This window comes from Salvelinus alpinus, chromosome 15 (assembly GCF_045679555.1).
Source record: "Salvelinus alpinus chromosome 15, SLU_Salpinus.1, whole genome shotgun sequence".
Classification (NCBI taxonomy): Eukaryota; Metazoa; Chordata; class Actinopteri; order Salmoniformes; family Salmonidae; genus Salvelinus; species Salvelinus alpinus.
Window position 1 is genome coordinate 35,953,093 of NC_092100.1, and position 70,397 is coordinate 36,023,489.

The 70,397-nt window shown below is 44.3% G+C and overlaps 5 protein-coding genes and 1 long non-coding RNA gene across 11 annotated transcripts in view; 2 read left to right on the forward strand and 4 right to left on the reverse strand.

The window, feature by feature from the left end:
* Positions 1-1,337, reverse strand: part of rbm28 (RNA binding motif protein 28) — an 8,119-nt gene extending 6,782 nt beyond the window's left edge. For both annotated transcript variants that reach the window (XM_071343434.1, XM_071343433.1), the window contains exons 1-3: positions 877-1,337; positions 540-692; positions 308-414 (exon numbers count right to left, since the gene is read on the reverse strand). In XM_071343434.1, coding sequence (XP_071199535.1) covers positions 308-414; positions 540-692; positions 877-994 — 378 coding nt within the window. In that variant the 5' untranslated portion in view covers positions 995-1,337. The remainder of the gene's footprint in view (positions 1-307; positions 415-539; positions 693-876) is intronic.
* A 6,277-nt stretch (positions 1,338-7,614) lies between these two features.
* Positions 7,615-9,782, reverse strand: LOC139539977 (uncharacterized). The gene is made up of 2 exons (XR_011668043.1): positions 9,721-9,782; positions 7,615-8,361 (listed from the first exon to the last, which is right to left on the reverse strand). It is a non-coding gene; the product is annotated as an uncharacterized lncRNA (long non-coding RNA).
* Positions 9,783-11,863: 2,081 nt separating this feature from the next.
* On the forward strand, positions 11,864-24,161 carry LOC139539978 (proline-rich transmembrane protein 4-like). 2 transcript variants are annotated; one of them, XM_071343437.1, is made up of 5 exons: positions 11,864-12,261; positions 12,830-13,024; positions 14,382-14,503; positions 15,391-16,071; positions 19,136-24,161. In XM_071343437.1, the coding sequence occupies exons 4-5, from the start codon at positions 15,519-15,521 to the stop codon at positions 21,298-21,300; spliced, it is 2,718 nt and encodes a 905-aa protein (XP_071199538.1). In that variant the 5' UTR covers positions 11,864-12,261; positions 12,830-13,024; positions 14,382-14,503; positions 15,391-15,518; the 3' UTR covers positions 21,301-24,161. The 2 variants fall into 2 exon arrangements, with proteins under 2 accessions (XP_071199538.1, XP_071199537.1); XM_071343436.1 differs by having other exon boundaries at positions 12,830-14,503.
* Positions 24,162-25,252: 1,091 nt separating this feature from the next.
* Positions 25,253-44,569, reverse strand: LOC139539979 (inosine-5'-monophosphate dehydrogenase 1b-like). 4 transcript variants are annotated; one of them, XM_071343441.1, is made up of 18 exons: positions 43,402-44,569; positions 43,183-43,284; positions 41,296-42,706; positions 40,243-40,341; positions 39,397-39,445; positions 34,299-34,400; positions 33,997-34,071; positions 33,598-33,804; positions 33,344-33,431; positions 33,010-33,209; positions 32,844-32,934; positions 32,632-32,727; positions 32,373-32,516; positions 32,090-32,234; positions 31,840-31,983; positions 31,649-31,732; positions 29,740-29,756; positions 25,253-29,520 (listed from the first exon to the last, which is right to left on the reverse strand). In XM_071343441.1, the coding sequence occupies exons 3-18, from the start codon at positions 41,529-41,531 to the stop codon at positions 29,420-29,422; spliced, it is 1,878 nt and encodes a 625-aa protein (XP_071199542.1). In that variant the 5' UTR covers positions 41,532-42,706; positions 43,183-43,284; positions 43,402-44,569; the 3' UTR covers positions 25,253-29,419. The 4 variants fall into 4 exon arrangements, with proteins under 4 accessions (XP_071199542.1, XP_071199539.1, XP_071199541.1 ...); XM_071343438.1 differs by lacking the exon at positions 29,740-29,756 and adding an exon at positions 31,326-31,422 and having other exon boundaries at positions 43,402-44,568; XM_071343440.1 differs by lacking the exon at positions 29,740-29,756 and having other exon boundaries at positions 43,402-44,568.
* Positions 44,570-44,941: 372 nt separating this feature from the next.
* LOC139539980 (glycine cleavage system H protein, mitochondrial-like) lies at positions 44,942-46,886 on the forward strand. The gene is made up of 5 exons (XM_071343442.1): positions 44,942-45,177; positions 45,273-45,352; positions 45,507-45,570; positions 45,697-45,828; positions 45,983-46,886. Exons 1-5 carry the CDS (start codon positions 44,982-44,984, stop codon positions 46,078-46,080), a joined length of 570 nt encoding a protein of 189 aa, XP_071199543.1. The 5' UTR covers positions 44,942-44,981; the 3' UTR covers positions 46,081-46,886.
* A 5,652-nt stretch (positions 46,887-52,538) lies between these two features.
* Positions 52,539-59,543, reverse strand: LOC139539981 (deoxyribodipyrimidine photo-lyase). The gene is made up of 10 exons (XM_071343443.1): positions 59,050-59,543; positions 57,967-58,708; positions 57,561-57,872; positions 57,296-57,468; positions 57,133-57,217; positions 56,804-57,036; positions 56,512-56,706; positions 53,823-54,048; positions 53,406-53,581; positions 52,539-53,222 (listed from the first exon to the last, which is right to left on the reverse strand). Exons 1-10 carry the CDS (start codon positions 59,272-59,274, stop codon positions 52,869-52,871), a joined length of 2,721 nt encoding a protein of 906 aa, XP_071199544.1. The 5' UTR covers positions 59,275-59,543; the 3' UTR covers positions 52,539-52,868.
* Between the last annotated feature and the right edge of the window lie 10,854 nt (positions 59,544-70,397).

The window sequence follows — 70,397 nt, forward strand, 5'->3', positions numbered from 1 at the left end:
AAACATTCACAACTAACTAGGCAGCAGGTAGCCTAGCAGTTAGAGCGTTGGGTCAGTAACCGGAATATTGCTGGTTCGAATACCTGAACCGACAATGATGATGTGCCCTTGAGCAAGGCACTTAACCCTAATTTGCTCCAGGCGTGCCGTAATACTATGGCTGACCCTGTAAAACAACACATCTGGTGTACGTGACAATAAAACATCTTACATATTTTCTTAACTGCTGACAATAAAGCACCCTCACACAAAGCGGAGGACAAAGAGAAATATTGTTTATCTGTGTGAGTGTTTATGTGTTTCATACCTTGAAACTGAGATTCCTGATGATCAGTCTGGCTTTCCTTCTGTTTTTCTTTAAGCCTCTTTCAGATTTCTGTTCTTTTTGTGGTACTGGATCTTTTGGTGCCATGGCTGTGTTTTAGACAAGACCACAATACATATTTGAAACTCTAATTTCACCATCACAAATGTAAGATGGTTATGAATTACGTAGGTACCTAAATAGCAAACTAAGCATCCACATAAGTTTTACAAACCTGTTGTTCCCCTTTTCTTGTCGTTTAGTTTCTTCTTGGCCACCGACACGTTTATCTTCTGTCCATCATAGTCTTTCACCTCTCTCACAGCGCGCTGTGCATCCTCCTCCATGGAGTAGGTGACATACCCAAACCCCCGACATTTCTCTGCACCTGTAAGGACCACATGCCAGACTGTTGTTTAACTTCTCACACATATTGTTTAATATTATTACAAAGCATGACAGGGTCTGGCTTCTTGTAGTTTCATGACATGATGAAGTTGAAATAATCAGCACAATTTTACAAAGATGACAAATTAGCTAAGTTAGCTAACGTTAGCTAGTAGCCGTCTCACCTTTTTCCTTGACAACAAAGCAGTGCTTCACAGGTCCAATCTCAGAGAATATCTCCTCCAGGCGGTCGTTAGATGCATCTGCTGGCAAACTCCGGACGAATATTGTAAGGGCTGACATTGCTTATTCTGTGCTAAGACCTTACGTTTCTTGTTCTGATCACTGTTGCTTTTTGGTAGCCAGTCAACCAATGGAACACACTGGCAAGCTGACAAACTAGCTAGCTACTTTCTTTCCAACACTTCCAAATGTATACTCGCCACAGATAATTGTAAACTATGCAAACAAATAACCTTTACTTCCAATATATTGACAGTTCTATCAAAAGAATAGGAAAACTATGAAAGCATGGTAAGCGCAAATTTGTTCAAATGGTAAACACACGTTTTCCGAATAGGGCAGCCATCTTGGAATTGAAAGGAAGTTGTAATCCGTGATTTCCGGCAACTCTTCTTCTTCGTTATGACAGTAAGCGAACCAACTAGTCAGTGCATTCCTGCCACCGTGCATGTATCATGCAAAGCTACTAGCTGTATGTGCAGGCTTTTGCGCCATCCATCTAAAAAGACATGCATGTTTCCACCAACCAGAGTCAAACAAAGTCCAACATTAATGTTATTTTAACAATGATCTCCAAAAATAAAACACATGATAATAGCTAACACAAGTGGTCAGGGTGGTACTGGCAGATAATGACATGCAAAGGTTGGCAAAACATTTTTTCACTAAATCTAGGAACCAAATCATGTAAAGATCTTGTATAAAGAACATTTTAGAATTGGCATCCTTTCCAGTGTAAATATTTGAAAATCAACTAATGGAAACTGACAAATTCATCTCACTTCATGTTTTTATCCAGTTACGGGAAAATGGCACTTCTGTTGGAAAACATTGCATTGAAGAGTTGCAGTATGTCTTGACAAAACATTATTTATTTTAATAAAAATTCATGAAGATTGCATAGATAATTTTCAACATATACAATCACACATATCATATAATTGGCTCATTCATCCCCCTCCTCTCCCCTGTAACTATTCCCCAGGTCGTTGCTGCAAATGAGAACGTGTTCTCAGTCAACTTACCTGGTAAAATAACGGTAAAAAAAAAAAAAAAAAAATAGCAGTGTTTGTCTGTCATAATAAACTAATTTCACAATACACTTTGCACTATACTATTCATTTAACATAATAGAGATTGTCACCATGGAATGGTGCTGTTGAGGTATTCAGAGTTCTACGTAACCTACGTAATGCATTCACAGTGCAGAAGCTATATCACATATTACATGACATTTCTGGTGCAATTCCGAAACAATTACTTATTCTGCCAAAAGTCTACTAAACAAGTATCTAATTTATTATAATAGAAATGGGTAGTAGGTCAGCTTAAGAGTTACTGTAGTAGGACGTTCTTCGAGAATATTAAAAAGTGTAGACAAATCCCCACTATACCTACAGTGCTCAAACATGTAATTTGTAGATAAGTGAAGTGCAAACTGTCACATCTTGGTGTTGAGGGGGGCCTGAGTAACTACGGGGTGAAGGGCTAGGGAAATGGTATTCAAAGTCAGGGTCATGAACCTAAGCGGAGTCATGGGGGAACTGCAGTAGGGTCACCATCATTTAAATAAAATATACACAACCATTCAAAAGTTTGGGGTCACTTAGAAATGTCCATGATTTTGAAAGAAAAGCAAATTTTTTGTCCATTAAAATAACATCAAATTGATCAGAAATACAGTGTAGACATTGTTTATGTTGTAAATGACTATTGTAGCTGGAAACGGCTGATTTGTTATGGAATATCTACATAGGCGTACAGAGGCCCATTATCAGCAACCATCACGCCTGTGTTCCAATGGCACGTTGTGTTAGCTAACCCAAGTTTATAATTTTAAAAGGCTAATTGATCATTAGAAAACCCTTTTGCAATTATGTTAGCACAGCTGAAAACTGTTGTTCTGATTAAAGAAGCAATAAAACTGCCATTCTTTAGTCTAGTTGAGTATCTGGAGCATCAGCATTTATGGGTTCGATTACAGGCTCAAAATGGCTAGAAACAAAGCACTTTCTTCTGAAACTCGTCAGTCTATTATTGTTCTGAGGAATGAAGACAAATTCCATGTGAAAAATTGCCAAGAAACTGAAGATCTCGTACAACGCTGTGTACTACTCCCTTCACAATACAGCGCAAACTGGCTCTAACCAGAATAGAAAGAGGAGTGGGAGGCACGGTACACAATTGAGCAAGAGGACAAGTACAATAGAGTGTCTAGTTTGAGAAACAGACGTCTCACAAGTCCTCAACTGGCAGATTCACTAAAAAGTACCCGCAAAACACCAGTCTCAACGTCAACACAAAATGGCGGCGGAAGAAATGGCAGCAGTTTTACGGGCACCCAACCAATTGTGCTACCATGTTTTTTTCACGTTATTTGTAACTTATTTTGTACATAATGTTTCTGCAACCATATCTTACGGCAAAAAAGAGCTTCTGGATATCATGACAGCGATCACTCACCTCGGATTAGACAAAGATTTTTTCCACAACAAAGACGACGCACAAGACATTCTCCAAACACCCCACAGGACCGACATCCCCGTTATTTGCAAGAGGAAGCGACGTAGGTACAGAGGACAAAGAGCCGGATGCCTGGTCAGGACCCGGCGAAGGCGACTGGGAAAGCTACCGTTACCGTCAATACTACTCGCCAACGTGCAATCATTGGACAATAAATTAGACAAGGTACGATCACGAATATCCTACCAACGGGACATCAAAAATTGTAATATCCTATGTTTCACGGAATCGCGGCTGAATGACGACATGGATATTCAGCTAGCGGGATACACGGTGCACCGGCAAGATAGAACAGCACACTCCAGTAAGACGAGGGGGGGCGTTCTGTGCATATTTGTAAACAACAGCTGGTGCACGAAATCTAAGGAAGTCTCTAGATTTTGCTCGCCTGAAGTAGAGTATATTGTGATAAATTGCAAGCCACACTACTTGCCTAGAGTTTTCAGCTATACTTTTCGTGGCTGTTTATTTACCACCACAGACAGATGCTGGCAATAAAACCGTACTCAGTCAGCTGTATAAGGAAATAAGCAAACAGGAAACCGCTCACCCAGAGGCGGCGCTCCTAGTGGCCAGAGACTTTAATGCAGGGAAACTTAAATCAGTTCTACCAAATTTCTATCAACATGTTAAATGTGCAACCAGAGGGGGAAAAAATTCTAGATCACCTGTACTCCACACACAGAGACACGTACAAAGCTCTCCCTTGCCCTCCATTTGGTTAATCCGACCACAAGTCTATCCTCCTGATTCCTGCCTACAAGCAAAAATTAAAGCAGGAAGCACCAGTGACTCGGTCTATAAAAAAGTGGTCAGATGAAGCAGATGCTAAACTATAGGACTGTTTTGCTATCACAGACTGGAACATGTTCCGGGATTCTTCCGATGGCATTGAGGAGTACACCACATCAGTCACTGGCTTTATCAATAAGTGCATTGAGGACGTCGTCCCCACAGTAACTGTACGTACATATCCCAACCAGAAGCCATGGATTACAGGCAACATTCGCACTGAGCTAAAGGGTAGAGCTGCCGCTTTCAAAGTGCGGGACTCTAACCCGGGAAGCTTACAAGAAATCCTGCTATGCTGTAACGGTTTTCGTCGTCTGAAGAACAGGAATCGGACCAAAGCGCAGCGTGGTAAGTGTTCATGCTTTTTATTGAAACTGAACACTATAACAAAATAACAAAGTGAATAACCGAAACCGAAACAGTCCTGTCTGGTGCAAAAACCCTAAACAGAAAATAACTACCCAAAAGAACCATGTGGGAAAAAGCTACCTAAGTATGGTTCTCAATCAGAGACAACGATAGACAGCTGCCTCTGAGAACCACACCCGGCCAAACACAAAGAAATACAAAACATAGAAAATGAACATAGAATGCCCACCCAAATCACACCCTGACCAAACCAAAATAGAGACATAAAAAGATCACTACGGTCAGGGCGTGACATTAAGGTGCGGGACTCTAACCCGGAAGCTTACAAGAAATCGTGCTATGCCCTGCGACGAACCATCAAACAGGCAAAGCGTCAATACAGGGCTAAGCTTGAATCATACTACACCGGCTTCGACGCTCGTCTTATGTGGCAGTGCTTGCAAACTATTACAGACTACAAAGGGAAGTACAGCCGCGAGCTGCCCAGTGACACGAGCCTACCAGATGAGCTAAATCACTTCTATGCTCGCATCGAGGCAAGCAACATTGAGGCATGCATGAGAGCATCAGCTGTTCCGGACGACTGCGTGATCACGCTCTCCGTAGCCGACATGAGTAAAACCTTTAAACAGGTCAACATACACAAGGCTGCGGGGCCAGACGGATTACCAGGACGTGTGCTGACCAACTGGCAGGTGTCTTCACTGACATTTTCAACATGTCCCTGATTGAGTCTGTAATACCAACATGTTTCAAGCAGACCACCATAGTCCCTGTGCCCAAGAACACAAAGGCAACCTGCCTAAATGACTACAGACCCGTAGCACTCACGTCCGTAGCCATGAAGTGCTTTGAAAGGCTGGTAATGGCTCACATCAACACCCGTATCCCAGAAACCCTAAACCCACTCCAATTTGCATACCGCCCAAACAGATCCACAGATGATACAATCTCTATTGCACTCCACACTGCCCTTTCCCACCTGGACAAAAGGAACACTTATGTGAGAATGCTATTCATTGACTACAGCTCAGCGTTCAACACCATAGTACACTCAAAGCTCATCACTAAGCTAAGGATCCTGTGACTAAACACCTCTCTCTGCAACTGGATCCTGGACTTCCTGACGGGCCGCCCCCAGGTGGTGAGTGTAGGTAGCAACACATCTCCCACGCTGATCCTCAACACTGGAGCTCCACAGGGGTGCGTACTCAGTCCCCTCCTATACTCCCTGTTCACCCACGACTGCATGGCCAGGCACGACTCCAACACCATCATTAAGTTTGCAGACGACACAACAGTGGTAGGCCTGATCACAGACAACGACGAGACAGCCTATAGGGAGGTCAGAGACCTGGCCGTGTCGTGCCAGAATAACAACCTATCCCTCAACGTAGCCAAGACTAACGAGATGATTGTGGACTACAGGAAAAGGAGGACTGAGCACGCCCCAATTCTCATCGACGGGGCTGTAGTGGAGCAGGTTGAGAGCTTCAAGTTCCTCGGTATCCACATCAACAACAAACTAGAATGGTCCAAACACACCAAGACAGTCGTGAAGAGGGCATGACAAAGCCCATTCCCCCTCAGGAAACTAAAAAGATTTGGCATAGGTTCTGAGATCCTCAAAAGGTTCTACAGCTGCAACATCGAGAGCATCCTGACTGGTTGCATCACTGCCTGGTACGGCAATTGCTCGGCCTCTGACCGCAAGGCACTACAGAGGGTAGTGCGTACGGCCCAGTACATCACAGGTGCTAAGCTGCCTGCCATCCAGGACCTCTACACCAGGCGGTGTCAGAGGAAGGCCCTAAAAATTGTCAAAGACCCCAGCCACCCCAGTCATAGACTGTTCTCTCTACTACCACATGGCAAGCGGTACCGGAGTGCCAAGTCTAGGACAAAAAGGCTTCTCAACAGTTTTTACCCCCAAGCCATAAGACTCCTGAACAGGTAATCAAATGGCTACCCGGACTATTTGCATTGTGTGCCCCCCCCAAACCCTCTTTTTACGCTGCTGCTACTCTGTTTATCATATATGCATAGTCACTTTAACTATACATTCATGTACATACTACATCAATTGGGCCGACCAACCAGTGCTCCCGCACATTGGCTAACCGGGCTATCTGCATTGTGTCCCACCCAGCACCCGCCAACCCCTTTTACACTACTGCTACTCTCTGTTCATCATATATGCATAGTCACTTTAACCATATCTACATGTACATACTACCTCAATCAGTCTGACTAACCGGTGTGTTTGTAGCCTCGCTACTTTTATAGCCTCGCTACTGTATATAGCCTGTCTTTTTACTGTCGTTTTATTTCCTTACTTACCTATTGTTCACCTAACACCTTTTTTGCACTATTGGTTAGAGCCTGTAAGTAAGCATTTCACTGTAAGGTCTACACCTGTTGTATTCGGCGCAAGTGACAAATAAACTTTGATTTGAACAGTGAAGAGGCGACTCCGGGATGCTGGCCTTCTAGGCACAGTTCCTCTGTCCAGTGTCTGTGTTCTTTTGCCCATTTTAATCTTTACTCTTTATTGGCCAGTCTGAGATATGGCTTTTTCTTTGCAACTCTGCCTAGAAGGCCAGCATCCCGGATTCACCTCTTGACTGTTGAGACTGGTGTTTTGCGAGTACTAACAGTTTTCAGCTGTGCTAACATAATTGCACGAGGGTTTTTTAATGATCAATTAGACTTTTAAAAGGATAAACTTGGATTAGCTAACACAATGTGTCATTGGAACACAGGAGTGACGGTTGCTGATAATGGGCCTCTGTAGATATTCCATAAATCAGCCCTTTCCAGCTACAATAGTCATTTACAACATTAACAATGTCTACTGTATTTCTGATTCATTTGATGTTATTTTAATGGACAACAAATTAGCTTTTCTTTCAAAAACAAGGACATTTCTAAGTGACCCCAAACTTTTGAATGGTAGTGTATATATTTTTTGTTGTTGAGAAAGATCATTTGAAAAATAAAATATTGAGTACATTTATTTATTGGTTTCTTTTCATTTTGAAAATATAATGAATTAAAGATTATTTGTTCATGTAAAAATTGTAATTCACCGATTTTAAGGTTGTGTCATTAGATTTCCGGTGGGGTAGGGAGAAATTTGCACTACAAAAATGGGGTTCCCAGAAGTTCTGGCTGAAATAAAATGGGGTCCCGGCTGAAAAGCATTGAATACCACTGGGCTAGAGACTATTTCTGGACTGGACCATAGCTGTGTCCTGTGGTAACTTGGCCTTGATGGGGGCCATGCTGAGGGCCTAAGGGGTAGTGGATGGGAATAGGGATTGTTTCTGGACCGGACCACAGTCGAGTGAGTCCTGCCTGGGGTCACATCTTGGCCTTGAGAGGGACCATACTGAAACTATGAGCACATCGAAGCCTATACGGAAGTAGATCTCACAGTACTTGGCCACAGCCTGGGGTCGCGACCCCAACCAGGGAAGCATTAGCATTGGTTGGGCCTGGGGTAATGGCTGGTGGGGTACATGCTGCATCGTTCAGGGCAGACAGAGAGCCAATGGGAGGCCCAGGTGAAGGTTTAGGTGACGCTGTCTCGTTCAGGTACAAGGTGATGGTCTTGCTGATGCGGTGAGCTGTGACCCCACGGAATAGCATGGTGACAGCAAGATGGGACAGTGAGCGCTGAGTTAGGAAGCCTGTAGGGGGTGCTGGCAGTGCAATAAGGCAGCTGTGGTAAAGGCGTTGGTCTGGAAGGGGAAAATAATGAGAAATTGAAAAATTATATTTTATAGACAGATTTGCTCTATAAACATAATGTAACATTATAGATATCTAGTACTTCTATTGTATTGTAATTTGACCATAGTCAATTATTTATTCATTCAGTTATTTATGTGTTAATTAATTGCAAGCTAGCCTATTGACAACTATGAGGTTGTTCTAGCTCTAGCAGTCGGACCCCTGACTTTCTCAAGGGCACACTGCATGTGCAAACATAGCTGCTTTTAGCAACGCTGTATTGCCACACTAGTGTTGCAAAAAAAAACGAACAGTCTGCTGAAAGCCAGTAGTTAAATATCGAAAATGTCAGTTTACTCTACAGGTAGTCTGGACAGTTGGTCCTTCTGCAGGTGGAAATGTATACCCACAGGAACATTTTATTAAACAGACTTCAAACCGTGGGTCCCTGTGTGTGGCTATCACGATTTGTTAACTCATCACCTAAGACATGCAGTGCACAAGACAGTACATGCAAGCAATGCATACATAATAACCGTGACCCTCAGGTGTTAATTTTTTACTCATGTGCCAGATGATAAAAATGTCAACAGCGGTACCAGCTTTCTAAAAAGTAATCGTAAATAATAGCTACTTTCCTGCAGATATTTTGTCTCCAATTTCCACCAGCAGAAGGACCAACCGCACAGACATGCGGTAGAGTAAAATGTATTTGTACTCAATATTCTGGCTTGTAAATTACCTTTCCACGTTTTTGTAGTGCTTAGTTTCAGACTGTGTAACTAGCCTAGGAAGCCGATGGTGGCCGCTAGATCTGCACTATCGTCTAGGTTTGATATGCCCAGTCGGTAACATACTTGTGTCCCCCGTGGACCGGCTCGTACCTAAAGCATCCTCCATTCAGGCTGCAAAAGCATAATTTTCCTCCGTAACTAGCTTTAATGGCAGTCAGTTGGGGAAAAAAATTGAAAATGTGTGCCGTCTCAATAAAACACAATTTTCCACAACCATTTTCGGGCAACATAGGATGTTGCACACTGATAATATCAATACAAAAAGATGCTAGGTTAATTGGTAATCATTACACATTTTTAAAAGGCATATTAACGGGCAATTAGTGAGCAAGATTAATTCAATAACTCAAAAACATGATCTGTCGAAACTGGCATAATTAACGTTAACTAGCTATTTTACCGCAAGTAAACAATTCCAATCACTTAGCTAGCTAGCTACTCAATTTTTTCGTGGTCGACAGGACCTAGCTAAATTCTGATGTTGCTAATGGTTTAATATCAAATCCTGTATTGACACATCAAAACATTGGAAGGCTGCTAACTAGCTAGCTATCATATGAGAACATTCCTTACCTGTGAAAATGCTTCACTCACAAAACGCTTCAGCGACTAGTATTTTGCCAGCAGCATAAATGACGTCACGTTAATATGTAATGACGAAACCTTGCAATGTGGATAACTCATTCAAAAGATATGGAATTTTAATCAATGGCCACTTTTATTGTGTCAACAAGAAAGGCAATGAGTAATTTATGAAAACAAATAAAACATATGATTTGACTTTTTTTTTAAAGACCAATAATGAAAAAATACTATGTTGACACTGGTATGTTGAGAATATTGGGTTGTAGAGATAACTTTTTCACCTGTCTGAGCTAAAGTGGGGTGGGAAATAGTCAGTAGGGTCTCTAATAACCAAATATGGTTACTTTTTGGGGGGGACTGTCACACAGCCTGCTGTTGTCTTTTCACTCTGCCCCCACCATAGCCCCCAATGCATTACACTGTAATAGACTGTACATAGGATACATTTGGGCTTGTAGAGATAACTTTTCTACCTGTCTCAGCTAAAGTGGAGTGGGAAATGCTCAGTCTCAGCTGAGACAGGTAGAAAAGTTATCTCTACAAGCCAGTATGTATACCATGTACAGTCTATTACAGTACATTGCATTGGGGGCTATGGAGGGGGCGGAATGAAAAGCCAGCAAATCAAATTGTATTTGTCACATACATGTGTTTAGCAGATGTTATTGCGGGTGTAGAGAAATGCTTGTGTTTCTAGCTCCAACAATGAAAAGCCAGCAGCAGGCCGGGCGACACAGTCCCCCTCCAAAACTAACCATATTTGGTTAGTAGAGACCCAACTGAGTATTTCCCACCCCAGTCTATATGAGACAGGTAGTAACATTTTTTTCTCTACCACCCAATACTATAAGTATTCTATATATACTGTGTATTGCAATGGAGTGGGTGGAGTAAGGAGTCACCAGTACTAAATCCGTTAAATCCATTGCCCAGCACAAAAGACCAATTTAAGTTTAGCAGACTCTATTGAGTAATTCCAACAACATATATTTGTATTTATTAAACGTTTTTCTTTAAATATAGCCTACACAATACCTTTCAACATACCAGCATCTGTGTAAAGTTAGAATATAAATGCTGGTATAAATAATACATCAAATTATGTATTTATTTTTTCAAAGGCGGTTGCAATGTTGGGAAAACAGTTTCCCAACCCTGTTTCTTCGGTACCCCCAACAGTTCACTTTTTTATTGTAACCCTGGACAAGCACACCTGACTCAACTTGTCAACTAATCATCAGGCCCTCAATGAGTTGAATGAGGCGTGTTTGTCCACGGCTACAATGAAAATGTGTGCTGTTGGTGGTACTCGAGGACCGGGGATGGGAAACACTGCACTAGAGTGCAAAGTTTAGCATGTCTTTGCAGGGGGACTCTTAGTTTGAAGAAAAAAATCCAGGAGAACGGTAACTCTTCAACGTGTGCCATGTCGCTACGCCCCAACGTCCACGAAGTACTCATTAGAGACAGTACTCATGCAGTGATGCCAATTTAGCAACTTTCCAGACTACCCTGGCAACTCTTTTTTCAAATAGCACCTAGCAACAAATGTAGCTACTTTTAAACATTTATTTTGAACTTTTAGCAACTTTTGAAAAGTGACTCAAACGCTAAAATGCACGCAATTTCCCTCTAAATGACACAAACACAATGTTCTCTGTCACACACTCAGTCACAACACACGTGCCTGGCTGCAAAAGTGCAATGTGAGTGACGTCTGCAGCATGCGCTCAACTCGTGCACAGGCAGCAGCAGGCCAGCAGCATTTTCAGCAAAACATTGTTGGCTGACTGCAGCAGCAGTACGAGTTCGACGAGCCAAACCCAATGAATATAGTTGGTCACGAATGTTTGATCTCGAACAGAACTTACAACATCAATCAACATGTCTCAATCAAAATTGTACAGAAAAGTACCTGAACAAATGTCAAATCATATTTTTTGCCGATCTGGCCAGTCAATTTGAGTAACGTTATTGTGTATTCAACGTAATGACGCACTTTTACCTTATCACGCAATGACATCACAACGTCATTTAATAACTTTTAGCAACAAATCAACCTGCCTCTAGCAACTTCCCCTGAAAATTAGTTGGCAACACTGTACTCATGTCACAAGCTGGTGAAATCGTTCCTATGATCGTTAGGTCATTTAAACAACAGCTAAATAAACACTTTTGAGCACTCTAATTTTATCCAAACAAAGACCATTTTATTTTCATTGAATAAGGTTTCATAACTTAATTCTGAAGAGTTGATAACGGTTTCATTTTAGAGTGTCGTCAACACTTTAGTGATAGTCCCTTGTATTTTTAACGCGTCCTTTACTGTAAATGTGTGTTATTTTGAAGACCGAATTATTTTTCGGAGTGAGCGAAAACGCGTGTATCTTTTAATTCCTTAAGACAATTGGAAGGCTGTGCTTTTGTCAAGGAGAAACATCTGTAGATGAATGCATTGTTGTGACTTTTCTTTTGTGAATTCTGAATTGAAGAACTTGAAAGTTGAGGACCCAAATGGAAATACATAACGTTTGTAATTATTTATTATGTTTTTATCCTCGATCATTTTAACGTGTGTGTGTGTTATTTTCTCATAGTTGAAACAACCATGTGTTTTAAGAGTATTTAATTAATTCAATATGGCTGTTACAGTATGCTCTGCAGCTTATGCTGCAATTCTCATTGCCAGATATGAGCTGGCCTATATCTCTCTAACATGCAAATCATGCAGCCTTTCTGACTCACACACATAGAACACATTGGGCCCCCAGTTTGGACAACTCATCCCCTGTCAGGCCTGACTCAGCAGCCATGCAGGCAGACGGTGTATGCGCGCTCAGGCGTGATGTGTGTGTGCTTGATGTCTGTGTGCGCATGTGCGTGTATGCGTGGTGTGTGTATGTGTGTGCGTGGTGTGTATGTGCATGTAGTTGTGTATGCGTGTTAGAGTGTTCCCGAGTGTGTGTTTCTGTGCAAGCTTGTGTGTGAGTGTTCTCCTGTGTATAAGTGTGTGTAGGTACTTTTTTGGGGGGTTGGCCATGCCCAACGCTGAGGTCATGTGTTTGGTCAGTCATTGTTCCTCTCCTTACACCCTTAGTTCCGGCTGGTTGGTGCCTCCTGTGTGGTCATCACTCCGAGTGTCAGTCGGCTCTGGTGTGGATCTCCTAACCCCCTACAGCAGGGCTGGCCAACTGTTGTGTGAAACCTGAAGACTGGTGTTTGGTCCCAGAGCTTCAGCTCAGCTGGCTAACACAGTTTTGAGTGGTACAGAACACCCCTGGTTTAATGCCTGGTAAGTTTTTTACCCCAGGTGACTACCCTGTACTCTGTGACCCTCCACCCCTAGGCTTACCCCATTGTGAGCAGGTCCTGTTTACTGTTATTGATCCATCATTGATCCATCATCAAGTATTGGGCCTCTCTCTGGTTATGGATCATTAACTCTGCTGTTTCCCAGAGACAGATAATGCCTCAATCCTGAAACCAAACTATCTCATTCTACACCGATGGCTGTCTTCCTGCCGGCCTGTGTGTCTGTTTGATGTTCCCCAGGTATATAAATAGGTCAGGGACGAGCTACTCTACAGTGTCTACAGGAATAAATAAGAGCTTTCTGTTCTATCAGCGCAAACCTGCCTGATAGTCTGACCAACAGACAGGAGAGATGAAGGAGATATTGATACTGAAGACGATCCATTCATCATTGCTCTAAATCCAATTGATTTTTGGTCAGTATCAAAAAAAAATACATACTGGAATACAATATCTCAATGCAGCTTTGTTATTGCTCTATGATACTGCATAGACAGTGGCTAGACGCATTGGTTCATGCTCTGTGAATGCACTGCTGTAATCAATGACGCTCACCCATAATCCAACCCCCAGTCAGTCGTATACTAGCAGAGCAGATCTATAATATACAGTAGATACAGTACAATGGCCAATATCATCCTATTCAACTCTGGTCAGTCAGAGTACAGATTGAAGATGTACACAGATTAACAAGGTACAGTATGTGGATCAGTGTTTATTTTCAAGTATCCACAGAGGAATTAAATGAGGAGATGAGCCTGGACTTTACCCCACAGGGAGATACAGTACTATATCTATCAGAGTCTGATGACATCAACATGTTGAGTAGAAGGAGACAGATAACGAGAGATAGATAGATGGTGTGATGACAGGGCAGAGGACACACACCCCATAACAATATAAAACACCAGTTGTGCGTGCTAGGCTCACAAAGAAGTTACAAATTCCTTGTGATGTGTGTACCATAAATTGTGACGTACTTTTAATTTGTAGTCACTTTTACACTGACTATTGCTTTTATGTAAAGTATCACAGAGAGGGTTGGTTTAAACTCAAGCCGCAAATTACATCCAATACACTGTATTGATCTGATAGTTAATTCTATATGCACAGTGCCATCCTCCAATTAATGATTTATTCTCACTGACATGTGAATGTATGACCAGACCGCAATGATAAATAATTTACACAGTGAGGTGTATCCACGGGAACCATGCATTCCCGGCACACATCAGAAGAAGAGAGAAACTGAACGAGGGAGGGACGGAAAGAGAGGGGGAGAGTATGTGAATGATACTGAGAAGAGGAGTGAGCCTGTAACTCACACTCTCACACAGACAGACGGAGGGATCTATGTGGCAGCAGCGGAGGCAGCAGCAGTGTGGTGTGGGACAGAGGGGATTGTTGTTGCTTGGCTGAGCTGGGACCTGTCCTGTCTGATGGAGAGCAGAAGGATGCAGTAAGTACTACAAATGTGTGTGTATGTGTGATATTTGTCTGCTGTCTGAAAAATAAGAGGGTCTAGAAGACTGAGGCAGGGGTGGGGGAGTTGTGAAGAGACAAAGAAGAGAGATTGCTGGAGAGGGATAGATTCAAGTGGTTGGTGTCGCTGTGCATATCAATGGTGAGTGCTGTGCTACTTTCTGAGTACATTTGCAGAGATAGGCAGAAAAAAAATCTAAATTAGGTATGCATGCGTACATGGGAGAGTTTGTTTTTTCTAGTGGAGGAGGAGAGGACACTGCTACAGTTTCTTTGTATGCTGACTGCGAGGAAGGCCCTAAACATTTTTTAAGACTCCAGGCACCCAAGTCATAGACTTTTTTCTCTTCTACCGCACAGCAAGTGGTACCGATGCACCAAGTCTGGAACCAACAGGACCCTGATCAGCTTCAACCCCCAAGCCATAAGATTTCTAAATAGTTAGTTAAATAGTTAACCAATAGTCACCCGGACTATCTGCATTGACCCTTTTTGCACTAACTTTTTTGACTCATCACATACACAGCTGCTACTGTTTATTATCTATCATGTTACGTAGTCACTTTATTCCTAATTATATGTACATATCTTCTTCAATTACTTCGTACCTCTACACATCGACTCAGTACTGGTACCCCATGTATATAGCCAAGTTATCGTTACTAATTGTGTATTTATTATTACTTTTATTATTACATGTTATTACTTTTCTATTATTTCTCTATTTTCTTTCTCTCTGTACTGTTGGGAAAGGCCCATAAGTAAGGATTTCACTGTTAGTCTACACCTGTTGTTTACGAAGCATGTGACAAATATAATGTGGTTTTATTTGACTGTGAGGTGTGTGTTGTCTGGGTTCTGCAGGTGAGCCTATTCTTAAGTATGTGGCATTGAGCTGAAAGAAGTGTTCGTTGGGAATCATGTGATTGGACAGCAATGTTTACCTGCCTCATGTGACTTCAAAGAGAATATTACACTATAGGGTCTCCATCATGGCTGCTGTGATGTGGACCTCTCTCCTCCTCTCCCTTGCTCCTCTCCTCCATCTTCAAGCCTTTACCTTGGCCCCAGAGGGCGCCACAAAGGCACCACCACACCCACATACAGACACACAGATCGACGTCCCAGTACTGGCCTCACACAGCACTGTATGGCCCTCCTGGGCTCCTGTAGTCCCCACAGCTGGAGCCAGAAGGGCCGACTCTCTGGACTGGTTTCCAGGGCTGAAAGACTCCACACTGGCACCTGAGGAAACTGAGAAAAAGGACAACAAAGATGAGTTTCGGGGAACTATCAGTGACTACACAGAGACCCAAGGCTTTAATCCACTCACTAGACCTACATCACCAGCCCCAGTGAATGCACAGCTAGGGTCTACTACTGACGCGGACCAACACCAACCCAGAGCCCAGGCCACAAACAGAGAGTTGTTAGCTCTGGACTTCTCAGCCACTCAACAGAGAGACATACTGGAGGGAGATATCGTGATGGAAGAGATTGGAGACGAGTTACAGGACTTCACAGAGGAAACAGGAACAGACACAAGTAAGAGCATCCAACCCCCATCCCTTCACCCCCATGTCACAGTGATATGTCCACTTTTACAACACCCTCAGGGTGTTGGTAAGAATAGTCTTCCCTAGTATTTATAGGATATTTGGCAGAATTGACCTATTTTCGATTTTGTAAAATATTGGTGGTGAATGTACTGATTTACTGTGGCAGTGTGATGAGAGTAACCCCTTATATATTTTCTGTTCACGACATCCTACCTCTGATATCATGAAGTACAATGTGTGTTTGGTGTTTACATGCCCCTGTAGCAGTTGTAGTTGTAGTAGTATTAGTAGTGTGTGTGTTTGCTATTGAAGTGTGTGTTGGAAGGTGACTTGTCTTCTCTGTCTGCTCTGTGCCTTCTCTATATCTGCTCTATGTCTGCTCTGTGCCTGCTCTATGTCTGCTCTATGCCTGCTCTATGTCTGCTCTGTGCCTGCTCTATGTCTGCTCTGTGCCTCCTCTATGTCTGCTCTATGTCTGCTCTGTGCCTGCTCTGTGAATGTGTGATATGTATTCTGCTGTCAAACACAGTTTTATATTCACAGGGTGGTTTACGTCACGCCTCTCCCTCTCTCTCCTCTCTCTCTTTCTCATTCTCTCCTCTCCTTCTCTCATCTCCTTCTCTCCCACTCCATCAATCCTCCTTCTCTCCCCCCTCAATCTCCCCCTTCATCTCTCCCCTCCATCTTCCATCCATCTCTACCACCTCTCACTCTCCTCTTCTTTTCTACTCTGTCACAGACACACTTTATTTCTCTCCCTTGCTGTCCTATCTTCTTAAACAGCTACGCTGAGGGAGACTGTTAATGAATTCCTTTGTGTGAGGACAGTAAATGAGATGTGAATGAGAAACACAGTGGACTGGTGGTTTTATATAGGACATTGTAGAAGCATCTTGCCTCTCCAGCCAGGGAGGGGTAGAGAGCATAGATAGAGGGTAGTAAAAGGTCTAAGAGGGAGGGAGACAGAACTGGGTTAGCTCTGTGTCTCACATCTCTCTCTCTCACACACACACACACACACACACACACACACACACACATGAAGAGAAGAGACCAGAGAAGGTCTTGTTGTAGAGCTCAGTAGGCAGTAGGCAGGCACATAGGGAATGGACTTGTCTACATTATTCAGATGTTATGTAATCATAGGGGACAGACATACAGTATAGAATACAGTAGCAAGAAAAAGTATGTGAACCCTTTGGAAATACCTGGATTTCTGAATAAATTGGCCATACAATTTGATCTAGGTCACAACAATAGACTAACACAGTCTGCTTAAACTAAAAACACATAAACAATTATACGTTTTCATGTCTTTATTGAACACACCGTGTAAACATTCACAGTGCAGGGTGGAAAAAGAATGTGAACCTTTGGTTTTAATAACTGGTTTACCCTCCTTTGGCAGCAATAACCTCAACCAAATGTTTTCTGTAGTTGCGGATCTGACCTGCACAATGGTCTGGAGGAATTTTGGACCATTCCACTTTACAAAACTGTTTCAGTTCAGCAATGTTCTTGGGATGTCTTGTGTGAACTGCTGTCTCGAGGTCATGCTACAGCATCTCAATCGGGTTGAAGTCAGGACTCTGACTGGGCCACTCCAGAAGGCGTATTTTCTTCTGTTGCATCAGTGTTTTGGGTCGTTGTCCTGTTGCATCACCCAACTTCTGTTGAGCTTCAACAGATAGCCTAACAATCTCCTGCAAAATGTCTTGATAAACTCTGGAGAAAAAAAAATTCCGTTGATGATAGCAAGCTGTCAAGGCCCTGAGGCAGCAAAGCTACCCCAAACCATGATGCTCCCGCCACCATACTTTACAGTTGGGATGAGGTTTTGCTGTTGGAGTTCTGTGCCTTTTTTTCTCCACACATAGTGTTGTGTGTTCCTTCCAAACACAACTGTAGTTTCATCTGTCCACAGAATATTTTGCCAGTAGCGCTGTGGAACATCCAGGTGCACTTTTGCAAACTTCAGATGTGCAGCAATGTTTTTTTTGGACAGCAGTGGCTTCGTCCTCCCATGAACACCAGTCTTGTTTAGTGTTTTACATATCTTAGACTCTTCAATAGAGATGTTAGCATGTTCCAGAAATGTATGTAAGTCTTTAGCTGACACTCTAGGATTCTTCTTAACCTCATTAAGCATTCTGCGCTGTGCTCTTGCAGTCATCTTTGCAGGACGGCCACTCCTAGGGAGAGTAGCAACAGTGCTGAACTTTCTTCATTTATAGACAATTTGTCTTACTGTGGACTGATGAACATCAAGGCTTTTAGAGATACTTTTGTAACCCTTTCGAGCTTTATGCAAGTCAATAATTCTTAATCTGAGGTCTTCTGAGATCTCTTTTGGTCGAGGCATGGTTCACATCAGGCAATACTTCTTGTGAATAGCAAACTCAAATTTTGTGAGTGTTTTTTATAGGGCAAGGCAGCTCTAACCAACATCTCCAATCTCATCTCATTGATTGGACTCCAGGTTAGCTGACTCCTGACTTCAATTAGCCTAGGGGTTCATCAACCTACACTGTGAATGTGTAAATGATGTATTCAGTATAGACAAGAAAATTACAATAATTTGTGTGTTATTAGTTTAAGCACACTATATTTGTCTATTGTTGTGACTTAGATGAAGATCAGATTAAATTTGATGACCAATTTATGCAGAAATCCAGGTAATTCCAAAGGGTTCACATACTTTTTCTTGCCATATTATGTTATTATTGATATGTTAGTTATAAGAGTGTGCTTGTGATTATAAATAGTTACACAAATGAGAACAGCAATGGGGTCAAAACTACCTCATCTGAACACAGTCTCTCTCTCCCTCTCTTGCTCTCTGTCCCTCCCTCCCACCCTTTCTCTCTCTCTCCCCTGGCTCTCTCTCTCTCTGACCCAGTTAGAGATTCCCAGTTACAAGAATGTACTTTTATAATGGATTAGCTCTCTTGCTCTCCCTCTCTCTCCCTGATATTTCACCCAATGAAATTCCAGGGGCAAGTGGTTGATTTGGGCATCAGTTTCAAGAATCTTTGTTTCTGTTTTTGCAGGTGTGTTTCCAGAGGAGGGGTGGCCAAAGTCGGCCACCAATGAGTCGGTTCTCGTCGACTGCAGCCTTGACACCAGAGCCACACCCTGCAACACAACTGATCAATCCTGGAGCTCCTTTTACCCCGATGACATCATCTCCAATCAATCCCAGCGCCCCTTTCTGTCTCTAACCCCTCCTCTCTTTGTGCCTCTGTATTCTGATTGGAACTCAGCTCTAGCCACCTGGGGCTTTGCCTGGGAGGCCCACATCTACGGTCTGGGATCTGTGTTCACTGCATTAGGTCTGATATCTGTACTCTGCCTGTTAGGTCTGCCCCTGCGCTGCCCCCCAGGAAGCCCCTACTTCACCCTGCTGCACCTGTTCCTCCTGGCCACCGGAGGCACTAGAGCATTCTTTCTGCTGTATGATGCTTATAGTCACCAGGACCACCTGCCTGCTCTGGGCTCTCTCCTCCTCTCTGAACTACCCTTCCCCTGCCTCACCTCTGCCTTCTCCGTCTGCTTCCTTCTTCTCTCCCTCCGCTCTCGCATGTACCTCTCCCTTCATTTTTCCCTCTCTCTCTCCCTCCCTCTCTCCACCCTGCCCAGGCCTTGTCTCTTGTTCTTCCTCTCCCTGATGCACTTCGGGGCCTTCATGGGCTCCATAGCTCTATTCCATGTCTTCCCAAGCCTCCCTGTTCTTCTCCTGCTCCCCCAGGGAGTGTTCATCCTCCTCTGCCTCCTCCTCCCCTGCTCCTTCCTCCTCTTCTACTGCCATGTACGACAAGACGCCAAACACATCCAACGGCTGAGTGACGGTGAGGGAGAGGTAACAGGTTCCCCAGTTCTGGTGGGGCGGCTGTTCCGGTGCCCATTCGCTGAGGCTGAGGAGTGGAGAAGGGCAGCAAGGGCTGGGGTGGGAGGGGCTCTGTGCCTGTTAGGGTGTGGGGGGCTTCAGCTGTATGGGATGTTACATGCATTAGGGCTCGGAGGGGTGAATGCTGGGGCAGGGTTCCAGCCCTGGCCTTGGTGGGCATACCACCTGGGCTGCAGGCTCTGTGAGGTAGGGGTGTGTCTGTCCCTGTCAATCATCGGCACTCAGCCCCTCCTCTTCTGTTGCTCCAACTCTAACTCCTCCTCCCGGACTAAACTCAACACCAACACCTGTCAGGAGTCGTGGGCGCGGCTGCCCTGTGCCTCACCGGCAGGAGGGCCTAGCCACCCACTTCCCCTCTCTCCCATCCTCCCCCCTCACTACCCCTGGTCCCTTGGGGAGAAAGAGAAGCAGGTGGTCTGTGATGTCATCAGGAAGCGCCAGTCCGAAGACCTCCCCCTCTACACACTAATGGAACCCTCTTCAAATGGACTGAATCTGCATCCTCACCTTAACCCCCACCCTGGCCAGACCAAAACCTCCAGACACCCCAACCTCCCTGATCCTCCAAGCCCACCAGGGAGACTTCAAGCTGGGGTTGAGTCCCAGGGCTCCTCCCAGGGTAGTCTATGTCTGGAAACTGACTCCACAGTGGACCTGCGCCCCCCCTCTCCCATTGACCTGTCCCGCAGCATAGACCAGGCCCTGTACAGCGAGACCCTGTTCCCCCACAGCCTTTTCAGCCCCTCCAGGCTGCTCCACGCCTCTTCCAGCCTCTCCTTGAACTCCCCTGGCTCCCACCACAGCCAGAGTGCCTCATGGCCTGGAAACAGCTCAGCTGACAGTCCCCTCTACCGGACCTCTTCCTGTGGAGATGTGGATATGTCTCCTACACGGCCTCCCCAGCCGGGATGCATTCTCCCAGGCCACAGCGATCCCTGCTGTCTGCCTGAATGCTGGTGGAGAGGTAGTAACTCCAGCTATCTGTGCCAGGAGTCCCTGAGTGGGTCTTCCCAGGGTCTGTTCTCCAGCTCAGGGACAGGAGGGGCATGGTCACACCCCCACACCACCAGAGGGCAGCCCTCCCAGAGCAGCATGCCCAGGACACTCCCCCACCTTACCTATCACAGACGTTACCGCACCCTCAGCTCGGCCTCGCAGGACAGTTGGGGGGAGGGGCGGCTGGAGGGCAGAGAGGACCTGAGTGAAAGCAGGTTGCTGGAACGGGATACGGCCGTACAAGCAGAATTCGTCAACGTGTGCCGACAGATCGATGCTCTTAGCGTGTGCAGTGACACTATTGACCTGTAGGCAGATGCTACAGGGTTTGAACCATGTGTCATCTATGTGCCACAAGGACGTAAGGATATGACATGTATAATGCACAGAGATTATATATTGACCTCTAGTGAGAGCTAAGGACTTAACTGAGTGATGTTAGCATTCAGATCAAGCAGTTTTTGCACTGCTACAACAGAAGTGTACAGAGGTAGAACTAACTATCAGTTGCAGTTTTATGGGGATTCTACACATAGACTTATAGATAGTTCTGTTTGATTAGTTATAAGCTGTATATAACTGTACAGTTAGTTCCAAAATGTGCTAAATGAACAATGAACTTACTGAAACAACCAAAGTAGAACTGATTTGAAGAACTTTGAATAAGAAATGTCAGTGTAGTGTTGATGATAACTATACCAATATGCAAGATCACGTCATGCTTTATTGCCATCTACTGGGGGAGAGTGAACATAAAGTGTAACTCATACATTATAGCTGTTTTTTAATAAACAGTTTGTTCTTATAAAGAATTTATAACTAGTGGCCTACCACCAAGCAATACAAGCGTACCTGTTTAAGTCACAACACCAATATAAACCAGGAGTTATACTATTGTTCAAGTGCCAAATGCAGCAATGGAACCCGATACCAAAGCTAAGATCTCACTCAACGTTTTTAATTTCATTGAAAAACAGCTCAACCGCTGATATTTCAAACCCTTTCTCTACAATGAGTAGCGCTGTGTCATACGGTACATATATCATTGAAGACTGTGTAAAATATACAGAGTATACTAAACGTAAGAACACCTGCTCTTTCCATGACAGACTGACCAGGTGAATCCAGATTAAAGTTATGATCCCTTATTGATGTCATTTGTTAAATCCACTTCAGTCAGTGTAGATGAATGGGAGGAGACAGGTTAAAGAAGGATTTTTAAGCCTTGAGACAATTGAGACATGGATATGTGCCATTCAGAGGGTGAATGACAAAATAGTTAAGTACCTTTGAACAGGGTATGGTAGTAGGTGCCAGGCGCACCAGTTTGTGTCAAGAACTCTAACCCTGTTGGGTTTTTCATGCTCAACAGTTTCCTGTGTGTATCAAGAATGTTCCATCACCTGAAGGACATCCAGCCAATTTGACACAACTGTGGGAAGCATTGGAGTCAACATGGGCCAGCATCCCTGTGGAATGCTTTCGACACCTTATAGAGTCCATGCCCTGACAAATTAAGGATGTTCTGTGGGCAAAAGTGGAGGGTGTAACTCAATATTAGGAAGGTGTTCCTAATGGTTGGTATACTCAGTGTATGTTTTATTGTAAATACAATGTACATGGAAAACAGTTCTACTAGTATGTCATGCATCGTAGATGAGGTATGATAAACAAATTAAGTTTATGATGTTTGAAAAAATAATTATTTCTAGTAATACGAACAAACAGTTGCGGACAAATATATTGGCACCCTTGCACTTTTCTTAAATATTTCCCTATTTCTTCTAAAATAAGAAGAACTTGTCTCCACACCTTGTTATTGGATTTTCAACATTGCAGAACCACATTTTTTTTAGTATACTTAAGTTTTCAATTTGAATGGAGAAAATAATGACAAATGCCATAGGTTTTTGGTTTTGGATTCCGTGTGCAAGGCATTTTTTTATTTGATTTTTTATTTAACCAGGCAAATCAGTTAAGAACAAATTCTTATTTACAATGACAGCCTAGGAACAGCGGGTTAACTGCCTTGTTCAGGGACAAAACAACAGATTTTTACCTTGTTAGCTCGGGGATTCAATCTAGCAACCTTTCGGTTACTGGCCCAACTCTCTAACTACTAGGCTACCTGCGGCCCATAACGAAATCAGATTATCAGGTGTTTTGGATCCAATGTTCAACCCAGTGTCTCCGTTGAAGGTTGTGGGTCTCCCAGCAGGACAGCGACCCCAAACACACATAGAAAAACACCCAGGTTCAAGAACAGATGCTGTTCTGGAGTGGGCAGCAAAGTCCAGATCTGAATCCCATCCATAACCTATGGCAAGAGCTGGAAACAGCAGTTGGTGGAGGGCACCGCTTAAAACATAGAACAATTTGAGCAACTTGCTGCTGAAAAGCACTTATCTTGGCAAAAGGCTGTGCAACCAAGTACTAGCTCCGGGATGGCAATCATTTTGTTCATGCTGTTTGTCTTTATCTTCTCAATTAAAATTGTGAACTTAAGTTTACAAAAATACAATAGGTTCTGTAATGAGGAAAATCCAATACGTTTTTTTCAATTTCTTTGAAAAGAAATAGGAATTATTTAACATTTTACTGCAGTGGGCTAAATCAGGGTCACACATGGTGATTCTTGGTAGGCTTAAACAAATCCACTTTGAAACAAAAGTATATACCACAAACAAAAAAAAGAAGACACCTGTACCATGTCAGATATAGAGTTGAAATGTATTACATTTTGAGTTTGCATCCCAATACTACACTTTATATGCATCACAGAAGACTAAAATATAACAAAACTGTTTGACACAGAACCACCAGATTTTCGTTGTTGGGAAAATCGCAAAAACATTCCACCCATGAGGCCAAAGAGGGCGCTTTGGTTATTGACTGCAGGAAAGGGCTACGAAAAGTGCCAATATATTTGGCCGCAACTGAACAATAAATACAGTATGGGTGACACTCTAGTCAGACCTTTATGGACTCTGACTGTATACATTGTCATGATCTATAGGCCCTATCACAGAGAGAGTTGTTTCAGTTGAACTACTTGTTTTTTTCTGTAGTCAGCAGCAATAGTTTACACATGAATGAAATCTCAGTTCGTCTTGCCACAACTCTGTAGTGTAAGCCTTGTGTGGTTTATGTTGCTATTAAACAGCTTTTGACAACTTTGGATGAGACAAATGGAGAGAGAAGGAAATTAGTGAAAGAATGAGGAAAGGGTAGGAAGGGAGTGTGTGAGAAAAACAAAGACCACATATCCCTCTGCTGATGTGGAAAAAGGATAATGTCAGGCATTACATTATGGGCAGCAATTGATGTAACGATATCATGTATCCTACTCAACATACCGTTTTGGGAGTGTAACCACAACATAGCAGATACTGTACATACACCAAATAAGGAGAATAGTAGATGTTATATTGAAGTTAACTTCTTTATTCTGGTTCATGCAATAGCATGGTACAGCATTAAGGAATTTAAAAGTCTGAGGTATAAAATACAAAGCATGATCAAAGAGTTAGCCTGCTAACTTAACTAAATGTTCTGAAATAACTTACATGTTTTACAAATTGGCATGGTATAATTGACTCAACAACAAAAAAACACAACTAAAAAGTTTAGTTCTTAATGAACCAGAAATTCAGCCATTATTTCTGTCTTTGATCCTGATTTGTAGTATAACCTCTGGAGAAAACAAAAACTACTTTTGTGCAACTTTCATCACCTAATGTTCACTTCACACAAAGATTAACACAACAAACTGGGAGAAGTTCTGTCGTTGCGGGTGGGTCACTAATTTAACTGACAGTGCCCTACTGTTATAAACTAGTTGCACATCTTCTACAGGAAGGAAATTGAGGAAATGAAAGAATCTGTGTCATCAGTAAAACTATTCATCATTAAAAAACTAATTTCTTCACTCACTGCCACAGGGTATTAGCAGTACATTCACCCTGGTAAACAAGATAATTCAAGGTTGGTTTCCCAAACACAGATTCTCCATTGAGCATGCGTTTTAGTCCAGGACTAGGCTTAACCTGTGTCCGGGAAACCAGACCTCAGTATCATATATGACTAGGTATACAGTATTATATTGTGACCTACATGTACAGTCCATTCGGAAAGTATTCAGACCATTTGAGACTTTTTCCAAATATTGTTATGTTACAACCTTAATCTAAAATGTATTACGTTCATTTTTTCCCTCGAATCTAAACAAAACACCCCATAATGACAGTGAAAATAGGTCTTTAGAAATGTTTGCAAATGTATTTTTTTTAAATAAAAGACAAATGCCTTATTTATATAAGTATTTAGACCCTTTGCTATGAGACTCCAAATTGAGCGCAGGTTCATCCTATTTCTATTGATCATTCTTGAGATGTTTCTACAACTTGGAGTCCACCTGTGGTAAATTCAATTGATTGCAGTGGTTTAAAGTACTTAAGTAAAAATCTTTAAAGTACTACTTAAGTCGTTTTTTTATATATCTGTACTTTACTATTTACATTTGACAACTTTTACTCCATACATTTTCCCCTCACACCCAAAAGAACCCCATACATTTGGAATGTTTAGCAGGACAGGAAAATTGTCTAATTCACGCTCTTATCAAGAGAACATCCCTGGTCATCCCTACTGTCTCTGCTCTGGCAGACTCACGAAACACAAATGCTTCATTTGTAATCATGTCTCATGTCTGAGTGTTGAACTGTGCTCCAGGCAATCCGTAAATTAAAAAAGAAACAAGAAAATCGTGTCGTCTGGTTTGCTTAATATAAGAAATGTTTAATGATTTATACTTTTGATACTTAAGTACATTTCAAACCAAATACTTTTACTCATGTAGTATTTTACTGGGTGACTTTCACTTGAGTCATTTTCTTTTAAAAGGTATCTTTACTTTTACTCAAGTATGAAAATTGGGTACTTTTTCCACCACTGATTGATTGGACATGATTTGGAAAGGAACACACATCTCAATATAAAGGTCCCACAGTTGACAGTGCATGTCAAAGCCATGAGGTCGAAATAATTGTTCGTAGAGCTTTGAGACACGATTGTGTCGAGGCACAGATCTGGGGAAGGCTACCCAAAAAAATTCTGCAGCATTGAAGGTCCCCAAGAACACAGTGGACTCCATAATTCTTAAAATTGAAGAAATTTGGAAACACCAAGACTCTTCCAAGCAATTGGCGGAGAAGGGCCTTGGTCAGGGAGGTGACCAAGAACCCGATGGTCACTCTGACCGAGCTCCAGAGTTAATCTGCGGAGATGGGAGAACCTTCCAGAAGGACAACCATCTCTGCAGCACTCAATCAATTTTTTTATTTTATTTTACCTTTATTTATCAGGCCTTTATGGTAGAGTGGCTTCCAGACGGAAAGGCACATGACAGCCCGCTATGAGTTTGCCAAAAGGTACCTTAAGGACTCTCAGACCATGAGAAACAAGATTCTCTGGTCTGATCAAACCAAGATTGAACTCTTTGGCCTGAATGCCAAGTGTCATGTCTGGAGGAAACCTGGCACCATCCCTACGGTGGTAGAACCATGCTGTGGGGATGGTTTTCAGCGGCAGGGACTGGGAGACTAGTCAGAATCAAGGGAAAGATGAACCAAGCAAAGTACAGAGAGATGCTTGATGAAAACCTAATCTAGAGCACTCAGGACCTCAGACTGGGGCAAAGGTTCACCTTCCAACAGGACAATGACGCTAAGCACACAGCCAAGACAATGTAGGAGTGGCCCAGCCAGAGCCCGGACTTGAACCCAATCTAACATCTCTGGATAGATCTCAAAATAGCTGTGCAGCGACACTCCCCATCCAACCTGACAGAGCTTGAGAGTGAAAGAAGAATGGTAAAAACTCACCAAATACAGATGTGCCAAGCATGTGGCGTCATGCTCCAGAAGACCAATCTGTAATCGCTGCCAAAGGTGCTTCAACAAAGTACTGAGTAAAAGGTCTGAATACTTATGTAAAAGTTTTTTTTATTTTTTATATACAGTTGAAGTCGGAAGTTTACATACACTTAGGTTGGAGTCTTAAAACTAATTTTTCAACCACCCCACAAAATGTCTTGTTAACAAACTATAGTTTTGGCAAGTCGGTTAGGACATCTACTTTGTGCATGACACAAGTAATATTTCCAACAATTGTTTACAGACAGATTATTTCACTGTATCACAATTCCAGTGGGTCAGAAGTTTACATACACTAAGTTCACTGTGCCTTTAAACAGCTTGGGAAATTCCAGAAAATTATGTCATGACTTTAGAAGCTTCTGATAGGCTAATTGACATCATTTGAGTCAATTGGAGGTGTACCTATGGATGTAGTTCAAGGCCTACCTTCAAACTCAGTGCCTCTTTGCTTGACATCATAGGAAAATCAAACAAAATCAGCCAAGACCTCAGAAAAAAAAAATTGCAGACCTCCACAAGTGGTTCACCCTTGGGAGCAATTTCTAAACGCCTGAAGGTACCACGTTCATCTCTACAAACAATAGTACACAAGTATAAACACTATAGGACCACGCAGCCGTCATACCACTCAGGACGGAGACGCGTTCTCCTAGAGATGAACGTACTTTGGTGCGAAAAGTGCAAATCAATTCCAGAACAACAGCTAAGGACCTTGTGAAGATGCTGGAGGAAACAGGTACAAAAGTATCTATATCCACAGTAAAACAAGTCCTATATTGACATAACCTGAAAGGCAGCTCAGCAAGGAAGAAGCCACTGCTCCAAAACCGCCATAAAAAAGGCAGACTACGGTTTGCAACTGCACATGGGGACAAAGATCGTACTTTTTGGAGAAATGTCCTCTGGTCTGATGAAACAAAAATAGAACTGTTTGGCCATAATGACCATCGTTATGTTTGGAGGAAAAAGGGGGTCGCTTGAAAGCCGAAGAACACCATCCCAACCGTGAAGAACGGGGGTGTCAGTATCATGTTGTGGGGGTGCTTTGAGGCAGGAGGGACTGGTGCACTTCACAAAATAGATGGCATCGTGAGGGAGGAAAATTATGTGGATATATTGAAGCAACATCTCAAGACATCAGTCAGGAAGTTAAAGCTTGATCGCAAATGGGTCTTACAAATGGACAATGACCCCAAGAATACTTCCAAAGTTGTGGCAAAATGGCTTAAGGACAACAAAGTCAAGGTATTGGAGTGGCCATCACAAAGCCCTGACCTCAATCCTATAGAAAATGTGTGGGCAGAACTGATAAAGTGTGTGCGAGAAATAAGGCCTACAAACCTGACTCAGTTACACCAGCTCTGTCAGGAGGAATGGGCCAAAATTCACCCAACTTATTGTGGGAAGCTACCCGAAATGTTTGACCCAAGTTAAACAATTTAAAGGCAATGCTACCAAATACTAATTGAGTGTACGTAAACTTCTGACCCACTGGGAATGTGATGAAAGAAATAAAAGCTGAAATAAATAATTCTCTTTACTATCATTCTGACATTTCACTTACTTAAAATAAGGTGGTGATCCTAACTGACCTAAGACAGGGAATTTTTACTAGGATTAAATATCAGGAATTGTGAAAAACTGAGTTTAAATGTATTTGGCTAAGGTGTATGTAAACTTCCGACTTCAACTGTATGTACATTTGCACAAAATATTGATGGGGGGGGGAAACAATTTAATAAATTTTAGAATAAGGCTGTAACGTAACAAAATGTGGAGAAAGTGAATACTTTACGAATGCACTCAAATCCATCATATCATATTATTAACACCACAGACTAGGCCAAAGTCACTGTACAATCATCCTGTCTTCAGAAAACACATACATCCCAAATCTTAGTGAACTTCACACAAAAACAAAATTGTGGTTCTCTTTCTTTTTTTTTTTCAAACTGATGAGAATCCAGTGAAAACCAGATCCCAGCACTATCCACAGTATAGACTCCATGTGCAGTCTTAAGGCGCTGTGGTTATCCCTGATTGAAGGCTAACGCCTACCGTAGCTTTGGTTCTCTCTACAGTAGAGCCACACTAACAGACCTTTAGGCTATTCCATATGGTCATCAACACTACTATACATTCAAATACATCCGAGACATAGGATCATGATCAACCAAAACTGGTATAAAGAGTTCCAGGGTACGTAAAGTAGTACACAGTATTCACAGTTCTACATGCGCTACATACCTTATACAGCCTGATGGCTCTGTGCCATGACCCAGGTACATGTGACCATTGAACGTTAGTCCCTAGTCCCTGTAAGTTATGTCATAACATCAATCAAGTCAGAGGTGACTTTATGGTCCCTCAAAAGCATCTTACACAACACAGAGAAAGAGAGAGATAGTGGGTGGGAGGAGAAGAGAGGAGTCAGCGGTCTTATGTATAGCCAAAAGGTTATGTGATGGTTGAATTGAGTAGTGGTTGTAGGTAGGTCACATGTATCTGTTGTGCCTGGTGGCTGCTGGTGGGGGTACGCTGGGAGCTGCTCGTGTGCTTCTTCCCGCTCCTCCCTCAGTATAGCCGCTTCTCATAACTACAGGAGGACAACACACAGACAACAATCAGGAATGCAAGTCAAGTCTCATTGAAACTCATATTAGACTAGATATACTAGATTGAGGGTTTTATCAAGTTGTTAGGGCTTAAAAAAGTACTTGTCTGTACTTCTAACCCTAGTTTTCCTGAAAACAAAAATATAACAAAGAGAAAATTGCAGTAGGAAAAGTTGTGAGCACAGGGAGAATGTACTTACATGGCACAAAAGAATATCTACGATGAGAGCATGAGTAAGAGAAAGAGAGAGAAGACATTTTGACTTAACTTCCTTCACTACTACTGTTATACTCAGGGGTAGGCAATTACAGTGCATTGGGAAAGTATTCAGACCCTGACTTTTTCCACATTACAGCCTTACTCTAAAATCGATTAAATTCTACAATCTACACACAATACCCCATAATGACAAAGCAAAAACAGGTTTTTAGAAAAATGTTTTTTATACATTTAAAATTTAACGGAAACCTCCATCAGGTTGGATGAGGAGCGTCGCTGCACAGCTATTTCCAGGTCTCTCCAGAGATGGCTCTGGCTGGGCCACTCAAGGACACTCGTGCTTTGTCTTGGCTGTGTGCTTAGGGTCGTTGTCCTATTGGAAGTTGCACCATCACCCTAGTCTTAGGTCCTGAGTGCTCTGGAGCAGATTTTCAGCAAGCATCTCTACTTTGCTCCGTTCATCTTTCTCTCGATCCTGACTAGTCTCCCATTCCCTGCCGCTGAAAAAAAAAAACACAGCATGATGCTGCCACCACCATGCTTCACCGTAGGGATGTTGCCAGGTTTCTTTAAAGACGTGACGCTTGGCATTCAGGCCAAAGAGTTTCATCTTGGTTTCATCAGTCCAGAGAATCTTGTTTCTCATGGTCTGAGTGTCTTTCGGTGCTTTTTGGCAAACGCCAAGCGGGCTGTCATGTGCCGTTTACTGATGTGTGGCTTCTGTCTGGCCACTCTATCATAAAGGCCTGATTGGTGGAGTGCTGCAGAGATGGGAGAAATATCCAGAAGGACAACCATCTCCACAGAGGAACTCTGGAGCTCTGTCAGAGTGACCATTAGGTCACCTCCCTGACCAAGGCCCTTCTCCCCCGATTGTTCAGTTCGGCCGGGCAGCCAGCTCTAGGAAGAGTCTTGGTGGTTCCAAAATTCTTCCATTTAAGAATGATGGAGGCGACTGTGTTCTTGGGGACCTTCAATGCTGCAGAAATTTTTTGGTACCCTTCCCCAGATCTGTGCCTCGACACAATTTTGTCTCGGAGCTCTACGGACAATTGCTTCGACGTCATGGCTTGGTTTTTGCTCTGACATGCACTGTCAAATGTGGGACCTTATATAGACAGGTGTGTGCATTTCGAAATCATCTCCAATTTATTGAATTTACCACAGGTGGACTCCAATCAAGTTGTAGAAACATCTCAACGATCAATGGAAACAGGATGCACCTGAGCTCAATTTCAAGTCTCATAGCAAAGGGTCTGATTACTTATTTACATAAGGTATTTCTGTTTTACATTTTTAATACATTTGCAAAAATGTCTAAAAGCCTGTTTTCACTTTGTCATTATGGGGTATTTTGTGTAGATTGATGAGGAACATTTTGTATTTAATACACTTTAGTATAAGGCTGTAATGTGATACAATTTGGAAACAGGGAAGAGGTTCGAATACTTTCCGAATGCACTGTATATCCGCAAATGGCCAGTGTGGCTGCAGGATTCTGCCCCAGCTAAAGCAGTTACAATTCTAGCACAATAAATCAACCAATCATAGTCAAAACGTAATTACTTGCATCTGCTGTTACTGCTTTGGCTGGAGCGAAAGCCTGCACCCACAATGGACCTCGTATGGTAAGACTGCCAATCCCCGGTTTAAGTAGCAACTCCTAAACAACATGTAGTCAAGGAGATACGGACGCCACTGGTGAGAACAAACACACACACACACACTACCACCCAGAGCAGAGTTAAAGGACACATCGGACATAGGCACAGAACATGAGACAAAAGGACAGGTTAGTCGATCACAGAAGAGAGGAGCACAAGATCTATAAGGAATTCCAGAGGAAAGGATGTGTAAGCGATACCAGAGGCAGGCAGGGACAGACTTACGAGTGCAGCCCGTGTACTCCCCCCTCAACCTGAGCTGACATGGTCCTCTTCTCAAACTTCAACTCCCCAGAGTACATCATGGACCTGGAATAACATACAACAATACATCACAAAAAAATGGAACAGAGAGACACAGATTATATCAAAGAAGTGGAATACAATAACACAGTCTAACATCTGTTCAGACTTACCGCAGTATGCAGAGGCTCTTGGCTCCGATGTCTTGGCAGCCATGTTGTATGCCAGCAATGAGATAGGGGGCAAACTTATGGATGGAGCCTTTATCCTGGACCGACCCTGACACACCCTGAGCCACCTTCACCTTGTCCCCCTCACTGTCGAGACACACACACATATCCCCCTCACTGTGGAGTTACACACATCTCTCTCCTTAGCCCTATTACTAAAAATAAACAAAACAATCTGTCTCCCTCTCTCTACCTGAAGTAGCGTTTCTGGCTGCTGCTGTTCTTCTCCATGGCGTCAAGGGAGCCCATCCCGCGATACTTCTTTAGTCGCACGCCGTCTGAGAAGAAATACTCCCCCGGGGCCTCCGTGGTAGCCGCGAGCAATGACCCCATCATCACTGAGGGCACAGAGGTCAGGGGTCAGAAGTGAAAGGTAAAAGGTAAAAGTCTGACCATCAATAGTAGCCTATGATGTGGATTTTCCTGTTTATGGAAAAAGGTTAAATATGCTGGGTGGGTTCAACACACACACACACCTGTGGATGCCCCGAGAGCGAGAGCTTTGACCACATGTCCAACGGTCTGGATGCCTCCGTCTGCGATGACAGGCACACCGAAACGCCTGGCATACTCTGCCACCTTGTACACTGATGTACCCTGGGGACGCCCACATGCCATCACTGGCACACAGCACAAAGCAACATGTCAGCAATTAGCAAATAGTTTGTCTTTTTAACTATACAGTCAAACATTCACTCTCCTCCCTCCCTCTCCATTTGCTGTTCCTCTCCGTACCTTCCTGGGTGATACAGATGGAGCCACAGCCCATCCCCACCCTCAGAGCATCCACACCCGCATCTATCAGATTCTTAGCCTGTGCTGCAGTCACCACTACAGAGAATGAAAAGAGAGGATGGGGAGAAAGAGAGAGAGACAGAGAGTGAAAATGCAAGAGAGATTAACGTGAAAGAGGCATTGCTAGAGAAGGTAGAGGAGAGCAGACTCACCATTTCCTCCCACCACCTGCAGTTCAGGGTATTTCTGTTTGATGTAGTTGATCATGTTGATCTGATAGACAGAGTTCCCCTGGGAGGAGTCCTACATGGTAAACAGACAGGGGTTAGAGGAGTAGAACGCAAAAATACATTAACCCAACTCCTTCCCCAGACCCACCAGCACCACCATGTCGACACCAGCCTGCATCAGCAGGTCCAGTCTGTACTTGTCCTCCTCTCTGGTTCCAATGGCAGCACCACACAACAGCTGCTTCCTGGAGTCTTTAGAGGCCAGAGGGTTGTCTCTGTTCTTCTTCAGGTCTGTCCTCGCTATGATGGCCACCAGCTCATCACTGTCATTCACTATGGGCAGCTTACCTAAGAAAGACAGAGGACACAAAAGGAGAAGATCTCAAAAAATTATTTCATTTACCAAACAAAGATAGATATTTGATCATGTCCTGTCTGAGTAAAGTATCTCTACAGAACATTGTGTTACTACCATATGGTACCTTTCTTGCTGCGCTGCAGGATATCGTTGGCTTCTTTCAGTGTTACACCAGCTGGTGCAACCACTAAATCTTCCCTCTTTGTCATGGCCTGCAAGAATCAACCATACATGTAAACCTCACAGGAATAGTATTCAATACGACAAGAGTCACTCAGTTAACAATATATGTGTTGACAATTGTAATGACTGTATGTCCAAACAAACATGTCATACAAACATGTCAAGCACAAACACACCGACCCCACAAACACACACCTCTTCCAGGGGTCTGTCATGGTCTTTCTCGGAAAGGAAGTCGATGTCTCGGGAAGTGACGATACCCACCAGCTTGCTTCCCATCTTTCCCGTCTCTGTGACGGGGATGCCAGAGAAGCCGTGGCGGACCTTGGCTTCGAACACGTCTCCCACCGTGTGGTGAGGACTCATTACCACCGGGTCTGTGATGAAACCCTGCTCAAATTTCTGACCACAAATAAATAATTTAAGAAACATTATTCAGCAAATGTACCAGGAGGTTTGAGTGTATTCACATACTGTTACATTGTCACAATGTAATTTGACATGAGACTTTATACTGTTGATGTAGTGGTATATCAATATATTTGTAAATCAATATATATCTATAGGTTGTCCAACCGCTAGCCTCCATCTTACCTTGACCAAGCGGACCTCGTTGGCTTGGAACTCTGGAGTACAGTTATGGTGCATGATCCCGATCCCGCCCATGAGCTACGACACACAGTGCACTGACCAATCAGGGTTAGCCAAACAAGATGTTTGCCCAATGAGACTTCAATATATCAGAGTCCAGGTATTATCACACATTTTTGGGGGGGGAAATACATAAAAACCCACAACCAAAAATACCACTAGTATATGACGTTTTGTGACAGATTTGTGGCCTTGTCTTATTGGTGTTGGCTGGATGAGAAGGTGAGGAGTAGCTCTATACTCACAGCCATAGCGATGGCCATGGAGGACTCAGTGACTGTATCCATGGGAGACGAAATTAGAGGAGTCTTCAGGGTGATCTTCCTGGTCAGAGCTGAAGTCAGGTCCTGGGAACAGGAAGTAGACAACGTCACACTAATATCACATTACAGGGATGTAAAAAAAAAACGTAACTACAAAAATAATAGCACCCTGCCAACCAAATATCTGTGACTCAGGCAAGACCAATCAGAACATGCAATACCTCATTGCCATTAGGTGGCACCATGGACATGAGCTGTCCCTGTTAAGTCCTGATTATACAGTCATATACACCACAGGGGATATACCCTTCTGGCAGTAAAGAACAAACAAGCTAAAAACACCAGCACCTGTAGCCTACTAAAGCAATTACACAGGACATGACTCTGACTCGCAGCCATGAGGGACTGGTGTTGCTGTTCTCATCAGTGTTAATCAAATTCTATTGGTCGAGAACACATATTTTGCAGATGTTATTGCAAGTGTAGAGAACAGAGCAGTACAAAACAATACACATATTAGAACGAGCAATGTCAGAGTCCGGAATGTAAGTATATATGCATATGATGGTGTGTATAAACAGTATGGACAGTATATGAATAGAAAAGGTGTGTACAGCAGTAGTTATATAGATTGAGCCTTCATTAGAATACAGTATATACATATGAATTGGGTAAAACAGTATGTAGATCTTATTAAAAAGTGACTGGGCAGAGGCCAGCTAGTGGTGACTATTTAACAGTGGCCTGGAGATAGAAACAGTTTTTCAGTCTCTCTGTCCCAGCTTTGATGCACCTGTACCGTCTCTGCCTTCTAGATGGTAGCGGGGTGAACATGCCATGGCTCTGGTGGCTGAGGTACTTGATGATCTTCTTGGCCTTCCTGTGACACCGGGTGCTGTAGATGTCCTAAAGCGGTGGTTCCCAAACTTTTTATAGTCCCGTACCCCTTCAAACATTCAACCTCCAGCTGCATACCCCCTCTAGCACCAGGACCAGTGCACTCTCAAATGTTGTTTTTTGCCATCATTGTAAGCCTGCATATATATATTAAATATGAGAATGAGTTTGTCACAAACCGGCTCGTGGGAATTGACAAAGAGCTCTTATAGGACCAGGGCACAAATAATAATATAATAATCAATAATTTTGCTCTTTATTTAGCCATCTTACATATAAAACTTTATTTGTTCATCGAAAATTGTGAATAACTCACAGGTTAATGAGAAGGGTGTGCTTGAAAGGATGCACATAACTCTGCAATGTTGGGTTGTATTGGAAAGAGTCTCAGTCTTAAATCATTTTCAACACACAGTCTGTGCCTGTATTTAGTTTTCATGCTACTGAGGGCCGAGAATCCACTCTCACATAGGTACGGGGTTGCAAAGGGCATCAGTGTCTTAACAGCGCGATTTGCCAAGGCAGGATACTCTGAGCGCAGCCCAATCCAGAAATCTGGCAGTAGCTTCTGACTAAATTCAATTTCCACAGAAGCGCTTGTTGCAATTTCGATGAGGCTCGCATTCAGATATCGGTAAGTGGACTGGAGGCAGGGCATGAAAGGTATAACTAATCCAGTTGTTTGTGTCATCCGTTTCGGGAAAGTACCTGCGTAATTGCGCACCAAACTCACTCAGGTGCTTCGCTATATCACATGACATTGTCCGTAAGCTTGAGTTCATTTGCACACAAAAAAATCATACAATGATGGAAAGACCTGTGTGTTGTCCTTGTTAATACAGACAGAAGAGCTCCAACTTGTTAATCATTGCACATTGAATAGCATATTGAATATAGTTGCGGAGAGTCCCTGTAATCCTAGATTCAGATCATTCAGGCGAGAAAAAAAACATCACCCAGATAGGCCAGTCGTGTGAGAAACTCATCATGCAAGGGGTCAGACAAGTGAAAATTATGGTCAATAAAGAACTTTAAGCTCGTCTCTCAATAAATAAAAAAAAATTGTCAATACTTTGCCCCTTGATAACCAGCGCACTTCTGAATGTTGTAAAAGCTTAACATGGTCGCTGCCCATATCATTGCATAGTGCAGAAAATACATGAGAGTTCAGGGGCCTTGCTTTAACAAAGTTAACCATTTTCACCGTAGTGTCCAAAACATCTTTCAAGCTGTCAGGCATTCCTTTGGCAGCAAGAGCCTCTCGGTGGATGCTGCAGTGTACCCAAGTGGCGTCAGGAACAACTGCTTGCATGCTCGTTACCACTCCACTATGTCTCCCTGTCATGGCTTTTGCGCCATCAGTACAGATACCAACACATCTTGACTACCAAAGTTCAATTGATGTCACAAAGCTATCCAGTACTTAAAAAAATATCCTCTTAATTGACCCCCCATAAATGTCTTCCTTAATTGACCCCCATAAATGTAACGAACATATACCAGGAGCTGTGCCAGGCCCGCCACGTCTGTTGACTCATCCAGCTGTAACGCATAGATTTCACTGGCTTGTATGCAAAGCAGTAATTGTTTTTCAAAACATCTCCTGCCATGTCACTGATGCGTTATGAGACAGTGTTGTTTGATGAAGGAATTGTCTGTATAGTTTTTTTGGCCTTTCCCCCAGCATTGTCCCAGCCATATCCGCGGGCAGCAGGAAGAATTAAGTCCTCCACAGTAGTATGGGGCTTGGCTGTCCTAGCCACTCGGTAGCTCACCATATAAAATGCTTTCTTATTAATGGTATCTGTTGCTTTTATTCATGTCTTACTACTCAAATTCTTAATTCTCGCTCAAAAAAACTCCCGCGGCTTGTTTTTCAAATTGGCATGTTTTGTTTCTAAATGTCTGTGCAAGAGTTAAGGTTTCATCGAGTTGTGAGATACTTTTGCACATATAACACACTGTGGCTGAGGAAAGGCACTACTCCCAATATAAGTGAACCTCAAAATCAATGTAGTTCTCATCATATTTGCGCCTCTTCGATGGTCCAACGTCCCTGTCTGTTGTTCGGTGCTTTCCCGGGTAAGGAGGCAGTAGCTCTTTGGCTGCATCAGATTCACAACTGTCAGTGTCCATGCTAGCTGGGCTAACAACAAATGTAGAATTACTGATGCTAGCATTGGATGTGCTCGTGGAAGCAGAACAACTTGTGTCGTCGACAGGTGCAGGTGTAGTACTGCTGGTAGTAGCAGTACTACCAGTAGAGCTGGTATGTGTCTCTATGGACACATACCAGCCTTACTTTTTTTTAACCATTTATCATTTTTCGAGTGAACGGAATGAGCAGCAGCTACGTTTGGCTATATATGGACCGTTAGTGGAATCCCCACGAGAGAGTAACGGTTAATGTGATTGGATGTTAATTATTTGACTAGGCATTCATTTTAGGCAGTGAAACGAGGCTACTCAGGTGAGAAAAAAAACGAAAAAGAAAAAAAATATGTTAATCACCCTGACAACATTGTGCGTACCCCTGGGGAATACCTGTCCTAGAGGGCAGGCAGAGTACCCCCGGTGTGCCGTTGGGCTGACCGCATCACTGTCTGGAGAGCCATGCGGTTGCGGACGGTGCAGTTGCCGTACCACACGGTGATACAGTCTGACAGGATGCTCTCAGTGGTGCATCTAGAAGTTTGTGAGGGTCTTAGAGGCCAAGACTAATTTTTTCAGCTTCCTGAGGTTGAAAAGGCACTGTTGCACCTTTTTCACCACACTGTTAGTGTGGATGGATCATTTCAGGTTGTCAGTTGTGCACACCAAGGAACTTTAATCTTTTCACCCTTTCCACTGCGGCCCCGTCGATGTGGATGGGGGCGTGCTCCCTCTGTGGTCTCCTGAAATCCAAGATCAGCTCCTTCATTTTGTTGAAGTTGAGGGAGAGGTTATTTCCTGGCACCACTCCGCCAGGGTCCTCACCTCCTCCCTGTAGGCTGTAATCAGGCTACTACTGTTGTGTCGTCTGCAAACTTGATGACTGAGTTAGAGACGGCCGTGGCCACGCAGTCATGGGTGAACAGGGAGTACAGGAGGGGGCTGAGCACCCACTCTTGTGGGGCCCTCGTGTTGAGGATCTGTGTAGCGGACGTGTTGTTGCCTACCATCACCACTTGGGGTCGGCCTGTCAGGAAGTCCAGGACCCAGTTGCACAGGGTGGGGTTTCTGACATAGGGCCCCGAGCTTAATGATGAGCTAAGAGGGCACTATGGTGTTGAAGGCTGAGCTGTAGTCAATGAACAGTATTCTTACATAGGTATTCCTCTTGTCCTGATTGGGTAGGGCAGTGTGAAGTGCGATGGTGATTGCGTCATCAGTGGATCTGTTGAGGCAGTATGCAGAAACAATTTGGACATCTTGAAGCAAGTGGGGACAACAGACTGGGATAAGGAGAGATTGAACATGTCCATAAACACCCCAGCCAGCAGATCTGCACATGCTCTAAGGTCGCGGCTAGTGATGATGTCTGGGCAGGCAGCCTTGTGAGGGTTAACACACTTAAATGTCTAAATCACGTCGGCCACGGAGAACGAGAGCTTACAGTCCTCGTGAGCGACGGCGCTGTGTTATCCTTGATTGTGTTAAACCTGTTCGGGAGCAAGGCGTCGGTGTCCGCGACGTGGCTTGTTTTCCCTTTATAATCCGTGATTGTCTGGAGTCTCTACAAAATAGAATTGCAACTCCACTTTACCTCTGTACCGACATTTTGTCTGTTTGATTTCCTTACAGAGGGAATAGCTGGAGTGTTTGTACTCGTCCATGTTCCCAGTTACCTCAACGTGGTAAAATGTGGTGGTTCGCGCTTTCAGTTTTGCACGAATGCTGCCATCGATCCACAGTGTGTGTGTGTTTTGCCCTGGGCATGTTTGCACAGGCACAGAAGCTGAGAATCCCTTTGAGGTTTCAACTGAGAGAAACACTCAGCAACCTCCAGTCCTCAGAGAGGCAGAGGACCACATGAGAGAAGTTGCTGCACACACACGACTTCTATGTACTTCTGGTTATGATATCATATGTATTTGTATGTTCCAGACAACAGCAATGGAGTTGACTAAAGCTGTAGCATGGCTATGATATTGTATATGTTACTTCTGTTGTTATTAGCAATGAAAAGGTCAAACAAACTCACCACTTCATCAGAGTTAAAGTCTATGAAACCAGGAAGAATCAGGAAATCACTGTAGAAAGAGAGAGGAGGGAGAGAGAGAGAAAACATTGTAAGGTCAGACACAAGTCCTTTTGCCAAACAGTAAGAAAACTGATTGGTGAACCCTAACCCCTGGCCAGCACAGCATCACATCCCTACACACTTAACCACTCTGCATATCACACATACACCCTCACACAGTGTGTATTAGAGATAAAGCCTCTTTATAATACTCCCACTGTACTGGATGAGACAATTTGATTGTCTCTCTGTGTAAACCTCCATCAGGGCTGATAACACAAGCCTAATGTGCTCATTCTAATTTTAAAGTAAGGATGCATAATGATCCTTATTCTACTGGTCTGGTCTCACCATATCATCTCAGCAGTCAGTGAGTGTTTGTTTTTACTCTCGGGGCAGCAACATGGCGTCTGGCTCTGAAGTTTGCCAAATTATATTTATGGTAATAATACTAGTATCTTACCACAACAGTCAACCTGACGGCAGGGTCTTATTCATGCGTTTCAGAGCTCTCTGAGTTATCGGGAACTGTGAACACATCTGTTATACTTCCGTAGTTGCCACATAAGTAAACAATTCAGCAATCAGCAACATGGACGGCACAGTGAGCAGCGCTCACCAACAACGTGGTTTCAGCACCGCTGTCATAGATAGCGCCACGCACCTGTTGAGGGTGTGGCTACAGGCTGAAGGCCTCTTCATTGACTCCCTCTTTCATAACTTTAAATTGCACAATTATAGCAATTTCAATCAATATCATTGGAAATGCTGCTCTCTAACTCTGGTAGAATGTATACAAAATATTACTTGTATGTGAGTCCGTCCCCGATAGAGAAGAGCTGCTGAGCTGTGAGTCCATCTTCAGGCACGTACCCTGTCCCTCCACTGATCAGGTAGTCAGCCATGCTGAAACACACACACACTTACATTCCTTCTTCTTTCCCATATATTGTACATAGGCATAACCCTGTTGACCATAAGAGGCGAAGAGCTTCTAGAATCTAGACTCTAATGCAGGATTTGTAGTTTTCACTCTGCAGATTAAACATAGACACATTTAATTATGTAATCCCCCATTATACCGTATCTCCATGTTTCATCTTCATGGCTGTTTGTGAAAATTCAAAGAGCGCCTGGGTAGAATACATGATCGTAAGTAAACTACATTTTTTGTTGTTGTTGCTCAACAGTTTATCCACCTTTGCGTAAAAATGCATTGAAAGTATAGGGAGCGTTACTTTTTTCACTCCGACCAGCGGCAAGAGTTTACCCACCTATTTTTCTTTTAACCACATCACTGATGGTCGTAAAACCATGTAATGGAGAGCTGGCTGTAACCTACCGTTTCTTGTTTTTACGTGATACAAGGGAATACACTGTATGTAGTTGTCTTTCTTCAGCACCTTATGATTATGGATGGATGTAGGACAACATCACAAGTTTACCTTCAGTGTGGTTGTTTACCTCTTGATTACATAAATACGTTGGCTCTGTAGTCAGAATATGTTGGTCAACCTACAGACTCTATAACCCTGTCAATGGAAACTCAGTCTGTGTGATGGTCATGCAGCAGGTAAGAGGCTTTAGTTACATCACTGTCTCCTGGGTAGCAGCTAACTGGGATTTATAAAGCTCACTGACCACCTCAATGAAAAAGCCTTGACTGGCAGATTAATATTTTGGCAGTTACTGTAGTTCATGTGGATGAAAGCCAGTAATTCACTAGGCTAGTGGCTTCTGGGACCCTGTCAGGGCTTCATTCCTGACTGATTGTTAGGGCAATTGGAGGTTAGCTGATTATGACTGGTACAGTATAGCCGCTTTGTTTCTCATCTGTGTGTGTGTGTGTGTCTGACTCACCTCTCAGGTTCATATCCGGCTTGGATGCGTGTGGCGCTGTATCTCTGTGCGGCCGTCTCGTGGCCGTGAGGGTTGGTGTGTGTGTAGGCTCCATGGGGGTTGGCGTTGGGGTGTGTGTGCTCCCCTTCGAGGGGCAAGAGGCGCGGCCTAGCGGGCTCGGTATCACCAACGATACGACGGTAGTCGATTTGGTAGGTGTCACGCTCACCAAACCGGTCGTAGCCTTGACCCTCCATCCCAGAGAAATCCAGAGGAAACCGAAGCCTCTCGCACACTTACGGCCTCACTCACGTCTCAAATGCACATTCAATGACTAACAACTACAATGAGTCACACACCTGACATGTCTCACACACACACACCTGTACATCAAATGCCACAAGAAAAGTCTTCCCCAGAGTGTGTGTTCTTTCTCTAACACACTGCTGACACAGAGTGGTCTGTGTCACACTCGTTATAAGAAATACCCACAGACACACACTCTCACAGCTGTGTCTTATCTCTTATGACGATATCAGTAGGACAAATTGAAATCATCCGGTCTGTGTCTTTAGGGTATTCTCCTGTCTTCTAGCCTCTCTGCAGATACAGTGCATGGGAGTTGAGGCCTGAGAATGGAAACCCTGATGTTCCTGAGAGAATGAAAGTTCCCTCTCTCTCTCTCAGTCAGACAGACGAGGGAAGGGTGGGTCACGTTGCAGGCTCAGAAGGCCTTTGAGGAGGAGCCGGTTTTAGAGAGCCGAGCTGAAGTCCCAGGTCCTGGGTGAGGCTGAGTGAGTGTCACCTAGATGTCCCCTGGATGTTCCCCGGTCTCAGGCAGTGAGGTGAGCCCCAACAAGGAGCGAGGAGAGGATGCTGTGAGGGTAGAGCACCCCCCCTGAGTCCTGGAGAGCCCTGGGAGCTGAGCTAGTGGAAGTGTGAGAGATAGAGAGCAGTTTGTTTGAGACTACCAGACTCTTTTTCCTCCACTCTCCTCTCCTGTCTTGTCTTAGCTCTGTTTGTGACTGTAGCAGACGTCAGTCCTACAAAGAGGATTGGAGGAATTAAAGCAGGAGGGGGCAACTAGGTGGAGTGGAGGGAGGAGAGAGGGAGTGAGAGTGGAGTGATAGAGGGGGCGGAGGGAACCGGTTGGTGGTGGCGAGATGACACACTTTCCCTTCCCAGTATCGCCATGGTGAGGGGAGTGTGTGTTACCAGTCTCTGACAGCTTTGTGTAGGCAGGTTAGCTAAACTAAACTCTGTGCTGCTCTGAACCCATTGACTGGGTGGAGGGTGACTGGGTTGCTAGGGACGCTCTCAGGAACATCATCTGCAGATGACTGCTTGTGACAATTACTGAGGGATTGGACCAAAAAAGCCTCTTCAATACTCACTTACAGTCTCTCTCTCGTATACTCTCTTTCTGTATGCCCTGTAGGGGAGAGTGGGGTAAATTGAGCCAAAAGGGTACATTTAGGAAACCATAAACAAAATTTATAATTTGACCAAATATTTAGGAAAAGGTCATAATTTCATCAGTTGGGACCTCTATCAGCTTCAATATGAGGCCCTAAACCTAGCATGAAAGTGCATCCTTATAGCTGTGTGGGCTAATATAGTCCAAATGTTTGCCTTTGGGTAAGTTGAGCAAATTGAAGTGTTTTCTTCCCAAGGGTAACACAAGGCATTATGGCTGGGATATGAGGTAACATCAGGGCCTGGCCTATGTTCCAAAAAAAGTTTTTTGTTTTTTTAGGTGTTAAGCCTGTCACACCGGTGTTAAAAGATGGTTAAAATTATTAAAAGACAAAAACATTATAGTGTTTGGGAAATAAAGATAGACATTGTTTTAAAAAGGTAGTGTTAATATTTCATTCAGTACAGAAATGTGTAGGCGGCTTAACTTACCCTATAGTTCTTGAAACCCCTATGCGGCATTCTGCTTTCTCGCTACAGGTCTCGGCTGTTAGCTTCGACCACGACTGCCTCATGTGAACTACAATCCTGACGCTGTGTTTTAACGTTTAGAAACATAAACAATCATCGCTTGCGATGCAGCTTTTGAAACATATGGCCCGTATCTTTCATCCGGAGAAATAATCCTTCAAATAAAAAAGATACACTTACTGTAGCAGTTTTTGCACAGATCCATACAGCTATGGGTGCCTCCATCTAAGGAAACTACACTTCCCAAGTTACGCTTACACACAGGTGTTCAGAGCATGCTAGTTAGGTAATTAGCACAGGTGGTCTTCTGTTTTCCATAAACAAGCACTGTAACATGGAGATATGGCTGTTTTGAAACACTAACCCTATCAAGGTTTGTATCAATTTAACCTTATTTTCTTTAATGCTGATATGTAAGATAAGGTGCTTCCAAAATGGCACTGCAAGCGATACATGTTAATATTCATACAGAGCGTCAGGGATCTCAACAAAACTCCCCCCTATAGTAGATGTCTTCATCCAATGACTAACATTGTATGTCTAGTAGAGCCCCACAGTGGAGGTATGATAATACCCATAAAACCTAGAAGTCAAACAGGGAAATGGTTCCAATTTTTTTTCCACCATTCAATTTTCCATAGGGGATTATAGAAACACTAAAAATAAGGGCTGTGTTTCATGTAGGCTTACCCTGGCATGATGTTTTTATAACCATATAAGTCTCTATCGGACAAGGTAACTTTTATCAATATATTTGGCTCTATTTACTCTTAGATTTGAAAATGCTAATTAGCATCAAAGTAAACATCCAAAACTACAAATCCCTGCAAGCTCCTGTAAGTCATTTCTAGCTGACACGTTTGCTAACAGGTATTGTGTCCATATAAACTTGCACAAGAAAGTTTACACAATTGTCCATTTAAAGAAATGTAGCCAATTTATTCACTACTACATTTAGTTAGTTAATACAGAGATTCTTACCTTTGCCTCGATTCGGCAGTCTCGTCCAGATTATCATGGCATTTGTAGCTCTATTAGCAGCTCTATCATGGCATTTGTAGCTCTATTAGTCTTTCATTTGGGGGGGGGGGTGTTAAATACCAGCGAATATATTGATAAAAGTCACCTTGTCCTAGAGAGATTTACACAGTTATCAAAATGTCACACCAGGGTAAGCCTACATCCAAAATCCCCTATGGGAAAAACAATTGGAACCATTTTACTGTTTGACCACTGGGTTTTATGGGTATTATGACTCATACTGTGGTAGTCTATGTAATGGAACTGAGAGTCACGATAAGGTTGTGCCAAGAGACCACTTTTTTGGGGACAAGCTATGTTTTCAAATCTGTTGTTTACATGGATTTTGATTATCTTCAGGGATACACAACATTGTGAAATATATGTAGATATCTTTGTTAGTAAGAATACTATATTTCCATTGACGAAGTGATGCTGAATGTAAAAATTGGCTTGGCTTACCCCACGATCACCTATTTACGCTACAATATTTGTATGTGACCAATAACATTTTATTTGGTAGCCTGAAGCCTCTCTATTCGAATCAACAACTTTGTATTTTCTATTCGCATTGTCCATATTGGGGAAGAAATATGAATATGTTATTCTCTGGATGTATGCCTATCTGTATTCCACATGTCAAAAATGCATGTTTGTTTTACATAACACAAGGCTATTTGTAACTCTAACGTTCCATAACGTTGTGCCTGCTGAACGCGCCCCTAGTGGCGTCTGAGGTGATGACGTCTAAAAAAGGCGACAGTCACCGCAGTCGTCAAAACGCGACGACAATGGCTACATGTGTGATGCTACGTTGCTTGTCTTCCAACTTTACCTCTGCCTTGCTCTATCGTTTGGCAGAGCTACCTCCCTCTCGGCAGGTATCCAGGGCATACTTACTACGGACTTTGTCCACTACCACCCGACTCTCATCAGGTAACGCTAGTTAAGCGTGTAGATATAACTGTTTTTCGGTTTGTGTTTAAGTTTGTGTACTCGAACTAATTTTACTTTTCTCCTGAATTCCACAGCGCTTAAATTCACAGACAAACACGAATGGATACGAGTAGAGGGAGCGGTAGGAACGGTTGGCATCAGCAAATTTGCTCAGGTGGGTTGTTCTCACGAGCGTATACTCCCACTAGTTCGTATGAGCCGCATTGGGACCTGTGGTCTTAACTACCTAGTGTTAGCGTGTGTTGTGGCACACGGATCATGAAGTGACACATTTAGTTAATTTCTCATTATCTAAATCTGTCACGCAGGAGGCTCTAGGAGATGTGGTGTACTGTGGACTACCAGAGGTTGGCACACAGCTGGCACAGACTGGTAAGGAGCAATTACTTCCATACAGACTTGTGAGGAGAGTAACGCGACCGCTGGTCCTCTAGGGTTATACTAGTCACCCTTCCTCAAGACCTGTTCATGACCTGACCTATCGCTGTCCTTTTTTAGATGAGTTTGGAGCATTGGAGAGTGTGAAGGCAGCTAGTGAGTTGTACTCTCCTCTAACCGGGGAAGTCACAGAGGTCAACACACTCCTTGTAGACAACCCCGGCCTTGTCAACAAGTCCTGCTACAAAGACGGTGAGCATACATACACACTCTACACCTGCAGACATGCATGCATACTCTAGTCTACACGTGCCCACAGATCAGTGATTATTTTAAGGAAAGACAGAATATTCAAACAGGGCCTATGTCTAGGCTAACCTCTGACCTGTAACCCCTGCTGGGACAGGTTGGCTGATGAAGATGACCATTGCCAACCCTAATGAGTTGGATGCTCTGATGGATGAGAAGGCTTATGAGAGATACATCAGATCCATAGAGGACTAGCACCGCCTAGCCCCAACCCTTATCACCCCCTCACCTGCCTGTCAATCACTAGTAGAGGAAGTGCACCAGTTGTGCCATGACACTACACCGGGGAACCAACAGAGATGCCAGAGAGACTGCAGAGCTCATCTGTATTGACCTGCCAGTGTTATTGTGCTCTGAATGTTAGGAGTCTTTATTGTACTGGTAATGACTGACTTAATGGAGATGCTGAGGACAAGTGTCTTACACCTGTGACATGTACAGTATGTGGATGCGTGATACTGTACTCCTGATGATGAGTCCTGATGCAGCCTATGGAAGAATCTCAAGTCTTTTCCTTGATTTCTTGTCTGCTCTCTGCCTCCTTAATAAAACAAATCAGAGGGTTTCACTCTGTTTTGAAGAATTGAGGAAAAGGCTTTTAAGATTCATCCTCAATATCTCCTTGGCGCTCATGCCTGCCCCAAGCACAGGGTATGAGGAACTTAAGATTGTGAATACTACTAGGAAAAATTGTCCTCAGAATTTCACTCTATCAAATACAGCTGTCTAGATCAGTCCGTGTGATAAGGGAGTAGAGGGAAGGGACGAACAATAAAGCACTTTGAATCTAGTGCAGGCTGGTTTCTGCTGTATGTTGCGCCTCTGCATGTACTGGCACTATCGAGAGGAGACTTAAAAATAAAATGTACACTTGTGTGTTTACTCTGAATGTGTTAGTACTGTATGTTTTCAACTTTACCCCCCCTTCAGCCTCCATTACAGAATGTTATTATAAATGGCTTTGGTAAATGACTCATTTAAATAAATTCATGTAAACAGCAGTTTGTTCCTGTTACAGCATAACCCATAATGTGGTTCCTGACGTTGCAGCATGATTGCATGACCTGGAACATGCACCCATTTTGAAACAGTTTTTTAACTACCAAGGTAGTCTTGCCTTTTCTCATTTGGTAAAAATCCATCCTCCACCTTCTGTGACCTGGGCCTTTTCTCAATTAGATTTGCTTAACTCCTGCGTCCTCTCCTCCGTCCTCGTTCGCCTCCTTAAAAAAAAAAAAAAGTTAGAGGTAATCGAGGAGAGGCGTCTGTGGACAAATGTGCTTGTATGAAATGAGAAGCTTCTCCACTCGCACGCCATCAGGCAAATTGTTTACAGAAGTGGATCCCAAAATGTGTAAAGTGATAAGAGTTGTGCAAGACATTTATAGATAAAAGGATAAGTAGCATATTGTTTTTAAATGTGTGCATGCTTTCCTCCTCTCGACAATACAATATCCGATTTAAAGGGGGACTGGCAGATATCAAAACTCTCCGAGGTAGGATACACTTGTGCTTCCTCACCAACAGGCGGCTATCGAGGCGGGAAGGACAGTCTTCCAACTGACTTTTTGCCAAACGTGAAAAGGCCACTAAAACTGAGAAGATGTCAGTTTGTTAGTTGGCGATTGGAAGTGTCCTCCCCTCCTCGATAGTCACCTTTCATCCTCACTAAGTTAGTGAATAAAACAGCTTTAGCAAACTCCACCAACCCTGATGTCCTAGCCATGTCTGAATCCTGGCTTAGGAAGGCCACCAAAAATTCTGAAATTTCCACCCCCAACTACAACATTTTCTTCCAAGATAGAACTTCCAAAGGGGGTGGAGTTGCAATCTACTGCAGAGAGACTGCAGAGTTCTATCATGCTATCCAGGTCTGTGCCCAAGCAGTTCGAGCTTCTACTTTTAAAAATCTACCTTTCCAGAAATGAGTCCCTCACTGTTGCCGCTTGTTTATAGACCCCCCCAGCCCCCAGCTGTGCCCTGGACACCATATGTGAATTGATTGCCCCCCATCTATCTTCAGAGTTCGTACTGTTAGGTGACCTAAACTAGGATATGCTTAATGACCTGGCCGTCCTACATTCTAAGCTAGATGCCCTCAAGCTCACACAAATTATCAAGGAACCTACCAGGTACATCCCTAAATCTGTAAACACGGGCACCCTGTGTTAACAGGTATTATCCTGACCAACCTGCCCTCTAAATACAACTCTGCTGTCTTCAACCAGGATCTCAGCGATCACTGCCTCATTGCCTGCGTCCGTAATGAGTCCGCGGTTAAACGACCATCCCTCATCACTGTCAAACGCTTCCTAAAACACTTTGCGAGCAGGCCTTTCTAATCGACCTGGCCCGGGTATTCTGCTAGGATATTGACCTAATCCCGTCAGTAGAGGATGCCTGGTGATTCTTTAAAAGTGCCTTCCTCACCATCTTAAATAAGCATTCCCCATTTAAAAAAAATTTGAACTAAGAATAGATATAGCCCTTGGTTCACTCCAGACCTGAGTGCCCTTGACCAGCACAAAAACATCCTGTGGCTTACTGCATTAGCATCGAATAGCACCCGCGATATGCAACTTTTCAGGGAAGTTAGGAACCAATATACACAGGCAGTTAGGAAAGCAAAGGCTAGCTTTTTCAAATAGAAAGTTGCATCCTGTAGCACAAACGCCCAAAAGTTCTGGGACACTAAAGTCCATGGAGAATAAGAGCACCTCCTCCCAGCTGCCCACTGCACTGAGGCTAAGAAACACTGTCACCACCGATAAATCTACGATAATTGATCATTTCAATAAGCATTTTTCTACGGCTGGCCATGCTTTCCACCTGGCTACCCCGGTCAACAACTCTGCACCCCCCACAGCAACTTGCCCAAGCCTCCCCCATTTCTCCTTCACCCAAATCCAGATAGCTGATGTTCTGAAAGAGCTGCAAAATCTGGAACCCTACAAATCAGCTGGGCTAGACAATCTGGACCCTCTTTTTCTAAAATTATCCGCCGCATTTGTTGCACCCCCTATTACTAGCCTGTTCAACCTCTCTTTCGTATCGTCTGAGATCCCTAAAGATTGGAAAGCTGCCTCGGTCATCCCCCACTGCAAAGGGGGAGACACTCTAGACCCAAACTGTTATAGACCTATATCCATCCTGCCCTATCTTTCTAAAATCTTTGAAAGCCAAGTTATCTTCTTGTCAATACGGGGGCGCTGTTTTCACTTTGGAAAAAATCGTGCCCAAATGAAACGGCCTCGTACTCTGTTCTAGGTCATACAATATGCATATTATTATTACTATTGGATGGAAAACACTCTGAAGTTTCTAAAACTGTTTGAATTATATCTGTGAGTAAAACAGAACTCATTTGGCAGCAAACTTCCATACAGGAAGTGAAAATTCTGAAAACGAGGCTCTGTTTCAGGGCCTGCCTATTCAACTGGCTTTTAGTTTTCGATATGCATGCACTTCATACACCTTCCACTAGATGTCAACAGGCAGTGGAAGGTGGAATGGGGTGTCCAGCTTGATCTGAGGCCGAACAAGAGCTTTTGGAGTGACAGGTCCGGTATTTTCTTTGTCTTCGACGGCGTGCGAGGGACCTCGACATTGTCTTCTGAAAAGCGTTCGGTATACACGGCGCAAATCTCCGGCTCTGATTTTATTTGATACATATGATAATAACATCATAAAGTAGGTTTTTTCAACCGAGTTTTATCAGTTTATTCAACGTTTATTGGGACTTTTGGAGTTTTCCGTTCTTTGCGCCAAGAGAGGATGGGAATGTTAGCAACCTTGGCTAGCATTGTGGCGCGAATTCGACAGAAGAAATAGACATTCTAAAACCAAACAACGATTTATTCTGGAAATAGGACTCCTTGTACAACATTCTGATGGAAGCTCAGCAAAAGTAAGACAACATTTATGATGTTATTTCGTATTTCTGTGTAATATGTTGATGTCTATTCTCCGCCGTGTTGGTGAGCACTGTCTCACAATAACCCAAGCTGTATGTTGTGGTAAAGTTATTTTTTTAAATCTAACACAGCGGTTGCATTAAGAACCAGTATCTTTCATTTGCCATACAACAAGTATTTTTATGTAAAGTTTATGAGTTCTTTGGTCAGATTAGGTGAGTGTCCAAAATATCTCCGGAGATTCTGGTGAATCGTTGCTACGTATTCACAATGTATAACCAGGATTTGTAGCTATAAATATGCAAATTTTCGAACAAAACATAAATGTATTGTATAACATGATGTTATAAGACTGTCATCTGATGAAGTTGTCCAAAGGTTAGTGATTAATTTTATATCTTTTGCTGGTTTTTGCGAAAGCTACCTTTGCGGTGAATAAATGCGTTTGTGTGTTTGGCTATTGTGGTATTGGCTATTGTGCTATTGTGTTTTCGCTGTAAAACACCTGGGGAAAAAATTGGAAATATTGGCTGGATTCACAAGATGTTTATCTTTCATTTGCTGTACACCATGTATTTTTCATAAATGTTTTATGATGAGTATTTAGGTATTTCACGTTGCTCTCTGTAATTATTCTGGCTGCTTTGGTGCTATTTTTGATGGTGGCTGCAATGTAAAACTATGATTTATACCTCAAATATGCACATTTTCGAACAAAACATAAATGTATTGTATAACATGTTATAAGAATGTCATCTGATGAAGTTGTTTCTTGGTTAGTGACTAATTTTATCTCTATTTTGTCGGTTTTGTGAAAGCTACCTATGCGGTGGAAACATGGTGAAAATATGCGGTTGTGTGTTTGGCTATTGTGGTTAGCTAATAGAAATACATATTGTGTTTTCGCTGTAAAACATTTTAAAAATCGGAAATGATGGCTGGATTCACAAGATGTTTATCTTTCATTTGCTGTATTGGACTTGTGATTTCATGAAAATTATATTATATGATATCCCTGTCCCGTTAGGCTAGGCTATGCTAGTCAGCTTTTTTGATGAGGAGGATCCCGGGTCCGGGAGGGTGATGAAGTAGAGGTTAACAAACAGATCATCGACCATTTCGAATCCCACCTTACCTTCTTTGCTATGCAATCTGGTTTCCGTGTTGGTCATGGGTGCACCTCAGCCACGCTCAAGGTCCTAAATGATATAACTGCCATTGATAAAAGACAATACTGTGCAGCCGTCTTCATCGACCTGGCCAAGGCTTTCGACTCTGTCAATGACCGCATTATTATCGGCAGACTCAACATCCTTGGTTTCTCAAATGACTGCCTCGCCTGGTTCACCAACTACTACTCAGAGTTCAGTGTGTCAAATCGGAGGGCCTGCTGTCTGGACCTCTGGCAGTCTATGGGGGTGCCGCAGGGTTCAATCCTCGGGCCGACTCTTTTCTCTGTATACATCAATGATGTCGCTGTTGCTGCTGGTGATTCTCTGATCCACCTCTACGCAGACGACACCATTCTGTATACATCTGGCCCTTCTTTGGACACTGTTAACAAACCTCCAGATGAGCTTCAATGCCATACAACACTCCTTCCATGGCCTCCAACTGCTCTTACATGCAAGTAAAACTAAATGCATGCTATTCAACCGATCGCTGCCCCCGCCTGCCCGACTAGCATCACTACTCTGGACGGTTCTGACTTAGAATATGTGGACAACTACAAATGCCTAGGTGTCTGGTTAGACTAAACTCTCCTTCCAGACTCAGATTAACCATCTCCAATCCAAAATTAAATTCCTATTTCGCAACAACGCCTTCTTCTATCATGCTGCCAAACACCCTCGTAAAACTGACTATCCTACCGATCCTTGACTTCGACGATGTCATTTACAAAATAGCCTCCAACACTCTACTCAGCAAATTGGATGCAGTCTATCACAGTGCCATCTGTTTTGTCACCAAAGCCCCATATACTACCCACCACTGCGACCTGTATGCCCCCGTTGGGTGGCCCTCGCTTCATATCCCACTGGCTCCAGGTAATCTATAAGTCTTTGCCAGGCAAAGCCCTGCCTTATCTCGGCTCACTGGTCACCATAGCAATACCCACCCGTAGCACACGCTCCAGCAGGTATATTTCAGTGGTCATCCCCAAAGCCAACTCCTCCTTTGGCCATCTTTCCTTCCAGTTCTCTGCTGCCAATGACTGGAAAGAATTGCAAAAATCACCAAAGCTGGAGTCTTATATCTCCCTCACTAACTTTAAGCATCAGCTGCCAGAGCAGCTTACCGATCATTGCTTCTGTACATAGCCCATCTGTAAATAGCCCACCCAACTACCTCATTCCCATAGTTATTATTTTGCTCCTTTGCACCCCAGCATCTCTACTTGCACATTCATCTTCTGCACATCTATCACTCCAGTGTTTAATTGCTATATTGTAATTATTTCACCACTATGGCCTATTTATTGCCTTACCTCCCTTATCCTACCTCATTTGCACACACTGTATATAGACTTACTATTGTATTACTGACTACATGTTTGTTTATTCCATGTGTAACTCTGTGTTGTTTGTCGCACTGCTTTGCTTTATCTTGGCCAGGTCGCAGTTGTAAATGAGAACTTGTTCTCAACTGGCCTACCTGGTTAAATAAAGGTGAAATATATTTTTTTTATTGAGGATAGTTATGTATCCTACTGGAGTTTTTAAATCTGCCACACCCCAGTTGAATCAGCTTTTGTTTTGTCGGAGCAGAAAAGCATGTTTATTGAGAAAATGTCTTGCACAACTAACTTAATTCATTTTGATCACTTTACACATTTATTTTTTGTGATCCACTGTAAACATAATTTGCTGGATGACATGCGAGTGAAGGAGAGACAATTGATACAAGCACAATTTTGTTCAAGTTCCCTCTTCCCCGCGTCTCCTTGATTTACCTTTGACCATTTTCAAAAGTAGGTGAGGAAGGACGCAGAAGTTAAGCAAACCAATTGAGGAAAGGCCATTGGGCACCACAGTGGCTCTATCGAACCTTTAGCCCCTGCCCTTATGGTCATCTGTGAGAAGTAGCCACTCCCCCAGGCACTGTGGAGAACCTGTCCTTGGCAGCGGGGGTCCTCTTTCCCCTTCCTTGAGCTGCAAGAGGGCGTGGTAGTCCCTCCATCCTCCTCTGGTCTCGCTCTTGTCTTTCCCTCCTCTCTGCTCCCTCGTTTATCACGCTGGCTGTGAAGTCTGTCTGGTTCAGGAAGGCGATGGTCTCATTCCGCCTGCGGCTCACGTAGCCCTTCAGAACGGCGTTATAGGGGTTAGAGGCAGCGTCCGCGTCTGGATCGTCTGATTGGTGCTTGAACTCCATACGGGTGATGACAGGCAGGAGGAACTGCCCACCTGTGTTGACCATACCTCCCTGACAGAGAAAGGGAGAGAAGCTGTCACTCACTCAATTTAGTTCACAGTGTGACATTTGTATATAAAAAATTGTCTCAAGGCATACAAAAGCCATGTGGCCAAAGAAAGAAATCAAACAGGAAATACAGTACTGAGGACCACTCATGAGACATAATACGATAGAAGCAGTGAGTTGACGTACACCCATGGCCTCCGAGACCAGGCGGGGGGGCAGGGGGACCAGGTCGCACCCCGAGCAGGGGTCCACGTATTCCCCAAAACGCCTCCTCACCAATGCCACGTCCTGCAAAGACTGGCTCCTCCTCTCCTCCAGATCTGTCACCACACACTCTGGGTAGGACTGGCCTAGGACTACACCTAGAGGGAGAGGCTGAGGTTTAGCTAAAGTGTAGATGGATAAGGGGAGTTAAACACCAACAAGTCTATACAGGGAAACACATGAGAGTTGTGTTAGTGGTAAAGCTATAGTATGGTAAGGTTATGGTAACTCTATAGTAAGATAAGGGTAAGGCTATGGTAAAGTTATTACAATAAGGTTAGGGTAACTGGAAGTTTAAGTTAAGATTAGGAGGATAAGGCTGGTGTTATTGTCTCTCACCGGCACGGCGCAGCATGGAGGCTGGGCACTTCCAGGGTTTGTGTATGAGGTCATCAGGCAGCACCGCCAGCTCAGGGCACCACTTCCTGACATAGCTTCCGTAAGGGTCACAGGTCATGGCTGCGTCAACAGGGTGCATGACAAAGTTCCAGTGGTCCAGACCACACATGCCTCCATTCTGCCACATCATGGCATCTATGGCTACGTCAGCATCCACAAGGGTGTCCTACACACACACACAGTCCAACGTTATTAGCAAATCAAATGTTATTTGTCACATGCTTTTGTAAACAACAGGTGTAGACTAACTGTGAAATGCTTGCTTAAATGGTCATTTTCCAACAATGCAGAGTTAAAGACAAAGTAAAAAATAAATAATAGAAATAGTGACACTGTGAATAACAAGTAAAAATAACATGGCTATATACAGTTAGCACCAGAACCAAGTCGATGTCCATGGGTATGAGGTTATTGCGGTAGACACTATGTCCATATAGGTAGGGGTAAAGTGACAAAGCAACAGGATAGATAATAGGCAGCAGCAGCAGTGTGTGGTGAGTGTGTGGCATCAGTGTCCATGTGTGGGCATTTAGTGTGTGTGTGTGTGTTGGGGTGTCAGTGTAAGTATGGGTGAGTGAGTCCACTGTGTGTGCATAGAGTTTGTGCAAAAAAGGGTCAATGCAGGTAGTCCGGGTAGCCATTTGATTAGCTATTTTGCAGTCTTTTTTAGCAGTCTTATGGCTTGGGGTTATAAACTGTTCAGGGTCCTATTGGTTCCAGACTTGGTGCACTGGTACCGCTTGCAGAGAAAAAAGTCTATGACTTGGGTGGCTGGAGTCTTTGACCATTTTTTGGGCCTTCCTCCGACACCGCCTGGTATAGAGGTCCTGGATGGCAGGGAGCTTGGCCCGAGTGATGTACTGGGCTGTACTCACCACCATCTGTAGTGCCTTGCGGTCAGGTGCCTTGCAGTTACCGTACCAAGCGGTACCAGTGCACCAAGTCTGGAAGTCATTAGTCATTAGTCATTAGGTATTCAAGTCATTAGGTATTCTAACTCAGGCGAGCAACAACTCGAGATGTAACATTAGAGATCGCAAATAAGCTGTTAACAGAGACACACCCCTCCTCCTTTCGTCTTACCCAAGTCTGCCATCCGGTCTTGACAATGCATAGAACAACCAGCGAGATGTACACTCTCTCAGAAATAGAATGAGATTCACTTTCTATGATCTCTCTCCCTCTGCTCTGATAGATATGAGCCTGAAACTCTCATCTCTCTAGCATTGCACTTCATACTTTTTTCCCTTATAAAATTATAGCTGCGCGAAGGGTTCTAGAGGAACTGCGGCACGCATGAGAAATGTAAATACATTTACCAAAGGTAGAGTTACTGCTCTGTTCAGAAAGAAATGAAATAATTCAGAATAGCCTACTACACTATGAGAAAGCCTACACTTTGCCACAGATGATAAATGGTTTATTTTCAAAATAGCCAAGCTGTGGAATGTAGCCCAATACAAGGCAGAGCCTACAGTCGGGAACAGCGGCAAATATGTCAGTGAACAAACAGCATGCAGACAAAACTGGCCTTTCTCAATATTTGAAATAGCCTACAATCGTGGGAAAACACAGGTTGGAAAACAAATGGCTAATGCTGAAAAGAGAATACTCTAATATGTCAGCTTTAGGCTACCAAAACATTTGATCAACTTCCAAATATTGTTTTCCAAAGTAAAACAAGAGAGGCACGAACGCATAGGTGTGAGTCAGCGAAACTGGAAAGCTTTTTTTGGACTATAATTTCCTGATATTGTAGCCTACAATATGTGTCTCCACACAACTAGGCCTAGGCTATTGATGGATTCAAGACAAGGTCGTTTTCATTGATTCATCTCAGATTCTCAGTTTGTCAGTGTCAAAGTAGCCGGTCATTTCGATCATTTGTGCAGTATTATGGTGCTTTCAAGACAACTGGGAACTTGAAAAAACTAGATCAAATCATGATGTCAGTGATCTTCAGGTCAGAAAGTCAGAGCTCTAGAAAGAGGCCAGTTCCCCACATGGGATTCCGAGTTGGATGACCGGTCAAAACTAATTTTCCCAGTTGGAGCTAGTTTTTTCCCGATTTTCCAGTTGCCTTGAACGCACTGAAGTCGGGAGTCAGAGATTTCCCAGCTCCGAGTTCCCAGTTGTTTTGAACGCGGCATTAAAAAAGATGGATTTAACAAGTGACATCAATAAGGGATAATAGCTTTCACCTGGTCAGTCTGTCATGGAAAGAGCAGGTGTTCTTAATGTTTTGTATACTCAGTGTATATAATCCATGTCCTCGTTCAACCACGATTTTGAGAAACATAGGATATTACAGTTTTTCAGTTCCCGTTGATAGGATGGTCTCAAATGAAGCTCATCCAGTTTGTTCTCTAGTGACTGCACGTTCGCCAATAGAACAGAGGGCAATGCAGTCTATTTGCTGGCCGACGTTTATTTGTCAGGATGCCGCCTCGCCTGCCTTTCGGTGCCGCTTCCTCTTTCGATTCCCGGGGACTAGGGGCCTGGTCCGGAGTAAGCTGAACATCCAGAGCTGCCGACTCGTCGCAGTAGACATTTTCATTTAACAGACAAAGCTCTATAGTCTGGTGTGTATGTCTGTGTGTGTGTGCGACCGTGTGTGCGTGAGTCTCACCTGGAACCAGCGATATCCCTCCTGCCATGGTAGATGGAGGTAAGCTATGAGGAAAGAAGCTACTACGTGTCTCATATAGTTGTTCATCCATCCAGTCAGCCACAGCTGTCTCATTGCAGCATCTACTAGAGGATAACCTGTCCTGCCCTTCTGCCACGCCTTCAGATGACCCCTCTCATTGCTCCACCGAAGGGCCTGATTGGACAGAAACCAAGAAGAGAGTGAGTATCCTGCTTTCATTGGATACAAACTAGGAAGAGAGTGCTAGAGCTAGTGTTAACCCTGTCCTTGCCTTGTATGGTGGTCTGAGTGATTCCCAGGGCAGGTCTGGGAACAATGTTAGCTGCCAGTAGGCCAGGTCCCTCCAGGCCAGTTTTCGTATGAACTTGGGGGGTCGGCAGCGCGCCCCCTTAGTGTCCCACAGCAGCCAGCGAGCACTCAGCTGGCCAAAGTGCAGGTAAGGAGACAGACAGCTGGTGTTGGGGGCATCCGCACGCCCTGATTCCTTCTCATATCTGTACACACCTGGAATACGTACACACACACACACATAACATATCTATTCTGTAGGGCGGTTTAATTCCGAGTACAAGTAGAGAAAGGGAAATGTGTGTGTCTCACCATCATTTAGAAAGGCCTCTAGACGTGACTGGGCCCCCTCCTCACTGAAGTCCCAGGAACTCCTGATGTTAGCCGCCCAGTCAATCTGGAACAGACACTCACATTAACATACAACCAACAATAACCCAGACCCCCATGTGCTTCAGTCCAAGGGGTTACTGACCGTGGTTCCATCCTTCCTGCAGGGCATGCGTGCCAGTCCTAGCCCCTCCAGAGGGCAGCCTCTGGGCCAGACAGAGGGTGAGGGGAGCGATATGGGGGGGTCCAGGGGAACCCCTAACCCTGGGCCAGGGTTCATCTGACAGCAACTCATGAAGTGGGATACAGAACCAATACCTGAGGGAGGGAAAGTGTGTGAGAGAGTTACTGCTGTGTCATATTAAATGTTAATAACAGTAGTAGTGGTTGTAACAGTAGTATTACCATACCTCTGAGTCCCACCCCCTCAGTAGTAACAGTATAAGGGTCTCTGAGACAGTAGGAGTGGACCATGTTAACCTCCACCCTGTCTTTCTGCAGCGCTGACACCACTACCTGGTCCCGCTCTCTCAGCCACGGCTCATAGAGGGCGCTAGCCAGCACCGTCTGCGCCCCCGTCTCTCTCACCAGACTCCTCAGGGCAAGCAGCGAGGAACCAATCCCCTCTCTCTCCTCATCCGTCCGAAGGAAAACAAGATGGCTGCCGATGTGTTCCAGAGCAGAGCTGAGACAGGACAGGGCCTGGTGCAGCCAGAATTTACCTGGGATGAGACAGAGAAGGATTAGACACAGATCAGGAGACACAGAAGCTGAGGTAAAGAAATAATGACATAATATGTATATGTTTATACTTACAGGCGCCTCCCATAGCCACGGTTACCCCGGGACCCTCCTCCTCCTCTGGGCACCAGATAAAGACGGGGATGACCGGCCCTCCAGCCGCCAACGAGCCAATCACAGCTGGGTTGTCATGGAGACGCAGGTCCCTGCGGAACCACAGCAGCACAGGGGGTGGAGCCGAGGGCCATCGAGGCATACCTACCACCTGCTGGCCATACCCCTTCCGCCGCTGACGTCGGTTCTTTGAGCGCTTTGGCTTCTCAGATTGGTCCACTTCGCACTCCACCACTGTGATGTCATCTTTGGCTTGGTTGAGATTGGATGTCAAAGAAGTGGCAATAGAGGCACACACATCCTGAGTGACATTAGACCACTTTATGTCTGTCTGTTTCTGGGTCTGGGTTGGGCCTCTCTGTCTCTCTGTCTGAGGAGAGCTGCCATGTCCAGAGGATCTTCTGGGTGATGTGGAGTCTTGGTGTTGAGCCTGAGTCTGTCTCCTTCCTCCTACTGCTGCTAGCTGGGCATAGCTCGCACCCTTGGGTAGAGGGGCTGGCGGAGGCTGGCTGGAGCTACCATTAGGAGAAACTGACTGACTCTGAATGGAGCTATTCTGGGGTCTGTAGGTTGCCGTAGCCTGGGTGTCTGTTTGACCCTGGAGTTTAGGGTCTGGGAAGAGGGGCTTGGTATCGGTCTGCTGTTGCCCTTTGACCTCTAATAGGGACAGAGCCAGAGCCACTGCCAACTCATCATCCTCATCCTGTAACAGACAATTATGGTCATATATACAGCTTTAGTCATATATACAGCTTTACAATGTTAGAGGTTCGAAATAGTCTCTGTCTCTGCTTTACCTTCTTGACAAATACAACTCAGCTGGAAAATCCAGCTGTACCAGCTCAAGCCAGTGAACAGCACAAAATCTGATCTGGTCTAAACTGGATTTTCCAGCAGGGTACGTTAGGCCTACAACACTAACAAAACACACACAACTATTAAACTAACAAATGTCATTGTGTTGAGACAGAGTATCTATAATACTTTTAGAAGATGACTGGACTATACACACCCACACACAAACAAACAAACCAACAGTCGTACCTTGGAGAAGTATTCCAAATAGATTGAGGTGAGGGTGGTGTGAAGGCTGTTGTGATCGGTGGCTAGGAGCTGGATGAGCGGCAAGAAATGTGTCCGTGTATCGTTGTGTCCCAGTACAGACACACACAGACAGAAGAAGCCCTCGGCGTTCTCTCTCCCCACAAGCAACTCTCTCAGCATCTGACGAACCTGGGACATGGGGTCCTCACCACCCGATACAGGCATGGTCTATTGCTGGTGATGAAAAGCAATAAAACGGAGAGGAGTTCCCTACTGAAACTGTCAGTCTCTCTTAAAATTCAAAATGCCAAAAAATCCAGATTAGGTCGTAATCATCCATGAGAAGACAATGTTAAAGGTTGTTGATTTCTTTTGCATTTTTCGGGAAGTTTTCGATTAGTGGTGATAGTGGGACAGAGAGAATCGAGTATGCTGCAACGTGAATGAGTTACTCAACAGCTGATAGCCAGTTACACAAACTCAATCCCACGCTGTTTTGTAATTACTTCGGATGTGATGCAATGTAACATTGTGACCAATAGAGGGCACACGTCTACAATATTACAGTCATTAGTCTCACTTCCTACGCTCATGGTGCTCCTGAGAAACACACAGCTTCCCTCTCCACACTAAAGACAAATAAAATCATCATCCCTCTCCCACCAAGTGTCTTTTATACCGTTCATTTATTCTCTTGATCCTCATGCTATACGAGAGAGAGAGAGATCAATAGTGTTTAGACAAAGTATGTAGTCTCTAAGTGTGTGATCAATAGAGAACAGGGAGATTAGCTGGCTTCTCTCTGTCTCTCACTAACAGATAGATCAGTGAATGGACCAATCTGCCATAAGCCTAAACACATCTGTCTGCCGTCACATGCTATCAATAAAGATCTGTTTTGAATGTATACCTAAGAGATCAAAGAGAGAAAAAGAGGTGACAGGAGAAGAGATGAGGGCTCTCCAGAGGGTGGTGTGGTCAGCCCAACGCATCATCAGGGCACACTGCCTGCCCTCCAGGACATGTACAGCACCCAGTGTCACAGGAAGGCCAAGAAGATCATCAAGGACCTCAGCCACCCGAGCCATGACTGATAAATAGCTTTTATCTCCAGGCCATCAGACTGTTAAACCGTCAGCACTAGCTGGCCTCCTCCCAGTAACCTGCCCTGAACCTTAGTCAGTGTTACTAGCCGGCCACCTTCCGGTATGTACATAGAGACATTGAACACTGGTCACTTTATTCATGTTTACATACTGTTTTATTCACTTTATATGGATATACTGTATTCTAGTCATGGCTCATCCTATATAACTACTGCTGTACACACCTATTCTATTCATATACTGTCCATACTGCCTATACACACCAAAAAAAGCATTTTGAAAGCATTCCACAGGGATGCTGGCCCATGTAGACTCCAATGCTTACCACAGTTGTGTCAAGTTGGCTGGGTGTCCTTTGGGTGATGGACCATTCTTGATACACACAGGAACTCAGCAGCATTGCAGTTCATGACACAAACCGGTGAACCTGGAACCCACCACATACCCCGTTTCGTAGGCACAAGATCTTTTGTCTTGCCCATTCACCCTCTGAATGGCACACATACACAATCCATGTGTCGATTGTCTCAAGGCTTAAAAATCCTTCTTTAACCTGTCTCCTCCCCTTCAGCTATACTGACATCAACAAGTGACATCAATAAGGGATCATAGCTTTCACCTGGTCAGTCTATGTCATGGAAAGAGCAGGTGTTCATATACAGTACCAGTCAAAAGTTTGGACACACCTACTCATTCAATGGTTTTTCTTTATTTTTACTATTTTCTACATTGTAGAATAATAGTGAAGATATCAAAACTATGAAATAACACATAAGGAATCATGTAGTAACCAAAAAAGTGTTAAACAAATCAAAATATATTTTATATTTGCCTTGATGACAGCTTTGCACACTCTTGGCATTCTCTCACCCAGCTTCACCTGGAATGCTTTTCCAACAGTCTTGGAGGAGTTCCCACATATGCTGACCACTTGTTGTCTGCTTTCCCTTCACTCTGCGGTCCAACTCATCCCAAACCATCTCAATTGGGTTGAGATCGGGTCATCTGATGCAGCACTCCATTACACTCCTTCCTGGTCAAATAGGGTCATTGTCCTGTTGAAAAACAAATGTGGCACACCAGGTGGGATGGCGTATCACTGCAGAATGCTGTGGTAGCCATGCTGGTTAAGTGTGCCTTGAATTCTAAATAAATCACCAGCAAAGCACCATCACACCACCTCCATGTTTCCCGGGGGGAACCACACATGCGGACATCATCCGTTCACATACTCTGCATCTCACAAAGACACAGTGGATGGAACCAAAAATATCAAATTTGCACTCATCAGACAAAAGAACCGATTTCCACCGGTCTAATGTCCATTGCTCATGTTTCTTGGCCCAAGCAAGTCTCTTCTTCTTATTGGTGTCCTTAAGTAGTGGTTTCTTTGCAGCAATTCGACCATGAAGGCCTGATTCACACAGTCTCACACAGTCTCCTCTGAACAGTTGATGTTGAGATGTGTCTGTTACTTGAACTCTGTGAAGCATTTATTTGGGCTGCAATTTCTGAGGCTGGTAACTCTAATGAACTTATCCTCTGCAACAGAGGTAACTCTGAGTCTTCCTTTCCTGTGGCGATCCTCATGAGAGCCAGTTTCATCATAGCACTCAATGCTTTTTGCAACTGCACTTTTCCGCATAGACTGACCTTCATGTCTTAAAGTAATGATAGACTGTTGTTTCTCTTTGCTTATTTTAGCTGTTCTTGCCATAATATGGACTTGGTCTTTTACCAAATAGGGCTATCTTCTGTATACCACCCCTACCTTGTCACAACACAACTGATTGGCTCCAATGCATTCTAAAATGTAGAACATAGTCAAAATAAAGAAAAACACTGCATGACTAGGTGTGTCCAAACTTTTGGACACACCTACTCTGACATTGCTCTTTCTGATATTTCTTAATTTCTTTCTTTTTACTTTTTTGAATATGTGTGCATTGTTTTGTATTGCTAGGTATTATTACTGCACGGTTGGAACTAGTTGTTTTGTATTGCTAGGTATTATTACTGCACGGTTGGAACTAGTTGTTTTGTATTGCTAGGTATTATTACTGCACGGTTGGAACTAGAAACGCAAGCATTTTGCTGAACCATCTGCAAATCTGTGCACGTGACCAATAAACTTTGATTTGATTTGAGCAACAGACAGGGAAGGGAGAGAGAGAAAGAGTAAAGGAGCAGACAATAGTGTTACTCTGTAGTCTTTGTCCTGCATACAAGGCACGTGGCCACAGCTCTGTCTCCTTAACACACACACATGCAGACTCCGATATAACCATAACATCTCCAGGAGAATGAATGGAAAGAGATTAAAAACTCAATTGAGGAGAAACAGGCCACTGGAATAGATATATGCAACTCATAAATCATTCTCTCTCTCTCTCTCTCTCTCTCTCTCTCTCTCTCTCTCTCTCTCTCTCTCTCTCTCTCTCTCTCTCTCTCTCTCTCTCTCTCTCTCTCTCTCTCTCTCTCTCTCTCTCTCTCTCTCTCTCTCTCTCTCAAATCAGACATGCAACACAGTTATTTCATTAGGTAGGTCTACCATATGGATTACTAACAGGAAGGGAGGAGAGCACAAGCACATACAGTGGGGCAAAAAAGTATTTAGTCAGCCACCAATTGTGCAAGTTCTCCCACTTAAAAAGATGAGAGAGGCCTGTAATTTTCATTTTTATCATAGGTACACTTCAACTATGACAGACAAAATGAGAAGAAAAAATCCAGAAAATCACATTGTAGGATTTTTAATGAATTTATTTGCAAATTATGGTGGAAAATAAGTCTTTTTTATTTATTTTTTATATTACTTTTTTAAATTCATAATACAAAAATCAACTTACATTGCTACATCAAACATGTCTAGCAAATCAAACACATTAACAATACTCAAACATACAAAAAATATCAATAAAAATAAATACAAAAAATAAACAATTTAAGTGCAATTATATTCACTCTAAAAAGATCTTATTATAATGATTCATGAAGATGTTATTCTTGTTGTTATTCACTAGGGTTAATGTTTTAATAAGATAATTAAATTCAATCAGAAAAATTTGTAATTTTGGTATAGAATTTTGGAAGGCCCTTCTGCTAACTTGCTAGCCCCGGTCTGCTAACTGCTAGCTTGCTAGCCTCGGTCTGCTAGCTTGCTAGCCCCGGTCTGTTAACTGCTAGCTTGTTAGCCCCGGCCTACTAACTGCTAGCTTGTTAGCCCCGGCCTGCTAACTGTCTGAATCGCCGTGTCCCCAGCCAGCCCAACCACTCACTGGACCCATATGATCACTTGGTTACACATGCCTCTCTCTAATATCAATATGCCTCGTCCATTACTGTCCTGGTTAGTGATTACTGTCTTATTTCACTGTAGAGCCTCAAGCCCTGCTCAATATGCCTTAACCAACCATGTTGTTCCACCTCCTACATATGCGATGACATCACCTAGTTTAAACGTCTCTAGAGACTATATCTCTCTCATCATTACTCAATGCATTAGCATCGAATAGCCCCCGTGATATGCAACTTTTCAGGGAAGTTAGAAACAAATATACATAGGCAGTTAGGAAAGCCAAGGCTAGCTTTTTCAAACAGAAATTTGCATCCTGTAGTACAAACTCAAAAAAGTTCTGGGACACTGTAAAGTCCATGGAGAATAAGAGCACCTCCTCCCAGCTGCCCACTGCTCTGAGGCTAGGAAACGCTGTTACCATCGATAAATCCACTATAATTGAGAATTTCAATAAGCATTTCTCTACGGCTGGCCATGCTTTCCACCTGGCTACCCCTACCACGGTCAACTGCCCGGCACCCTCCACAGCAACCCGCCCAAGTCCCCACCATTTCTCTTTCACCCAAATCCAGATAGCTGATGTTCTGAAAGAGCTGCAAAATCTGGACCCCTACAAATCAGCCGGGCTAGACAATCTGGACCCTCTCTTTCTAAAATTATCTTTGTTGCAACCCCTATTACTAGCCTGTTCAACCTCTCTTTCGTATCGTCTGAGATTCCTAAAGATTGGAAAGCTGCCACGGTCATCCGCGTCTTCAAAGGGGGTGACACTCTAGACCCAAACTTCTACAGACCTATATCCATCCTACCCTGCCTTTCTAAGGTCTTCGAAAGCCAAGTTAACAAACAGATTACTGACCAATTCGAATCCCACCGTACCTTCTCCGATATGCAATCTGGTTTCCGAACTTGTCATGGGTGCACCTCAGCCACGCTCAAGGTCCTAAACGATATCATAACCGCCATCGATAAGAGACCTGGCCAAGGCTTTCGACTCTGTCAATTAACACATTCTTATTGGCAGACTCGACAGCCTTGGTTTCTCAAATGATTGCCTCGCCTGGTTTACCAACTACTTCTCTAGTAGAGTTCAGTGTGTCAAATCGGAGGGCCTGTTGTCCGGACCTCTGGCAGTCTCTATGGGGGTGCCACAGGGTTCAATTCTCGGGCCGACTCTGTTCTCTGTATACATCAATGATGTCGCTCTTGCAGCTGGGGATTCTCTGATCCACCTCTACGCAGACAACACTAATTCTGTATACTTCTGACCCCTCTTTGGACACTGTGTTAACTAACCTCCAGACGAGCTTCAATGCCATACAACTCTCCTTCCGTGGCCTGCAACTGCTTTTCCATGCAAGTAAATCTAAATGCATGCTATTCAATCGATCACTGCCTGCACCTGCCCGCCCGTCCAGCATCACTAATCTGGACGGCTTTGACTTAGAATACGTGGACAACTACAAATACCTAGGTGTCTGGTTAGACTGTAAACTCCTTCCAGACTCACATTAAGCATCTCCAATCAAAATATTTAATCTAGAATCGGCTTCCTATATTGCAACACAGCATCCTTCACTCATGCTGCCAAACATACCCTCGTAAAACTGACCATCCTACCAATCCTCGACTTCGGCGACGTCATCTATAAAATAGCCTCCAACACTCTACTCAACAAATTGGATGCAGTCTATCACAGTGCCATCTGTTTTGTCACCAAAGCCCCATACACTACCTACCACTGCGACCTGTATGCTCTCGTTGGTTGGCCCTCGCTTCATACTCGTCGCCAAACCCACTGGCTACAGGTTATCTACAAGTCTATGCTAGGTAAAGCCCCGCCTTAGCTCAGCTCACTGGTCACCATAGCAGCACTCACTCGTAGCACACGCTCCAGCAGGTATATCTTACTGGTCACCCCCAAAGCCAATTCCTTCTTTGGTCGCCTTTCCTTCCAGTTCTCTGCTGCCAATGATTGGAACGAACTGCAAAAATCACTGAAGCTGGAGACTCATATCTCCCTCACTAGCTTTAAGCACCAGCTGTCAGAGTAGCTCACAGATCACTGCACCTGTACATAGCCCATCTGTAAACAGCCCGTCTATCTACCTCATCCCCATACTGTATTTATTTATTTATCTTGCCCCTTTGCACCCCAGTATCTCTACTTGCACATTCATCTTCTGCACATCTACCATTCCAGTGATTAATTGCTATATTGTAATTACTTCGCCACCATGGCCTATTTATTGCCTTAACTCCCTTATCTTACCTCATTTGCACACACAGTATATAGACTTTTTGTTTTATTTTTTCTACTATTATTGACTGTATGTTTTATTCCATGTGTAACTCTGTGTTGTTGTATGTGTCGAATTGCTATGCTTTATCTTGACCAGGTCGCAGTTGCAAATGAGAACTTGTTCTCAACTAGCCTACCTGGTTAAACAAAGGTGAAATAAAATAAAATAAAAAAACAAGAAATAGAAATAAGAAAAACACGAGAAAGTAAGTAAGCTATATACAGGGTCAGTTCCAGGGTCAGTGCCAATTCCATATTTACAATGTGCAGGGATACTGGAGTGGTAGGGGTGTGTGTCTGTGCATGTGTGTGTGTGTGTAATCTGGGATTCCTTTCCTGGATTCCTGGTGCGTGTGTTAATTGTGTGATATGAGTTATGTATACCCCAGAGAAAGGGAAGTATTCAAACGAACTTCAGGGTTTCAGCTGAACTCAACACACTAACTTTGGAGAGAGAGACAGAGAGTGAGAGATAGAGAGATGGAGATAGAGAGACAGAGTAAGAGACAGAATGACAGACTGACAGAGAGACAGAGTAAGAGACACAGACAGAGAGAGAGATATAGAGGGGGGGAGAGAAAGAGATGGAGGAAAGAGGGCAGTGAAGAGAGGAGCTGTGAATGAGGTTGGCACGGTGCCATCCACTCAGAGCTAGTTCCCACACACTGGGATGGGGAGGGTGGTGGAGAGAGACAGGGGGAAAGGAACAGGAACAGAGTCTTCCACACTGATACACCAGTGCCCACAGACAGACAAGATACTCAGATGCCAGGTTGTCATTGCAAATAAGATTTTTTTTTGCAATTGACTTCTGGGTAAAATAATAAATAAAGAGGAGATTAAGAGAGAAGGAAGAGTCCTTGAGACCCCTGGAGGGGAGCCGAATCAGGACGACTAGATCTAGGAGGATGAGGAGAGGAAGGAGAAAAATAAGGGTGAGGATGGAGGGATGAAAAGGAGGACAATGAAGAGCATGGGCGGTTTGAGAGGTACATCAATGGCAGCTGGCTTTCAGAAGACAGGCATCATACCAACAATGAAGTGTCCACTCCCTCCATCCTCCTCTCTTCCTCTGCTCCCATCTCTCTCTTCTCCCTTAGCCAGCAAGTGGACACCATGCCAGCCAGCTGCCGTGGCATGCTCACAAACAACAGAGCTAGCAGCAGAGAAACGCCTCGTTAGGAGATTGTTTAGAGAGGATTCATCGCTAATCAATGTTTATTTTTGTTGGACTGTTTGGACAAGGGTAACGGTTGCCAGCAACTCCACTTTCCAGCGATGGCATCTTTCAGAGGAGAGAGACAAACAGATAGTTGGCAGTATACCAGGGGAGAGTTGGCACTGCACCAAACACAATATAACATAACGGGTGCGAAACAAGCTGATGAAATACTAAAGAAAGAGTTTACACATGCTTATGAGACCGATGGGGTTCAAACATGGGAATCGAAAAGTATTAGCCCGCTAAGTCAATGCAACTCTTCAGACGGGATCGAAATGACAAGAGGAGCTGGATACAGTTTGCAATGGAGGGAGAGGTGGGGAAGGAAGAGTGGTTGTAAATCTGGTTTTACCATAAGTATTTTATTTTTATTTTTCCTTTATTTAACTAGGCAAGTCAGTTAAGAACAAACTCTTATTTACAATGACGGTCTACTGGGGAACAGTGGGTTCACTGCCTTGTTCAGGGGCAGAACTACAGATTTCAGCTCAGGGTTTCGATCCAGCAACCTTTCGGTTACTGGTCCAACGCTCTAACCACTAGGTTCCCTGCCGCCCCAAAATGTTATACGATGAGGATGGGATATTGTATGATTACATCAATACTATTGAACATGTTCATGCAAATTCCATTTGCATATCATTAAACGGTGAGTGCTCCTTTGATTCGTCCAGCCGGAATGGGATTGAATGAAGAAAAATGAAAAAGTCATTTCGTTATTAAACAGCAATGTTTTATAGTCCGCCAACCAATCAATTTAATTTGGCCATAATTGAAATGTCAGAGCCAATCAATCAGTCTTCCAGGGATATTACCAACATCTCAATCTGGAAGAACACTTGAAACTGAAAAGGAACCTGACTGTCACGTCCTGACCATAGTTCTTATGTGTTTTGCTTGTTTTAGGGTTGGTCAGGACGTGAGCTGGGTGGGCATTCTATGTTGTGTGTCTAGTTTGTCTGTTTCTGTGTTCGGCCTAATATGGTTCTCAATCAGAAGCAGCTGTCAATCGTTGTCCCTGATTGAGAATCATATATAGGTGGCTTGTTTTGTGTTGGGGATTTGTGGGTGGTTGTTTCCTGTCTTTGTGTTGTCTATGCACCAGCTAGGACTGTATCGGTAAGCCACATTTGTTATTTTGTTCTGTAAGTGTTCACTTTTATTTGTCCGATCCCTGCTACACCTCCTCTTCTCATGAAGAGAGGGAAGGCTGCCGTTACAGAACCACCCACCAAACTCGGACCAAGCAGCGTAGCAACGGGCAGCAGCGACAGCAGCAGCGGTACCAGGAGGAATGGACATGGGAGGAAATTCTGGACGGTAAAGGACCCTGGGCAGAGCCAGAGGAGTGTCGCCGCCCCAAAGCGGAGCTGGAGGCAGCAAAAGCGGAGAGGCGGCATTATGAGGCGCTAGCAAGGCAGAGCGGCTGGAAGCCCGAGAGGCTCACCCAAAAATGTCTTGGGGGGGGGGGGGGGGCTAAAGGGGAGTGTGGCGAAGTCAGGTAGGAGACCTGCGCCAACTTCCCGGGCTTACTGTGGAGAGCGAGAGTACGGGCAGACACCGTGTTGTGCGGAAGAGCGCACAGAGTCTCCTGTACGTGTGCTTAGCCCGGTGCGGTACATTCCAGCTCCACGTATCGGCCGGGCTAGAGTGAGCATCGAGCCAGGTGCCATGAAGCCGGCTCAACACATCTGGTCTCCAGTGCGTCTCCTCGGGCCGGTGTACATGGCACCAGCCTTACGTATGGTGTCCCCGGTTCGCCAGTACAGCCCAGTGCGGGCTATTCCACCTCGCCGCACTGGCCTGGCTACGGGGAGCATTAAACCAGGTAAGGTTGGGCAGGCTCGGTGCTTAAGAGCTCCTGTACGCCTTCACGGTCCGGTATATCCGGCGCCACCTTCCCGCCCCAGCCCAGTACCACCAGTGCCTACACCACGCACCAGGCTTCCTGTGTGTCTCCAGAACTCTGTTCCTCCTCCACGCACTCTTCCTATGGTGCGTGTCTCCAGCCCAGTACCTCCAGTGCCGGTACGTCTGCCCAGCGCCCAGCGCCGTCTGAGCCATCCGTCTGCCCAGCGCCGTCTGAGCCATCCGTCTGCCCAGCGCCGTCTGAGCCATCCGTCTGCCCAGCGCCGTCTGAGCCATCCGTCTGCCCAGCGCCGTCTGAGCCATCCGTCTGCCCAGCGCCGTCTGAGCCGCCCGTCTGTCCCGAGCCGTTAGAGCCGCCCGCCAGTCAGTAGCTGCCAGAGCCGCCCGCCAGTCAGTAGCTGCCAGAGCCGCCCGCCAGTCAGTAGCTGCCAGAGCCGCCCGCCAGTCAGTAGCTGCCAGAGCCGCCCGCCAGTCAGTAGCTGCCAGAGCCGCCCGCCAGTCAGGAGCTGCCAGAGCCGCCCGCCAGTCAGGAGCTGCCAGAGCCGCCCGCCAGTCAGGAGCTGCCAGAGCCGCCCGCCAGTCAGGAGCTGCCAGAGCCGCCCGCCAGTCAGGAGCCGCCCGCCAGTCAGGAGCCGCCCGCCAGTCAGGAGCCGCCCGCCAGTCAGGAGCCTCCCTCCAGTCATGAGCCGCCCTCCAGTCATGAGCCGCCACTCAGTCATGAGCCGCCACTCAGTCATGAGCCGCCACTCAGTCATGAGCCGCCACTCAGTCATGAGCCGCCCTTCAGTCATGAGCCGCCCTTCAGTCCGGAGCCGCCCTTCAGTCCGGAGTTGCCTCTCTGTCCTGAGCTGCCTCTCTGTCCTGAGCTACCTCTCTGTCCTGAGCTACCTCTCTGTCCTGAGCTACCTCTCTGTCCTGAGCTACCTCTCTGTCCTGAGCTGTCTCCTCAATTTAGTGGGGACCTTGGTGAGGATTCCTAGGCCAAGATCGGGGGCGAGGGTCGCCACTCAAAGGACGCTAAGGAGGGGGACAAAGACAATGGTGGAGTGGTGGCCTCGTCCTGCGCCGGAGCCGCCACCGCGGACCCAGACCCTCCCCTTGAGTTTTAGGGGTGCGTTCGGAGTCCGCACCTCAGGAGGGGGGTACTGTCACGTCCTGACCATAGTTCTTATGTGTTTTGCTTGTTTTAGGGTTGGTCAGGACGTGAGCTGGGTGGGCATTCTATGTTGTGTGTCTAGTTTGTCTGTTTCTGTGTTCGGCCTAATATGGTCCTCAATCAGAGGCAGCTGTCAATCGTTGTCCCTGATTGAGAATCATATATAGGTGGCTTGTTTTGTGTTGGGGATTTGTGGGTGGTTGTTTCCTGTCTTTGTGTTGTCTATGCACCAGCTAGGACTGTATCGGTAAGCCACATTTGTTATTTTGTTTTGTAAGTGTTCACGTTTATTTGTCGTAATTAAAATCATGTTGAACACGAGCTACGCTGCGTCTTGGTCCGATCCCTGCTACACCTCCTCTTCTCATGAAGAGAGGGAAGGCTGACATTACACT

Excerpts from the sequence above, each read along its gene's own strand:
- LOC139539978 (XM_071343436.1), top strand. The coding sequence starts at position 15,519 with ATGGCTGCTGTGATGTGGACCTCTCTCCTCCTCTCCCTTGCTCCTCTC. Across the intron at positions 16,072-19,135 it reads GGAAACAGGAACAGACACAA|GTGTGTTTCCAGAGGAGGGG; the intron begins GTAAGAGCATCC and ends CTGTTTTTGCAG.
- LOC139539979 (XM_071343441.1), bottom strand. The coding sequence starts at position 41,531 with ATGGAGGGTCAAGGCTACGACCGGTTTGGTGAGCGTGACACCTACCAA. Across the intron at positions 40,342-41,295 it reads GCCGGATATGAACCTGAGAG|CATGGCTGACTACCTGATCA; the intron begins GTGAGTCAGACA and ends TGTGTGTTTCAG. Across the intron at positions 31,733-31,839 it reads AAGAGCCTCTGCATACTGCG|GTCCATGATGTACTCTGGGG; the intron begins GTAAGTCTGAAC and ends ATGTTATTCCAG.
- LOC139539981 (XM_071343443.1), bottom strand. The coding sequence starts at position 59,274 with ATGCCTGTATCGGGTGGTGAGGACCCCATGTCCCAGGTTCGTCAGATG. Across the intron at positions 53,582-53,822 it reads CTCCATGCTGCGCCGTGCCG|GTGTAGTCCTAGGCCAGTCC; the intron begins GTGAGAGACAAT and ends CTCTCCCTCTAG. Across the intron at positions 53,223-53,405 it reads TGGTCTCGGAGGCCATGGGT|GGAGGTATGGTCAACACAGG; the intron begins GTACGTCAACTC and ends TTTCTCTGTCAG.
- LOC139539980 (XM_071343442.1), top strand. The coding sequence starts at position 44,982 with ATGACGTCTAAAAAAGGCGACAGTCACCGCAGTCGTCAAAACGCGACG. Across the intron at positions 45,178-45,272 it reads TACCACCCGACTCTCATCAG|CGCTTAAATTCACAGACAAA; the intron begins GTAACGCTAGTT and ends TGAATTCCACAG. Across the intron at positions 45,829-45,982 it reads CAAGTCCTGCTACAAAGACG|GTTGGCTGATGAAGATGACC; the intron begins GTGAGCATACAT and ends CTGCTGGGACAG.